This window comes from Capricornis sumatraensis, chromosome X, assembly GCF_032405125.1.
Source record: "Capricornis sumatraensis isolate serow.1 chromosome X, serow.2, whole genome shotgun sequence".
Lineage (NCBI taxonomy): Eukaryota > Metazoa > Chordata > Mammalia > Artiodactyla > Bovidae > Capricornis > Capricornis sumatraensis.
The window spans coordinates 56,855,090-56,925,285 of NC_091092.1; the positions used below are offsets into that span (position 1 = coordinate 56,855,090).

At 51.2% G+C, this 70,196-nt stretch overlaps 4 protein-coding genes and 2 pseudogenes across 4 annotated transcripts; 4 read left to right on the forward strand and 2 right to left on the reverse strand.

Annotated features, from left to right (window-relative positions):
* The window catches only part of LOC138070703 (melanoma-associated antigen 8-like), a 1,209-nt pseudogene extending 763 nt beyond the window's left edge, over positions 1–446 (forward strand).
* Positions 447–2,979: 2,533 nt separating this feature from the next.
* Positions 2,980–3,771, forward strand: LOC138070747 (melanoma-associated antigen 8-like). The gene has a single exon (XM_068961959.1). The coding sequence runs from the start codon at positions 2,980–2,982 to the stop codon at positions 3,769–3,771; it is 792 nt and encodes a 263-aa protein (XP_068818060.1).
* A 39,695-nt stretch (positions 3,772–43,466) lies between these two features.
* On the reverse strand, positions 43,467–44,255 carry LOC138071683 (melanoma-associated antigen 10-like). The gene has a single exon (XM_068963146.1). It carries the CDS (start codon positions 44,253–44,255, stop codon positions 43,467–43,469), a length of 789 nt encoding a protein of 262 aa, XP_068819247.1.
* Positions 44,256–44,299: 44 nt separating this feature from the next.
* LOC138071684 (heat shock transcription factor, X-linked member 3-like) lies at positions 44,300–46,752 on the forward strand (annotated as a pseudogene).
* Positions 46,753–47,446: 694 nt separating this feature from the next.
* Positions 47,447–49,100, reverse strand: EOLA2 (endothelium and lymphocyte associated ASCH domain 2). The gene is given in 5 exon segments (XM_068963147.1): positions 47,447–47,467; positions 47,881–47,967; positions 47,969–48,127; positions 48,871–49,019; positions 49,022–49,100. Coding segments are annotated over 5 exon segments (495 nt in total).
* Positions 49,101–54,316: 5,216 nt separating this feature from the next.
* On the forward strand, positions 54,317–55,102 carry LOC138070751 (melanoma-associated antigen 10-like). Its single transcript, XM_068961962.1, has one exon. The coding sequence runs from the start codon at positions 54,317–54,319 to the stop codon at positions 55,100–55,102; it is 786 nt and encodes a 261-aa protein (XP_068818063.1).
* The last annotated feature ends 15,094 nt before the right edge of the window (positions 55,103–70,196 follow it).

Consider the following 70,196-nt stretch of genomic DNA (forward strand, 5'->3'; position numbering starts at 1 on the left):
CAATGCTGAGCAGTGGGCAGGGCTTGCCCAAGGCTGGTCTCCTGGTGCTCGTCCTCAGCCTGATCATGCAGAATGGAGACCGTGCCCCTGTGGAGGAAGTCTGGGGAACACTCAGCAGATTGAGTGTGTGTTAGGAGTGAGCAATGCGTCTTTGGGGAGCACAGGCCACTGCTGACCCATGTGTGGGTACAGGAGGGGTACCTGGAGTACCAGCAGATGCCTGACAACGACTCTCATCGATACGAGTTCCTGTGGGGTCCCTGGGCCTATGCAGAGACCAACAAGTAGGAAGTCACGGAGTATCTGCTCAGAGTCAGCCAAAGGTTTTCCAGAGCCTTCCCACCCCTGTCTGCAGAGACTGTGAGGGAGGAGAAGAGGAGTCCTGACCCAGAGAAGCTGCCAAACTGATCCTTCCCTCTGTGACTGAAGAGGGAGCAGTCAGCTTTCTCAGTAGTGATGGCATGGGCCACTGGGGAACCCGGTGTATAACAGCTTTGTGTTCCTTTTCTCTGCGATGATGTGGAAATAAATCTCTTTCTTTAATGAATTTTTCCAATGTGTTTTCTCAGCTTAAGCCTTAATAGACTTCAGTATCTAACTTCATGAAATGACATTGATCACACATGTATTTGTACTTAACCAGTTAAAGGACCAGAGTTTTGCTGTTTTGTAAAAGAGATTGGGAACTCTCCCATTTTATTTTGTGACCCTGAGCAAGATAACATGGAATTGGAATTACAACTATTTTGGATATGTGAACTTACTAGCAGTATATAGTTGGCGGAAGAAGTGGAAAATAAAAAATGATTGTAGTGAATTCTTGATCCTTATAGTTTTTGTCTGTCCTTCTCTAGAGCTAATCCATATCTGTTTACTCAGATTTTGCCAGGTTATTATTTAAGAAAGTAGAAGAAAATAGATGAGATTAATAGCCCCCTTCTCATTGGTTCATTTATTCCACAGAACTTCATGGATCCTCTGCTCTGTGGAAGGCCCTGTGTTAGCAGTGAGGACACTGGGAGAAGCAGGGCACCACCACATCCTGAGGAGGACACAAAGACCCCTTAGATCCCACCCCTGCTGTCAGCCCTAGGCATCCCTGGTGGCAGCATGAGCACTTGGCAGTGTGTCCTAGCTTTGGCATCCCTGTCTCTGGCAGGTTGGGGCCCCGCTTGAAAGGGGCGGGCCTTAGAAGGAGAAGGGGAGGATCTTAGGTTCTGAAGAAGTCTGGGTGAGGACCCTGAGGAAAGACTGAGGGGAACCTGGACCCCATCACAGAGTGGGCTCAGGGAGCACACAGGGTGGGATGAGCACATGCCGCATTTCCTGACATCCGGGTCTCGGAGAGACTGGGGACCCGGCATAGGCGGCAGGGCCTCAGGTGGGCAGAGAGAATTCCAGGTCCTGTGGGGTAAGCAGTTGAGGTCGCTGAGGGGGGACTAGGGGACCCTTGACCTCAAAGAAAGCTCTCTGTTGTCGGTCCTTGGAGACCGTGAGGCAGGATAAGAACAACAGGCATGGTCTGACTTCCTGACATCCGGGTCTCAGAGAGACGGCACGTGGTATAAGGGGCGGGGCCTCAGCTCGGGAGAGGAGAGAATCTGAACTTGTACTCGGAGACAAGGTAAGGCCTTGACGAACGATAAGGGGACCCCCAAAGAGTACTGATGGAGCCCCACAGATCCCTGCCACCCGCCCTGGGAGACCCTGGGGTGAGAAGAGCACACTACACCTGTCCTGACTTTCTGACATCCGGGTCTCAAGAGAGACCGGGGCGCTGGTGTGCGGAGCCAGGCCTCAGAGTGGGGGAGGACAGGGCTCCGGTCCTACCGGGAGTCAAGGTGAGGACGCTGAGGGAGGAGTGAGGGGAGCGGGACCCCAGAACAGAGGGGACCCTGGTAGTCCCCAGGCAGGACGACCTCATGCCGCATTTCCTGACATCGGGTCTCAGAGAGGCGGGGGACCGGGTGAGAGCGGCGGGGCCTCAAAATGGAGGACGGGCCAATTCCAGGGCCTGCCTGGAATCCAGGCTGCAGGCGGGGAAGGACTGAGGCAGTTAGACCCCAACACAGGGAGGGATCGTTGCCCTTGATGGGGGTCTTAGAGGTCCCGGAGCGGGTTGAGCAGGATGAGCAGTTTGTCGACCTCTGGCTTAGGGGCCTGGGGAGGTGAGGTGCTCAGGCGGAGGGTGGAGGCTTCAGATCCGCGGAGGGTGGACTTCCCGGAAAGAGCCATACCCACCCTTGTGGTCAGTGCTGGGAGTCCAGGCTGGACGTGAAGTGGGGACCGAGCATCTCCCCAGCCTACGACCCGCGGGAGGCCCTGGGCAGGTGCAACCACATGTGGGGCCCCTTAGCGCTTTCCTTTCGGACTCGGGTCTTGTTTTGAGTTACTCTGCAGGCCCCCAAAGGGCAGGGTCCAGGCTGTGGCAGGGGAAAGGTGGGCACTACAAGGGAGCTATAAGGGGACCATTTCCCCCACAACTGGGGGGCGGGGCTCAGAGTCCAGGGGTGTGCCACAATCTACCCCCGAGGGCCCCCCTCCATTTTTCTCACAGGGGCTCCAGGAACCAGGAGCAGAGGTCTGAGGCCTGTGTCCAGAGATCAGAGAAAAGAGGAGGTCCAGGCAGTACCAGGAGTCAAGGTGAGGAAGGTGGATGAATGAGCACCAGGGGCTCCCCATCCCAGAACAGAGGGGACCCCACAAATCCCTAATCCCCCCACCACGTCAGCCCCAAAACCTCTGGCTGTGTTGGCTGCACCCAGGAGAGCCACTGCCCTTCCTCCTTCCGGTAGCTGGGGGTCAGACCGCCCAGAAGGACGGCCGCTGTGAGGCCGAGAGCGCCCCTCAAGAGGAGGCCTATAAGTGGCCTGTGTCGACCACCCAGGGTGTATTTCTTAGCTGAGGCCCATGGTCCACAGTGTCCCCTGCCTCACTCTTGTCTGTGGTTTGATTCCAGGTATCGTGCTCGAGGTCAAGATGAGTGAGCTAAGGAAGCCCAAGAAAGACCTTCAGGACCCAGGCGAGGCCCAGGGCCCGGAGGAAGCACAGCTCTTGGGGGCTGAGGGAGGGGAGGCAGCAACCCCCTCAGCCTCTTCCCGCCCAGTCTCTTTATGCGCCGCTGAGGAGGCCTTGCCCCAGGAAGCTCTGAATAAAATGGTGGCTAACATGGTGAAGTTACTGCTCTGCAAGTATCGAGCCAAGGAGCCAACCTCTGATGCCGAATTGCTGCATACGGTCCTCGGAGGTAACCAGGAGCACTTCCCGGAGGTCTTCCGCCAAGCGGTTGAATGCGTTCTGCTGGTCTTTGGTATAGATGTGAGGCAGGTAGAAACTGCGCCCATCTACATCATGGTTCCCTGCCTGGGCCTCACCTGTGATGTGATACAGAGCGGTGAGCAGGGCCTGCCCAAGGCCGGCCTCCTGGTGGTGGTCCTCAGCCTGATCCTCCAGAATGGGGATCGCGGCCCTGAGGAGGAGATCTGGAGAGCACTCAACAAGATGGGAGTGTATGTTTGGAAGGAGCACTCTATCTTTGGGGAGCCCAGGGAGCTGCTGACCCAAGTGTGGGTGCGAGAGGGGTACCTGGAGTACCGGCAGGTGCCTGACAGCGACCCTGCTCGCTTCGAGTTCCTGTGGGGTCCCCGGGCCTTTGCGGAGACCAGCAAGGAGAAATTCACAAAGTATCTGCTCAGGGTCCACCGAAGGGCTTTTAGGTCCTTCCCATTCCCTTCTGCAGAGGCTGTGAGGGAGGAGAAAGAGGGGTCCTGAGCCAGAGCAGCAGCCAGGCTGATCCTTCCCTCTGTGATTGAAAAGGGAGCAGTCAGCCTTCTCAGGAGTGATGGCCTGGGCCACTTGGGAAACCCGGTGTGTAGCATTTTTAGGTTCGTGTTCTCTGCGATCTCTGTTTTCTTTAGGAATTTTTCAAATGTGTATTTCAGCTTAAGGCTTAATAACCTTCAGTATCTAACTTTGTGAATGACATTGATCACACATGTATTTGTACTTACCCAGTTTAAGGACTACAGTTTTGCTGGTTTTTAAAAGAGTTTGGGAACTTTCCAATTTTATTTTGTGACCCTGAACATGGTAACATGAGATTGGAATTATAAGTATTTTGGAAATGTGAACTTACCTAGCAGTAAGGTACTTGGTGAAAGAATAAGAAAATAAAATGTGATTATAGTGAAATCTTGCTTCTTATACTTTTTGTCTGTCATTTTATACAGCTAAGCTATCTCAGGTTATTTGGGTTTTCCCAGGTTATTATTTAAGAAAGTAGGAGAAAACTAATCCAACTAAATAAGGCCCTGCTCCCGGCTCATTTATTCCACAGGACTTCAGGGAGCTCGTGCTCTGTGACAGGCCGTGTTAACAGTGGGGACACTAGGAAGAGCAGGCCACCCCCACACTGGGAGTGATCATCTAAGAGCTGCAGCCACATGAGGAAGGTGGAGCGACATCCCCTAGTCCCAGGACAAGGCAACACGGGGCGGGGCAGTGGGGCTCCAGGAGAAGCCCTCGAGTGTCAGTGCCTGAGCCAGGGCAGTTTGGGCTTTGGGAAGCTGGGTTCCTTCTGTGGGAGGTGATCGAGATGAGGCTGGGTGGTGGCAGTACCAGACCTCTCGACAATGTCTTATGGGTGAGAAGAAAATTTGAAATAGGACATACACAATAGAAGTTCTTCTTCACTTGGAGATGAATCTCCTGGGTCCAAAAGAGAAAGTGCACTTTGATCAGAATCAAGTAGACTCCTGGTTTTTCTGCCTGAGTGTAAATACACTTGAAAGGTTCCAAATGAGACATGAGTGGATTTGGGTTGGCACACAATCTTCTCAGTCTCAGGGTTTATAGCTGAAGACATTTCAGTTACCATGTTGCAGAAACTGGTACTCGAGAATCCAAGCACGACACTAGGAGATTTGGATAACTCAGGTTTATTATGCCGGCAGGCACAGAGGAGTCAACACTCCAAGCTCTGAGCCCCGATCAAAGGGATTGCAGAGTTTTCATAGACAGACTGTAGTGGGCAACACTAGCTGTTAATAGGGTGGTTTAAACTAAGGGTTTCTCACGCTTGGGAACAGTGGTCAAGATGAGGAGGGGGACGCCTGACCTGCACAGGCATGATTAAGCAGGTTTGCAGGGCAAAGAGCAGGACAGGGGTGAGTGAGATGAACTCCAGTTTCTAGCATTGCAAGTTCCCGCTTCCTGAGACTACAGGACCCAGGTGATCTAGACTTTGCAAGGGGGAAGCTGAGTTACAGAGGCAGAAGGAGAAGGAGGTCGTGTAAAATGTTAACTTTTCCTCTTCATTCCCCACTCGATGCTTCTATCACTCATTGTAGAAAGCATCGTTCCGTGTTTTTGGTAGGACATTCCAAGCTCCCCATCATTTAGGGAGAGTGTACTGAATTATTCCCATTTGTAACTTTGTGGATTCAATCCGAGAGCTTATGAACTGGGTAATAGCATAGAGAATACAAGGGCCAAACAAGAGCACTGCAAAGAGCATGAAGAGAGGACCTGTTAAAGGGAGAAGCCATGATGCCCAGCTCCAGATATTGCTCCAATTACCCCAAGAATTAGCTAGCTTTTCTCTCTTTTTATGATTTGTTCTCGTTGATGTTGGGCCATGTTCCTGACTATTTCTGACTGGTGTATATAAAAGCAGGATTCTTCATTCAAGAAGAGGCAGCTGAAAAGGCAGACACTTTTCAACTGTCAGTAGGTCTGATGCTGCTGCTGCTAAGTCGCTTCAGCCATGTCTGACTCTGTGCGACCCCATGGACTGCAGCCTACCAGTTTCCTCCGTCCATGGGATTTTTCCAGGCAAGAGTACTGGAGTGGGTTGCCATTGCCTTCTCCAGTCAGTTGGTCTAGACCTCTCTTATTTGGCAAAACCACCTCAGCCAGGGAGTCTAGTTGGTCCTGTAAGGCCACTAAAGATTTGGCCACTCTCCCAATGTCGTCTGTGAAGTCTTCGGATAGTGTATGATAAGAGGTGGTTGATGAAGCAATTCCTCCCATTCCCATACCTATCCCAGCCATGATTCCCAGACTAGCTAGTAGGGGTATAAATTGGATGACTCTTTTTGACGGCACATGTGCTGCCAGAGGTACGGTGGGAGTCTGGTTGTTAGGGACAATATTCATCTGGGGAGTGAGGAAAGCTAGGGTGCAGATACCCACCTAATTGACAGGTAGACGTAAGTAAGCATCTGTCCCACAAACAAAGAAAAGGCCTTGATGGGGGCGGCACCATCTATAACAGCAAGGGACACCCAGTGGCTGCAAAGCAGCCTGCACATAACAGATAACTGAAGACTTGCAAAAGGTTTTCTCCCCATCTTTGGGTTGTCATGGCTGTAGCAACTGAGCCTATCGTGAAGGGGCATCAGTTATACTGTGGAGCAATTTAGTTAGTAGGGAGAATCGATCGTAAGAGACTTCCAGTAAGAATGAAGCTTCCCATTACAGTGAGATAACAGACAGTTAACTAAATTCTGACCCAAATCCTAGTCCTGGGGTGCGACAGAAGCTAGTCCTGTGGCGAAGAGCACAGAAATAACAGCAATCAGGGATAGAGTCCAGGGTTGACAATGAAAATCCATTGATATTTTGATAGCCAGATCCTGAAGCTTCTGCCATGTGTTGACCAGCTAGCTGCCGGAGTGTGGCTGGAGCAAGGATGAAGAATCCTCAAGCTTCTGCTGTGCATGTACTTAGTCAGCTTCCGGAGTGACTAGAGCAGAGCTCAGCATCCTTCGCGGGTGAGGGTCGTTGTTTCTGAAATAGATCTTGAGGAGCTTTTTGGGGTCCTGAACTGCTTTCCAGGTGTCCTCATTACAGGAAGCCACTGCCTTCGTGACTCTGGTGTGGTGGATCCAGGGGATGATGCCTGTAACTTTAACAGTAGTAGGGGTTGCCAGGATGGCCGTGTGAGGGCCTGTCCAAACTGGCTGAAGTGGCTCCTTTTTCCAGTCTTTAACCCATACCTCATCTCCCGGCTGACAGGGGTGAACCCAATTGCCCAGTGGAATGGGTGTCCTTTCTCAGGTTTCTTAGGCGATATGGCGGAAGACTTTCCAGGGCCTGGGGGTGTTGGGACATCTCCAGGTCAGCTAGTTGTTGATGGTCTCCTTTGAGCTTTCTTATCACTGGGGGTGGTCTCCCGTATAAGATCTCAAAAGGAGAATAGCCTGAGGTCCTCAGGGTGCACTTAGGGAGGGCAATGAGAGTCCACAGGCTAAGGCAGCTTGTTCTAGTGTTGTCTGAGCATTGGCCAGGGGATATTTTTGTCGTACTACTACTTGGAGAAACAAACTTAACAAGAATGTTAAAGATATATTGCCCAAAGATTAATAGAAGTAGGAAAGCTGCTGAGGTGCAACCAGGAGAACCAGGTCCAGACATTGGTTCGTGACATTAGTGTTTCTCTAGGTGGGAGAAGATGCAAGAAGTTGGACTCATAAAAATCTTTACCTGAAAATATCTGACTATCTGAAGGCCTGTTTTCCTGGGTTTTTCCCAGAGCACAGAATGCCTTATTTTTTGTCTCCACCCTGAACTCCTTTCAAGGAGGTGTTGAAGGTCAGCATCTTGTAGTGGTCATGATTCAGTCTTTGTAGAGGCAGCTGGCAAGGGCCAACTTCCAGTCAGCAGGGCCCCTTCATAGTCATAGTTGACCATGTTTGGGAGACATTTCATGGTCATTGTGTCCTGCAGTGCTGGGAAGGCTCATTCCCAGGTCTAACAAAGATTCCATTGACAGACTGCTCAGTGTGTTGTCACTAGACCAGGCCTTGTAAGTAGCAAAAGTCTCTGGACCATACCTGTCTTACTAGCTTCTTGGTCCAGGAAAATGTTTCCTCTTGTTCCTTATTCCCATATCTAAAGTTACATTATTACAGTTAATGGTCTCATATGGAACTGCATATCGGCATTTTATCACAGGCTCTGTCACACATTTGGTAACATAAGAAATTATCTTCTGAAACAAGCTACATAGAAAATAATATAGCTAGCAGTTATTAGTAAGGTCACAAGCAAGAATTTAAGTCAAGAACTTTCATTGGGGATAGCCCGGTATACCCCAGGTCACCTGTCTCAGTTAAATGATTACAGCCAAGTGCTAATCTCCTGGTTGTACATCATGGAGCATCTGACCTTTATCCAAAGACTGGCTGCTGAGGTAAGCTTTAAAAATAATCTTGAGTGTCCTTCTTAATAATTTAATTGAACCTTTTAGCAATATAACATAACAAGGAACTATCTCAGAAGTGAGTCTTAGTAGCAGAGACCTTAATTAACAAAACTAGAACTTAATATTTAATGAAACATGATTTTTTTGGAGAATTCATGTGAGGGCATTAACACTGTAGCCAGGTAAGTCTTTAACCCATCAAATAAAAATGAGGTCTGTCAGGGAGCCGGGAAAAGCTAAGCAACTTTCTTGGATTTCCCATAGCCCTGGATCTTTGATTTTTAGCTATTGTCTATTTATTTTTAATTTCCTGATTTAAAAGGAGACTGTCACCATGTTTTAAGGACATCAGGATAGCAAAAGTCTAACCTTGAAGGGTTATTTTTTGTTGAAGCAGAATGAGCTTTGTCTACATGTACCATAATCTTAAATAATGTTTATTTACACTACTAAAGTAACAAAAAGATTTTTAAAACAAATAAAAATCACTTAAAGGCAAATAAATTTATAATCTGTTATCAAAAGCTGAATTTTAAGAAGACTTTCTTCTCTAAACAGAGAGAAGACTAAATTCTAGTCTGGTACCAGCTTACTGTTAATAACAAAATTTGTTTATCTGTTTAATCTTAGAAAGTCTGTTCCATACATCTTGAAGAACTAGCAGTATTCTTCTAAATGCATGGGAGTAAATTCATAGAAGACATGATTAAAATCTGATTCTATTGCGATTGACAAGGAAACCTGGTCATAACATTTTAATATGGACATGGAGCAACAGATTGGTTCCAAATAGGAAAAGGACTACATCAAGGCTGTATAATGTCACCCTGCTTATTTAACTTATATGCAGAGAACATCATGAGAAACACAGGGCTGGAAGAAGCACAAGCTGAAATCAAGATTTCTGGGAGAAATATCAATAACCTCAGATACACAGATGACACCACCCTTATGGCAGAAAGTGAAGAACTAAAGAGCCTCTTGATGAAAGTGAAAAAGTTGGCTTAAAGCTCAACATTCAGAAAACTAAGATTATGGCATCCAGTCCCATCACTTCATGGCAAACAGGTGGGGAAACAGTGACAGACTTTATTTTTTTGGGCTCCAAAATCACTGCAGATGGTGATTGCAGCCATGAAATTAAAAGACGCTTACTCCTTGGAAGGAAAGTTATGACCAACCTAGACAGTATATTCAAAAGCAGAGACATTACATTGCCAACAAATGTCCATCTAGTCAAGGCTATGGTTTTTCCAGTGGTCATGTATGGATGTGAGAATTGTACTGTGAAGAAAGCTGAGTGCTGAAGAATTGATGCTTTTGAACTGTGGTGTTGGAGAAGACTCTTGAGAGTCCCTTGGACTGCAAGGAGATCCAACCAGTCCATCCTAAAGGAGATAAGTCTTGGTGTTGATTGGAAGGACTGATGCTAAAGCTGAAAGTCCAATATTGTGGCTACCTCATGCGAAGAGTTGACTCATTGAAAAGACTCTGATGCTGGGAGGGATTGGGGGCAGGAGGACAAGGGGACAACAGAGGATGAGATGGCTGGATGGCGTCACTGACTCGATGGACATGAGTTTGAGTGAACTCCAGGAGTTGGTGATGGACAGGGGGGCCTGGTGTGCTGCAATTCATGGGGTCGCAAAGAGTTGGACACAACTGAGCGACTGAACTGAACTGACCTGAATTGTTGCTTCTTGACATGCATACAGGTCTCACGAGACAGGTAGGATGGTCAGAGATTCCTATCTCCTTAAGAATTCTCCAAACTTTGTTCTGATCCATACAGTTGGGATTCCCTGGTAACTCAGCTGGTAAAGAATGTGCCTGCAATGCAGGAGACCCCGGTTTGATTCCTGGGTTAGGTAGATCCCCTAGAGAAGGGATAGGCTACCCACCCCAGTGTTCTTGGGCTTCCCTGGTGGCTCAGCTGGTAAAGAATCCACCTGCAGTTCTGGAGACCTGGGTTCGATCCCTGGGTTGGGAAGATCCTCTGGAGAAGGGAAAGGCTACCCACTTCAGTATTCTGGCCTGGAGAATTCCATGGACTGTGTAGTCCCTGGGTTCGCAAAGAGTCGGACATGACTGAGCGACTTTCATTTCACACAGTCAAAGGCTTTAGTGTAGTCAATGAAACAGAGGTAGATGTCCCTCTGAAATTCCCTTGCTGTCTCTATGATCAGAAGAATGTTAGCAATTTGATCTCTGGTTCCTCTTGACACTGGATATGAGCCTTTGTTACTTCTCACAAGGACTTCAGGAACCTAGAGGTGAAGACCTAGGTCTGAGAATGTGTCCTGAGGTCACAGAATACAAGGTCCAGGCAGTGTGAGGAGTCAAGGTGAGGTGGGGGCTCCCCATCCCAGATTAGATGGAACCCAACATGCCGCAAATCACTTCCCTCCTCATCCCATGAAACACTGGCTATGCTGGCTGCAACCTCAGGAGCCATCTCACTTCCTCACTTGATAGTGGAAAGTCGACCAAGGAGGAACACCTGTGTGAGGCCCAAGAGCAGCCCTCAGGAGGAGATCTGTAAGTGGCCTGAGTCAGAGCAGTCCAGGGCATGTCTCTCAACGGACCACTTACTGCTCCTCTGGGTCCCGCTCCGCCCCCACCCCCGCCCCGCCCCTCCGCCAGGCCCGAGGTCCCCGTCTGTCCCCTGCACTTTGCCTGGGGTGGGGTAGAAATGTATTTTGGAGGCAGGTGGTGCCACATCCATGGGCCTGAGCTCCCAAGAAGCAGGAAAGGCTCCTGACTGACCGACTGATGGAAGAGCTGTCCAGACGCCATCTGTTCAGGGCCAAGAGGGAGGACCTGGGTTCCTCCCAGTGGCACAGTCAGAAGGTGGGTGTTTTTCCAAGGACTGCTGTTCTCCTAAAACCCTCCAGGACAGTTGTGATGTAGACAGGGTGGAAGAGGAAGGAGCATTTTGGATTCTGGGCACTGCAGATGGTGTCCTGGGGGTGATACAGCCAGAGGGACTGAGGATGGTGGAGAGCCCTGAGCCAAGGGGTAGGGATTGAGAGAGTCAATTCCCAGGCAGGTTGATGACAAGTCCAGGTTCCCTGAGGAGGAGAAAGGGGTCTGGGGCTCTCAAGGAGGAGATAGGGGTCTGAATTCTCAAGGAGGAAGAAGGGACAAGTGTTTTTCGCCTTTACATTTCTTGGTCTTAGTCACATAAAATGTTTTTTCCTTTAAGCCTCAAACTGATGAGTACACAACAAACAACTCAGCTTAAACTCTGTCCTAGGGATTATACAGCAACAATGCTTGAGGACAATTTCTCCTACCGGAAAACCTTCTGACTGACTAATCCTGCTATTTTAGAATGTGTATTACGGGAGTGGGTCTGGTAGGATCTTTTTATTTTTAAGTTCTAGTCCTGTTATCCTAAAATGTAAATTGTGAGAGTGGGTCTGGTAAGATTTTTACAACCTTGAGACAGTCCTTTGATTAACTGTAATAACCAATTATAAAAAAGTATATAACTCCCTTGGTAACACCAGCAAAGGGGGCACTCTCCGTCCCCCTTCTGATGTCTATGTCAGAAGCTTTCTCTGTCCCTTTTCTTACTTTAATGAAACTCCGCTACACAAAAGCTCTTGAGTGATCAAACCTGGCCCCTGGTCCCAAAGCTAAATCTTCTTCTTTGGAGATCATGAATCCAACATAATTCACCATAAGCTATCAGGATGCAGCCTAGGAGTTTGGAGCTGAGCTTCAAGCCAGAACCACGTGAGGACCACACAGTCCTCGCCCTCTGCCCTCCTTCTGGGGTCAATTCTTCTTTCCCCTTCTGTTCCCTACGTGGCAGGGCCAGGCCAGGAGAAAAGGAGACACAGAGATGGGGAACTGGCCTAAGAGCCTCTGGGGATGGTGAGAAAGCAGCTGGGGTCCACAAGACTGTGAAGGTCATTTATACCAAAGCAGCCTCTGGAATCTCGGGTTCCTTCTCTAACCAGCACAGTCGTGAAACAAACCACTCTGTTTGCACACCAGGAGGAGCTGGAGTCCTGTGTATTTCTCCCTTTTTCATGAAATGTCACACTCTGCACGGCTCCTGATGTGAGTGGGGGTGGTGGACTTCAAACAAGGGGCCACCCTTCAGGAAACAAAGTCCAGGAATCCCTTCCTGCCACCTGCTCACTTTAGCTCTCAGAGCAGCACCCTTCCATTGTCTCAGAGCCCTTCGGTCCTCCTGATGGTGTGTTGGAGGCAGCGACCCAAGTGGACCTCCAAGGATGGGGGCACCCTGTCCCTGGTGTCCAGCCCAGAGCTCATGTCACCCCTACTATGGACCCCTTGCCCCCACTGTCTCCAACCTGGCCTCACTCTCTGCATCTCGGAGCTCTACGCTTCCTGTCCCTGTCCAGACAACCTCCCAGCCAAAAGTGGCTGCAGGGTTGGCATTCCCTCACAAGTCGTATATGAAGGTCCCCAGATAATAGTCCCCTGTCACGATTCTTGTGAATCAGATAAATGGACAGTTGAGGTCGCTTTTGGTGAGTGTCATGACGGCTAGCAAATAACAACCCTGTGCGATGTGAATAATCACAAAAGGCTATGATTATGAATAACTATTGAAATAATTCCTTAATTCCCAATCTTTGATGAAAGTGATCAGTGAGCCTGGGTGGTAGAAGACTATCCTTTCTGAGGTTTAGCCAGAAGTGTGTTGCCAGGATGGTGTGTCAGCCACCACAGAGCCAGAGAGGACCTCAGTGTCCACAAACAGGCAGTTGGAGCAGATGAAAGGCTGGAGCAGATGACAGGTGCAGTCACCAGCCTGCTCCCCAGACCCCATCATCCCCAGGCTCAAATGAAGGTGGGAAGTAGCTGGCTTCATCACACAGTCTTATTGTCCATGTGTGGGTCAGGGGCATTTCCTCACTGGAGCAGTAAAGGAACCCTGGCATTTGAAATCCAGAATGTAGTGGTTGTTCATTCTCCTCTGCATTACTGTGCAATGCACAAATATTCTAATCACAATAGCAGTGGTAAATGCTTACTAGTTCTGTTCCGTTTATTCACTGGGACAAGAAGATGATCTGACTTGTCAAAATAACCATCAGGGCACAGAAGCCTTGAAATATAGCTTTGTGATTGAGTCCAACAAAAATACGTGGGAATCATACACCTGGAACTTCTGACAGGGGCAGGGATCGCCCCTGCCCATGTCTTCAACCTCCAAAGGCTAACCCTCTGTGACTAACTTGCCTTTCATTCTGTTGTTCACTTCTGGTGCCATTTCAGACCACCGTGGTCATAGTAATTTTCAGAAAGCAGACATGAAAAGGGAAGACTCTGCAGAGATCAGCTTAATCCAGGTGACGGGGTCAGGCCAGTGTATCCTCCCCATACTGATCCTATGAGTAGTCTCTCACAATGAGCTGCCCCCAAGGAGGCAGTCCCCTTCAGTGGAGGGTGAATTTGGAAAAGACTTTTGCTCTGAATCCTCATCCATCACACCGGTGGGCCTGCACAAAAGAGTGGGCTAGCCACAAAGAGGAGATCTGGGTGGTACCACAGCATTCACTATAATAGACACCTCCCAAAAAGGGACAAACACTCCCTTCATCTGGAGAGTTCACCACATCTGAGGTGAGCTCCTTGAGGATTCTGGTTGGTCTCCTCTCCTCCTAAAGAAGCTCAGAGAGAAAGACTGGACAAATGCTGGGCCCTCACAGTTGCAGCAGCTGCTGACCCACAACTGATGGTCACTCTCTCTTGCCTGAGATCCGTTCTAAATCCCCTGTACTCTCAGCCAGGACCTCGGCCATTTCCAGTGGCTTCCCTGGTGAGGTAATACAGACGGTCCCTCAGGGTTCTGAAGGCCTGGGCCCAACACCCTTCCCAGACCCTTGCTCTTGGACCTGTCAGTTCACCACTGAAATGGGGCAGGAACCAAGACACACGCCCTGGCATTTAGAGATGTTTCCTGGCTGTTCCCCCTGTGCCAGAGTAACCCACACACTCCTTAGGAACAAGGTCAGCTCTGCCTGCTGGGATGGGAACTGTTCTCTGTGTGTGTTGGTCTCCTAGCAGGAGGAGCCCAAAGTGCCCAGATGGGAACCATGGCTGATGGGTCAGTAGGACTGTTATTGTGTCTCCTGGGGGAACCTTCTTGCTTTGGGAACAGCCTGTCTTGTGTCACCACCAGCAATAGGGTAACCAGTAGCCACATGAGGCTGGGTATTATGAACTCAAGTGTGCTTAGTGTGGCCCAGGGCCTGGCCTTCTACCTTAATATAAGTGAAGTGAAGTAGCCCAGTTGTGTCCAACTCTTTGCCACCCCGTGGACTGTAGCCCACCAGGCTCCTCTGTCCATGGGATTCTCCAGGCAAGAATACTGGAGTGGGTTTCCATTTCCTTCTCCAGGGGATCCCCCTGACCTAGGGATCAAATGCAGGTCTCCAGCATTGCAGGCTGTGGCCCAGCTAGTAAACAATCTGCCTGCAATGCGGGAGACATGAGTTCAATCCCTGGCTCAGGAAGATCCCCTGGAGAAGGGAATGGCTGACCACTCTGGTAACATAATGTGAAGTCAAATGTAAATAGCTAGATGTGGCTACTGTGGACATCCGTGCTGTGGAACTACAGAAGTTACTCTTAAGAACTGGAAGCACAACTTCCCTTGTGGGTCACTGGGAGTGGCGGCAGGTGGGGTCATGAGTCACTGGGAGTGGTCGTACAGGGAGTCATAGATCTCTGGGAGTGGTGGCAGGTGGGGTCATGGGTCAGTGGAAGTGGTGATCAGCGGGGTCACTCTACCCTCTGGTTCAAGGACCATGCAACTTACCTCGTGAGAAACTAAGGATGGCAGATGTTGAGCATGTCCGATCCCTGGAGGGTGACACCCCAGCACCACGGGCTCTCATATCCCAGTGTGCACCCCATGTGTGCTGTGTAGAGGCCGTTCCACTGTTCCAGAAGAACAGCAGCTTCTGGATGGTGGGGGCTGAGATAGCGACTTTGGATCCCATGGCCACTTGCCCTCTGAGCCTGGTGTGCTGTTAGAGGATCTCTTGGTCTTGGAAGGTTTTGTGAAATACCCTGTGTCAGTCAGTTCTGCTTTCTGTGAGCCCTCAGAGTGGTGCCAGACAAGGTGCTGCAAGCAGGAAAGTGAAACCCACATCTAGAATGTGTACCTATCAATTTCAGTAAAGATGAACCTCTCCTCCAAGGATGGAACTGAGATGTTGTGATCAACTCACCATTAGTGGCTCAATGATCTTCTGGAGGGACGGTGCCACTGAGGCATGGGCATCACTCTCTGTCCACGGTAGGGCAAACACCTGGTAGGCGCCGTAGCTCATCTGGCCTGCTGGTGGCGCCTGTGCTGCTGAGCCCAGATGCAGCACCACCCTCGGCCCCATGGCTCCTCCACGCATGAGAGCACTGTGCAGCCCTGAGGGACCACTGACAGAGGCTGGGCGCTCTCAGTTCTTCAGGCATCGGGTCTTCAGCCATGTTTCTTGCCTCTTGTATGCTGCATGCTTTTGTGAGTAGTAAGAGGCAATGCAGGTATCTTCCTTTTTGGTGTCCCTCCCTATCGGTTCGTTGATGTACCCCTTCTCCAAACCTACTTGTGGCAATCTACCAAAATGTCTCATTCTAAGTACCTGACTGACTGGCCAATCCATTTTCCATCGTCTTTAAGCCCAGTCTATTCTTGACGCAGGCCCTTTCCTTTATCCATATATAGTGGATCCCTAGAGGCACCATCAGAAGTTGCATCCACTGGGAGCGCATTTCTGCTCGCCCCCGTCTCTATGGCCACGTGTGGTGGAGGTGTACTGTACAGGAGTCCATTTCCCCCTGGGGTTTCAGTTCATCTCCACTCAGCATTTCTACACCCTAGCACCGGGTCAGGAAAGAACTTCCTGGTCCATTAATCTCCAGGAATAAACTGAGGCAGAGGTGCTTGTGACACATTGGCAGGTCATATTGGGGTTTAGCTCACCTTCTTGTAATCGATGGCCCTGCTTGGGTCTGGTCTCCTCAGAGACACCACTTCTGTTTTGTGGTGGATTACTGTTGCAGTCGCCTCCCTTTGTGGGTCTGACAGAACCTAGCTCATGAGGACCAATGGCTGCATGCTGTATGCCGAGGAGGTGGCCATGTGTTCCAGCGAAAAATAACAAACCCGGCAAAGCAGTTGCTATCGAGTGGGTGGTGGTCCACAGTCCTCCTTAGGAGGCTATAGGTTTGAGTAGGGTCCAGACCACTGAGGAGGTATGGTGGGGCCCACCTGCCTGCATCCTTTTGGTGTTAAGGGTGTCATTAATGTTGCACATCTCCCAAACCAGAGGGAATCTTGGTTTGTATTTACTCTCACAGTCAAGGTGCAGGGAGTGCACTTGGTCTCCCCTGCTCTGATAGCTTCTATACTAATGGCCTTGTGTGCATTCAGGGCTTGTGCCCATCATCAAGCACGTCTGTTCTAATCACACATCTGCAGATGGCAGGCAGGAGCTCTCTGGGTCAGATCTAGGCCAGAACTCCATATGTTCCTGTGCACACATGCTCCCCGTCCACTGTGGACACTGACGGAGTGAAGGCCTGACTATCACTTCCCACAGCATCCCGTTTCTTGATGTCTTTACAATGTTTGCATCTTCTTGTCTTGCCCGTGTTCAGTCATGAAGGTGAATGATGTGGGTCTCTTTGTGGGACAGACTTGGGGAATGATGGCTTTCATACATCTGCCAGGGTGTTGCAGAGTCTTTACTCATGAGGATCCCTCCTTCCCTTTGGTGAATGGGTTCCGTGTCTGACAACTGACTCAGGTCTGGGAACTGGGGAAGACCTCATGACTCTTTTGGAGCCCTCTCCTGCATCCTCCTGCTCACTCATCCTTTTTGTCTATCAGAAAGTAAGGAGTCTGCCTGCAATGTGGGAGACCTGGGTTTGATCCCTGGGTGGGGAAGATCCTCTGGAGAAAGGAATGGCAACCCACTCCAATATTCTTTCCTGGAGAATTCCATGGACAGAGGAGCCTGGCTGGCTACAGTTCATGGGGTCGTAAAGAGTCAGACAACAACAATTGATCCATCCATCCCCCCACCCACCCCATCCATCTATCTATCTGTGTCCCAAATAGAAAAATGCATAAAGGAGACAAGAGGCAACTAACAAAAGAAATATAAGTGACTAAAAACCTTGAGAACCTTAATGTTTTTAGAACTCAAAGAAAGTGTATATTAAAACATTGAGAACATCCAGTGAACGTGGACAGTAGTTAATGTCATGTAGGAAAAGGGAAAACAGACTTGCTCAAGCATTACTGATGGTGATGCACACTGATCTGACCTTTCTGGAGGGGAATCTGGCAATAGGTAGGGAACATCTAAACAGGCATACCCTTATACAGCAATTTCACATCCAGGAATTTATTATTAGGAAATAACTGGACAACTCCACAAGGACATATGTACAGGGATTTCCAGGGAGAACAACCTAAACCTCCATTTAGAAACCTGGTTAAATAAGTTATGCTACATGGATATCATGAAATTGTCTTTAGCTACCAAAAATGATATAAAGCCATATTATTGATATAGAAAGAAGCCTACAATATAATAAGTACAAAAGCTAGACTACAAAAGTGTGCAGTGTGATACATTTCTTTTGTAAAATTCTGTGTGAAATGTACCAAAAAAAAAAAAAAGTCTGGAGAATATATAGGCCAGAAAAAATATTTTTGGTTACCTCTGAATTATAGGATTTTGTTTGAGTTTTACTTTTTCATATGTTTCTGCATTCTCTGAATTTTAGGTAATGAACATGTATAACTTTTGAAATCAGATAAAATCAGTAATGCTGAAATGCTCTGAAAAGTGGAATGAAATGCTTGGTCAGGAGACTTCAGTAGAAAGGTGATCGCTCTTCCCTTCCATTCCCACCTGAAGCCAGTGCATCAGAGCATCTCCAGATGGAATTATGCTTCAACTGTGTCAGGCAGATGAATATCTATCCTCTTTCTTAAAGTTTCCAGAAAAAGAAGCTTCAAAATCCCCTAAGACAATTCATTCCAGAGTTTCTCAAATGCGTCTGAAAAAGAAATTTCACCTAATGTTTAATCTGAAACACCTGTTCTGTGACTTAAGCCACTGCATTTCTGCTTCAATTTGCAGTGAAAATAGGATCTGGTGGCTGCCATTGGTCCTCAATCAGTTCAGCTCAGTCATGTCCGACTCTTTGCAAACCCATGGACTGCAGCATGCCAGGCCTCCCTGTCTACCACCAATTCCCGGAGTTTACTCAAACTCATGTCCATTGAGTCAGTGATGCCATCCAACCATCTCATCCTCTGTCATCCCCTTTTCCTCCCGCCTTCAATCTTTCCCAGCATCAGGGTCTTTTCCAATGAGTCAGTTCTTTGCATCAGGTGGCCAAAGTATTGGAGTTTCAGCTTCAGCATCAGTCCTTCCAATGAATATTCAGAAACGATTTCCTTTAGGATGGACTGCTTGGATCTCCTTGCAGTCCAGGGGACTCTCAAGAGGCTTTTCAAACACCACAGTTCAAAAGCATGAATTCTTCAGTGCTCAACTTTCTTTATGACCCGACTCTCACATCCATACATGGCTACTGGAGAAACCATAGCTTTGACTAGATGGACCTTTGTTGGCAAAGTAGTGCCTCTGCTTTTTAATATGCTGTCTAGGTTGTTCATAACTTTTCTTCCAAGGAGCACGTGTCTTTTCATTTCATGGCTGCAGTCACCATCTGCAGTGATTTTGGGAACCCCCCAAAAGTCTCTCACTGTTTCTATTGTTTCACCATTTATTTGCCGTGAAGTGATGGGACTGGATGCCATGATCTTAGTTTTTTTGAATGTTGAGTTTTAAGCCAGCTTTTTCACTCTCCTCTTTCACTTTCTGGGATAGTGGTGCAGGCAGTGACCTTCCCCTCTCTCTCCTACTGTTAGCTCTTCCATGAAACCTCTTCCCATTCCGCCATTTATATCTGACCTCACTCTTAAGTCTCTCCTCTGAAACTTGCTCAGATCTGAGTAGGCAAATCCCACACCTGCCTCAGCCCTAGGTATCTGAATGCTGTTCTATGGCCTTGACTAGACTCTTATGCTGGTTTCTGTCTTACTGATTGCTGCCTTGACTGCTGTACCCCCTAGATAGCCTGTACACAGTCAGTTCAGTTCTGTTCCTCGGTTGTGACCAACTCTTTGTGACCTCATGGACTGTAGCACACCAGGCCTCCTTGTTCATCACCAACTCCTGGAGTTAACTCAAACTCATGTCCATTGAGTTGGTGATGTCATCTAACCATCTCATCAGTGGGTGCCTAATATTTTACAGACTGGATGGTCTCGCTGGCCTGGCCTGATGCTGAGGAAGGAAAGTTGCTATCACCATAGGAAAAGATTCAGCACAGAAAATCATGGTACACTAACTCTGAGGAGCAGTGACAAGTGAAGGAACTCAGCAGCAAAGACCATGGGAAAACACTCCTTGCTTGAACTGAGCTAAGCCTGTTGAGAGATATTCCCATTCAGAGATATTTCTCAGTGTGGCTCAGCGGTAAAGAATCTGCCTGCAATGCAGGAGATGAGGTTCCCTGGGTCGGGAAGAGCCCCTGGAGGAGGAAATGACAACCCACTCTAGTATTCTTGCCTGGGAAATCCCATGGACAGAAGAGCCTGGCGGGCTGCGGTCCATGGGTTGCAAAGAGTTGGACACAACTGAGCGACTGAGCACGCAGGATCTCACTCAAACTGCAAGTGGCCTCATTCCTTCCAACAGCAATGCTCTCCTGACGGTGGTTCGTAAATGGCATGCGGGCAGCTGGGGGAGTGAAAGGTGATCTGGCCTGTGCAGCCAGTGCTTGCAAATCTGACAATCGCGTTTTCTGACAACCCCATGGGCAAAGCGCTACTTCCCCCTCCCACTAGAACAGGCTAGACCGCAGGGTTGACGTGCAGAGCACAGAAATCATTATTGATTGCCTGTCTCCATCTGAGAAACCACCTGGAGAGTAGGAGAGAGGCTGAGAAGTCCTAACTTCTGTTTTTCTTGAAACCATTAAGATCAATTTTTTCTCCATGGTCCCTGCTCTTCAGTCATGAAAAATTTCTTCTCCACAGTGAATGAAATCATGCTCCTACAGAACTAAGAACAACTCTCGCTAGGTGAGTAACTAACTGGAGCATCTAGAAAGTCTCCACTGAAGAAATCAGGCACGATTTCTTCTGACTATGCATACGTGCTAAGTTGTTCACGGACTGTAGCCCAACAGGCTCCTCTGTCCATGGAATTTCCCAGGCAGGAACTTTGAAGCGGGTTGCCATTTCCTCCCCAAGGAATTTTCCCGACCCAGGGATCAAACCCGCGTCTCCTGAAGCTCCTGCATTGTAGGCGAATTACTCACCACTAGGTGGCGGTAGGGTTTAAAGAACCGCTTGCCGATGCAGGACAGAACTGAAGCGACTTGGCAGGCACGCAGGAGCCACTGGGAAAGCCACTCCTGACTATGGAAGACACAATGACCCCGCATTCAGACTCTCCAAGGCAGACACCACAGCACAAGGCGCAGTGAACACGTGGTGACTTGCCCCCTCCCCGTCCTGAAAGTGAACGTGTGAGTCTCTCAGTCGTGTCAGACTCTGCGAACCCGAGGAAGCCACAGTCTCCTCTGTCCATGAAATTCTGGGGTTGCCATTCCCTTCTCCAGGGAATCTTCCAGACCCAGCGATCGAACCTGGGTCTCTCACATTGCAGGCAGATTCTCTACCATCTTAGCAGCCAGGGACGCCCCTCCCCCTTCTGGGGATCTCGTTAATATGCAGATCCTCGCTGTGTAGCTGGGTGGAGCCTGTGATCTTGGGTCTCTTCTCTGCACCCAGGTGACAGGGTGCTGCTGGTCCAGAACCACTGGTGGGCTGCAGAGGAGGGCAGGAGTTGGGGTGAGGGGGAGGGTGGGTTGCAATGGAGACAAAGCAGCCAGAGTGGGCCTTGGCTCACCCCAGGCACAGGTGGGTGCACCCTGGTGGTCCTTGAGAAGGCTCGGTATTTGTTCAAGCAGCCCTGGCCTGTCACAGCTACTTTTGGCTCCTCCTTTCTTAGAGATCAGAGATTCCCTGGTGTCTCAGAATCGTGGCAAGGCACCTGCCTACACTGCAGGAGACCAGGGTTCGATTCCGGGGTCAGGAAAATCCCCTGAAGAAGGATATGGCAACCCATTCCAGTGTTCTTGCCTCAAGATTTCCATGGATGGAGGAGACTTGCAGAGAACTGGACACAACTGAATGACTTTCACTTTTCATTAAACATCCACCAGAGGATGGTGACAGCGCCCTGGAACCGGTCATTGTGTGCAGGAAAATGTCAGTGTGTAATCTTGGGCAGGGGATGGGATGGGGTGGGGCCAGCGTATGACCTCCCCAATGTGTCCTTTCCCGAAGTGCCACAGAGATGAGTGGGGTCATTTTTTAGGGACGCCCTAGGGAACGTAGGGGAGAACCCACACAGGACTGAAGTGACCTAGCATGTAAAATAAGCTCCACACCCCTTCTTCTGATATTCAGGGTCCCTCTAAGTTGGACACAAACCCTCATATATTCTCTATTTACACCATGATCCCATTTATTGTTTCCCATGCTGGAAGACTTCTGTTTCACTGCAGGAAATAGGGCTGAATATATATATATATATATATATTTTGGTTGTAATCTGTGTGACAAGTTAGCCACAGTTAGCAGTGATTTCTGGCTGCTTATTTAGGAAATTTTTCAAGCGCTAGCTTCCTCTCTTCCTTATTTCTGCATCTGGGCTCAAGAGAGAAGAAAACCTGACAAACACTACTTCAGCTAGGTGATCAAGGTCAATATCAATGGTGATAAATCATGTTGATAGAATGTGCCCTTGATATGATGTGATAAGAATGGCACTTTGTCTTTCTGGTCTTCCTCCCCAAAACTCATTACCCAGTTTAATACTTTGGACTAACCCTTCTTTGTATGATGACTGGATGTTGATTTTTATTAGATACTTTTCTGTATTGATGTAGCTCTGATTTTTCTCACTCAATCTGTTATTGTAATGAGGCAATTCTGGGCTTATGCATTCCCAGATCCATCCCTCATTCCCGCTTGCTCTGTTCTAGATTATACAGGGGCCGACTCCAGCAGGCTGCAATCAAACTAGCCAGCAGCTGGCTGCCATTTTGGTTCAGCTAATCGGAAACACCAGCAAGAGATTAGAATCCTGGAAGACAGAGCAGTCAAAGATTTTTCTCCTTCCTCTGCATCAGATGGCTTGTCCTTCAGTGGTTCCCTATTCTCCATGGCTCCAGCCACTCAACCGTGAGGGAGACCCATCATGGCTCTGGATCCTGTTGAATCCAACACCCAGGTTCCAGTAACACTGTCTCCTTTCTTTGTCCTTCCATCCTAGGGGTGAGTGATTTACTTGTGTTGCTAATAATTGGGTTTCCCACTTCTCTCCTGCTTGGCTTCCTACCATGTTTGTAACCAACTCCATGCATTAAGTTCCCTCATGGTAAAAATTTACAGTGGTTTCTATTTTCCTGGACAATCCTTCACTGTTACATGCCGCCAATTATAATGACTGATCTTCTAGTGTGAAACTCCTTTGCATTCCTGGCATAAACCCAGCTCTGTCACCAGCAGGTAAATATGCTTGTCTCTTCTGTAATTAATAAAAATAATTTATAAAACAAAATACCCTGGGCTCTGAAACTTTCCCAAAATAAAGTATCTTTCATCATCATCTTCACAGCCTTCTCAAAAATAATTTTTACACTAGCTAGTTGGGGGCACATATTGAAAAATTCTAATAACATAAGTAATAGAGTGATTTAGTCAACTTGTAAAGAAAGATTCAAGCAATATATATGACGTTAAATAGCACGGCTTGTGCAACAGAGCCAAAATGGTACTCAAAGGGGAAATATATGTATTAGAAAACAAGAGCTATTTAAATCACCCAAGAATTTCAAGAAGCTAGGTAATGAGCATCATATGAAACCTTAAGTAATGGAAGGCAGGAAAGAATGAAGGTAAGTGTAGAAATAATGAATTGGAAAGCAGTAAGGCCAAAAAGCAAATGTCAGTTACTTGAAAATATTTATGAAACATATTTTTTTTGAAAATATGACCAGGTACTAAAGAAAAAAATAACACATAAGCAATATAAGTTAAAACTGTATAATCTATAAAAGCAAAAGATATTTAAATCATGAAAAATCACAGCAAATATGATATATGATTTCCTCAACAGAAGCAAATGGTGGTCAAGGAAAAGTTTCTACATATGAAAGTATTTCAGGTAATAAACTAAACCTGAATGAGAGAATTTGAAAATTACCCCTCTGCAGCCCCCAATGGGTAAATGAAGGTGAGGATCATGCATGACTGCCAACTCAGCACAAAGGACAACAATCATTGTGCTCTTCTTAATGGAAGTACCTGGCGTCACTAGTTAGCAGTCATGTAAATAACCAACTTCATCAAGCTTCTACCTGTAACTACCAATTTAAAAAACATGTTAAATGACATCAAACTGTTTCATTCAACGTAATCTATATTATGGAAAACTTGAAAAATACAAAACCTGCTTTTTTCACAACAAAAGCTACAGGAAACAAAGATGACGCAGGGGAAAAGTATTGATTAAAAAAGACTTAAGAGATATAAAAAAAAATCACAATATATACACTGTATTTGTAATCCAAACTAAAAAAAAAGTAATATGTAAGGTAAATGTGAAAATTTACTACATATTTGCTCTTGTTAAAATATTTAAATTTTTAGGAATGATCATTGTTTTGGGTTTATATTTTATAAAAGATTCCTTGTCCGTTATCAATGCTTACTAGAGACGAATCATCCTGATGTGTTTGACTGCCCTCAAATTAGTCCATTGGCAGAGATGTGGGGATGGTGAGGGTACCTTGGAACCAGACTGGCCATGTACTACAGATGATTGATGCTGACTGCCAAGTATATTGGGTCCCTCATAACATTCTCTGCTGCTGTATGTGTCTTAGAGTTTTTGTTATAATAATAAAGTTTTATTATAAACATCAGCACCATGGGCTCTCATATCCTAGTGTGCACAGCACGTGTGCTTTGTAGAGGCCATTCCACAATTCCAGAAGACCAGCAGCTTCTGGATGGTGGGGGCTGAGATAGCGACTTTGGATCCCATGGCCACTTGCCCTCTGAGCCCCTGGTGTGCTGTTAGAGGATCTCGTGGTCTTGGAAGGTTTTGTGAAATACCCTGTGTCAGTCAGTTCTGCTCTCTGTGAGCCCTCAGAGTGGTGCCAGACAAGGTGCTGCAAGCAGGAAAGCGAAACCCACATCTAGAATGTGTACCTATCAATTTCAGTAAAGATGAACCTCTCCTCCTACAAGGATGGAACTGAGATGTTGTGATCAACTCACCATTAGTGGCTCAATGATCTTCTGGCGGGACGGTGCCACTGAGGCATGGGCATCACTCTCTGTCCACGGTAGGGCAAACACCTGGTAGGCGCCGTAGCTCATCTGGCCTGCTGGTGGCGCCTGTGCTGCTGAGCCCAGATGCAGCACCACCCTCGGCCCCATGGCTCCTCCACGCGTGAGAGCACTGTGCAGCCCTGAGGGACCACTGACAGAGGCTGGGCGCTCTCAGTTCTTCAGGCATCGGGTCTTCAGCCATGTTTCTTGCCTCTTGTATGCTGCATGCTTTTGTGAGTAGTAAGAGGCAATGCAGGTATCTTCCTTTTTGGTGTCCCTCCCTATCGGTTCGTTGATGTACCCCTTCTCCAAACCTACTTGTGGCAATCTACCAAAATGTCTCATTCTAAGTACCTGACTGACTGGCCAATCCATTTTCCATCGTCTTTAAGCCCAGTCTATTCTTGACGCAGGCCCTTTCCTTTATCCATATATAGTGGATCCCTAGAGGCACCATCAGAAGTTGCATCCACTGGGAGCGCATTTCTGCTCGCCCCCGTCTCTATGGCCACGTGTGGTGGAGGTGTACTGTACAGGAGTCCATTTCCCCCTGGGGTTTCAGTTCATCTCCACTCAGCATTTCTACACCCCAGCACCTCGTCAGGAAAGAACTTCCTGGTCCATTAATCTCCAGGAATAAACTGAGGCAGAGGTGCTTGTGACACATTGGCAGGTCATATTGGGGTTTAGCTCACCTTCTTGTAATCGATGGCCCTGCTTGGGTCTGGTCTCCTCAGAGACACCACTTCTGTTTTGTGGTGGATTACTGTTGCAGTCGCCTCCCTTTGTGGGTCTGACAGAACCTAGCTCATGAGGACCAATGGCTGCATGCTGTATGCCGAGGAGGTGGCCATGTGTTCCAGCAAAAAATAACAAACCCGGCAAAGCAGTTGCTATCAAGTGGGTGGTGATCCACGGTCCTCCTTAGGAGCCTATAGGTTTGAGTAGGGTCCAGACCGCTGAGGAGGTATGGTGGGGCCCACCTGCCTGCATCCTTTTGGTGTTAAGGGTGTCATTAATGTTGCACATCTCCCAAACCAGAGGGAATCTTGGTTTGTATTTACTCTCACAGTCAAGGTGCAGGGAGTGCACTTGGTCTCCCCTGCTCTGATAGCTTCTATACTAATGGCCTTGTGTGCATTCAGGGCTTGTGCCCATCATCAAGCACGTCTGTTCTAATCACACATCTGCAGATGGCAGGCAGGAGCTCTCTGGGTCAGATCTAGGCCAGAACTCCATATGTTCCTGTGCACACATGCTCCCCGTCCACTGTGGACACTGACGGAGTGAAGGCCTGACTATCACTTCCCACAGCATCCCGCTTCTAGACGTCCTCACAGTGCTTGCGTCTTTCCTCTCTCGCCCACGTCCAGTCACCAAGGTGAACAATGTGGGTCTCTTGTGGGACAGACTTGGGGAATGATGGCTTTCATACATCTGCCAGGGTGTTACAGAGTCTTTACTCATGAGGATCCCTCCTTCCCTTTGGTGAATGGATTCTGTGTCTGACAACTGACTCAGGTCTGGGAACTGGGGAAGACCTCATGACGCTTTTGGAGCCCTCTCCTGCATCCTCCTGCTCACTCATCTTTGCTATGTATCAGATAGTAAGGAATCTGCCTGCAATGCAGGTGACCTGGGTTTGATCCCTTAGTGGGGAAGATCCTCTGTAGAAGGGAATGGCAACCCACTCCACTATTCTTGCCTGGAAAATTCCATGGACAGAGGAGCCTGGCTGGCTACAGTTCATGGGGTCCCAAAGAGTCAGACATGACTGAGCGATGAACATTTTCACTTATACTAATTAAGGCACAGATTTGTGGACAGCCCATCTCTCTTGACCCTAAGAACACCGTGTCCTGTTAGCAAGTTCAATACCCCTTTGCAGATCATAGCTTCTTTCTGCCACATCATTTTTGCGGCTTTTACAATAACAGAGATCACATTCCTTTTGAAATTTAAGTGCCACTTGCTGAATTGAAGGGGGTGTGATAAAAAAAAAACTTCCAGGATTTTTTCTTCCACCTCCCAGCTTCCCAAAGCCCCAAACCACCCTGCCTCAGGCACCGAGTGCTCCCTCTGGAGCCCCACCGCCTCACACTGTGTTGCCTTGTTGTGAGGGACTAGGGGACGTCTCTCCACCATCCTCATGTGACTGCAGCTCCTAGACCATCGCTCTCGGTGTGGGCGTGTTCTGCTTCTTCTACTGTCCCCTCTGCTAACACGGCCTTCCACAGAGCAGAGGCTCCCTGAGACTCTGGGGAGGAATAAGCCAGTGAGCAAGGTACTTACTTATTAACTGCAACCAATTTTACCCTAATTTCTTTAATAACTAATGCAAATCCAAATAAACATAGATCTTTTAGTTTTATAGATTAACAGATGACAAAAGGTTTTAGAATTAGCTTTTATTTTTTATTCTCTATTTCCTTTTATTTTTTCCCCCATGCCCAGCAGTTTTGGGGATCTTAGTTCCCCAACCAGAGATTGAACCTGGGCCCCAGCAGTGAAGTGCTGAGTCCTAACCACTGCACTGTCAGAGAATTCCCAATTCCTCTATTTTTTGACTCCATCAATTTTATTGTTCTTTCCCATTTCCAAGAAAATTCCTATTCCAGTGAAATGTTAGCTTCCTCAGGGTCACAAAATAAAATAGGAGAGTTCCCAGGCTCTTTTACGAAAGAACAAAACTCCTATCCTTAAACTGGGTAAGTATCAATACATGTGTGATCATTGTAATTCACAAAGTTAGATATTGAAGGTTATTAAGTCTTCAGCTGAAAAAAACAACATTTGAAAAATTTCTAAAGAAAACAGAGATGAATCTCCATGTCACTGTGGAAAGAAGGAACCCAAAGATGCTACACACCGTGTCCCTGCAACTAGCCCAGGACCTCAAGACTGAGAAGGCTGACCGCTCCCTCTTCAATCACGGAGGGAAGGGTCAGCCCCCCTTCCTGCCCCCAGGACATGCTGTTGCACGTGGACCTGGAAGGAGTCTGGCTGCTGCTCTGGCTCAGGGCCCCTCTTCCTCCTCCCTCTCAGCCTCTGCAGATGGGAGTGGGAAGGACCTGGAAGCCCCTTGATTGATTTTGAGCAGATGCTCTAGGACGTGCTGCTTGCTGGTCTCCGCATAGGCCTGGGCACCCCACAGGAACTGGTAGCGAGAAGGGTCACTGCGGGGCACCTACTGATATTCCAGGTACCCCTCCTGAACCCACTTGGGTCAGCACTCCCTGGGGTCCCCATAGATGTAGTGCTCCCTCCAGGGGTATACACCCATGTCGTTCAGGGTTTCCCAGATCTCCTCATGGGCGCAGTTGCCCTCCAGGAGGATCGTGCCTAGAGCCACCACCAGGAGGCGGGCCTTGGGCATGCTGTGCCCGTCACTCGCCCTCCCATTGCAGGCGAGGCCCGGGGTGGGGACTCGCTGTAGATGTGCTTCCTGTGGTCCGCCTCCCTCACGTCCACGCCGACAACCAGCTGCAGGCGTTCCGAGGCTTGGCGGAAGGCCTCAGGGACGTGGGGCCCGTCCTCTCTGAGGACCATGTTCAGGATTTCATCCTTCGTGGTTGGCTCCTTGGTGTCGTACTTGAGGAGCAGGAAGCACGCCAGCTCCAGCACCAGCAGATGCAGTGGGTCTGGGTGCGTGGACTCGGCACCTTCCTGGTCCCGCTGGGTGCGCTCAGCCCCTCATCTTGGCTGCTGGAGGCCTCATCTTTGGATTGGCTCCATGGAGCGGCAGCGGTGGTGGGGGCGGGGCGGGGGAGGCCCCCTGAGGGCTCGGCGGGGGGCGGGAAGTGGGTGCTTCCACATCAGCCAGCCCCAGCTCCTCCAGGGTGCCCAGGGACAGGACAGAGGAGGAGGAGGAAAGCAAGGAGAAGGGGGAAAGCTATGCGGCCTCCGCCTCCGCCTCCGCCTCCTCCTCCTCCTCCTCCTCCTCCTCCTCCTCCTCCTCCTCCTCCTCCTCCACCTCCGCCTCCTCCTCCTCCTCCTCCTCCTCCCACTAAATGAACTGTCCCGCCACTGGGCTCTCAGCCTCCCTTGGGTCCTGAAGGTTGGCCTCACTCTCCTCATGGAGCTCGCTCATCCCAGGCATGACTGGGATCAAACCACAGACAGAAGTGAGGCAGGGGGACAGATGGGGACCACGGGCCTGCGGGAGAGAGGGGGTGTGAGTGGCCTCAGCTGAGAAGCCCACCCTGGGTGGATGGACACAGGCCACTGACAGGTCCCCTCTTGAGGGGTGCTCTCCGGCCTCACAGGGATGCTCCCCTGGGCAGGCTGTCTTCTGCTAATGCGAAGGAGGAAGTGAGGTGTCTCCCAAGGGTGCAGTCAGCACAGCCCGAGGTTCCGGGGCTGATACGGTGAGGGGAATTGGGCCTTGTGGCGTCCCGTCTGTTCTGGGGTGGGGAGTCCGTGATGCACACTCAGGGGACCCACCTCACCTAGACTCCTGGCACTGCCTGGACCGCCTCTGCTCTGCAAGCTGCGGACAGAAGCTTCAGACCTGTGCTTTCCCCTCTGGGTTCCTGGAGCCCCTGTGAGAGGAAACAAGGGGGTACCTCAGTCATAGACTGTGGCATGGCGCTGGGGCCCTTGGTGCTGACAGGAGGACTGGGCTGGACTCCGTGAGGTTCCCCTTGTCCTGAGGTGAGTGGTTCCCCCCTGTGCTCACAGAGGGCCCTCCACTTCCTCCTGGCAGTGTCTGGGCCCTCCTGTCTGTTCTCCTCAGGCAAAATTCTCAAGACAATTTCCCTGTACTGAAAGGAAGAAAGAGAGGGGCCCTGAATACTGGCCACGCCTGCCCAGGGGCTAACAGGGCTCACAAGGGACAACAAGGGGTGGCCAAACTCTGTGGAGTGCCTCTGTGCTGGGACGACGGGGAGTCACATGAGTCTCCACCTTGACACCCTGAAAGGACCCTCTGTTGACTGTGACCCATCTCCTTAAGCAAAGGCCTTAACAGTCATGACACCAGAAGTGAGAACACTCAATGCACCCACCTATTCTGGGCCACCCTGTGTCAACAAAGGGACATGGCAGGCTGGGCTCCATGTACTGGGTGTGAGGAGGGGGTCTCCCCAGTGTTCCCCTGACCTCTGCGTGGGCCTGAGTCCAGACCCTCAAAGGAAGGCCCCTGGCCTTGACCAACCATCTGGCTGAGGAGGTGGGCCTCAGCGTTCCGATGGTTTCTAGGGCTGGTAGGAGGGATTTCTGTGGCCCCCTCTCTGTGGCGGGGATTGGGGTTCCCCACTTCGCCTCAGGGTCCTCACCTTGACTCCCAGTGACTCTGGGGCTCCTCCTGCTGCTGAGCAGACATGCTCCCCAGATGGCTGCCCCAGCGAAGTCTCCCCCTCCGGGCCCGCCTCCACCACAGGCGCTCCCCCATCCCCACCACGCAGGGTCCCCACTGTTCTGGGGGAGGCTGATCCTCAGTCCATCCTCAGGACCTTCGCTCTGATTGCCATCCAGCCTGGCCTGACCCATGCTGACTGAGTTCTCCTGAAGCCTGAGCCCTCCAGAAACCCCCAGAGCTTCCTTCCAGGTACCTTGGCAGCAAGAGTGCATCACCCTGGCCTCCGTGCTGGGCTCCAGCGGGGATACAGCAGACCGCCCTGCAGGGAGGTTCCCTTCTTTCTGAGCAGGGGACCCGGCAGTCCTCCCCAAGGGCAGGCTCAGGCCTTTCCTGCCCAGGCTCACCCTGGGGCCCCTCGAACTCAGCCCCATCCCCCCGAACCCTGAGGTGCTGCAGTTGGGAGGGGGATGTTTCCTAGGGACCTTCCTAGGTGACCTCCTCCGGGTCCTCCCTCACTGTCTGATGGAGCCCGGGCCCCTCCCTCTGCCCACCTGCAGCCTCCTGACCCCTCAACCCAGACCTGCAGCTGGTCCAGATGGAGAGGCTGCCCTCAGGGGGCAGCACCTGGAGCCACACGCCCAGGCTCCAGGGTGACAGCAGAGCCGGAGAGGGGGACGCTGGGTTCTGGAGTCCAGGGGCCGACTCTCCCTCAGGGTCTCCACCCAATGTCCCTGCAGGTCCCAGTGGCCCGTCTTCATGCAGACAGCCCACTCCTCACACCAGGACCCCAACCTCTCTAAGACCCAGATGCGGAAGCTGGGACACACCACATTTGCTCCTCTCACCTGGGGGTCTCCCAGGCCTGGAGGCAGGGGCGGGTTTTGCTGGGGTCACCTCTGTTCTGGGGTCCGGGGCCCCCTAAATCCTCCCTCAGCGTTCTCACGTTCACTTTGGTCCCATGTAACCCTCCCCTCTGCCCTCCTGGGTGCCACCCCTATCCCAAGCTCCCAGTCTCTCTGGGACCCAGATGAGGAAGTTGGCACAGGCTGCTTATCCTGCCCTGTGGCCTCCCACAGCTGAGCGCAGGGCCAGGTTCTCTGAGACACTCCACGTTCACCCATATTCTGGAGTCCAGGGTCCCCTCAGTGCACCCTCAGGGTCCTCACTTTCTGACCCAGTAGTCCCTAGGCTTCTCATCTGCCCGCCTGAGCCCCCCTCCCACCCCACGGCAACAAGTTGCAGTCTGGCTGAGACCTAATGCGAATGTCAGGACGCCCTGCCACATGCCCATCCGCCTGGGACATCCCAGGCCTGACGGCAGGCCTGGGCTTCTCTGGACACCCCACTTTCCTACTCCCCACTTCTCAGGGCTCCAAGAGCCCTTCCCTCCTGCCTCTGCTCCTCATCTCGGCTCCCTTCAGGACCTGGGCTCCTCCCTCAGCCCACTTGAATTTTCTGCCCTGAGACTCAGGCCCTCCCCCTCCGGTCCCCATTGCAACAAGCCCACTCGGGGTCTCCCAGGGAGGATGCAGATCCTGTGGGGTCTTAGTCCTCCCTCAGGCTCCTCTCCTGACCCCCCTCCCCATATGGCTGGCTTCCTCTCTACCGGACTGGACCCTCCTCCCAGACCCAGGCCCGCACTTTCTCACACCTCTGAGGCAGACAGAACTCGGGTGACATCACATTGGGACCCGTGGCTCAGGGACTGCCAGGGCTGAGCTGGGAGTGGAGCTGGATTATCTGGAGTCCCTGGGCAGAGGCCCCTCCCCAGAACTCACTCCTGAGGGTCCTCACTTGGGAGTCCTTGAGGAAATGCTGGCTGCAACGGGCTCCCTCCCAGTCGGGTCTGCAACTCCATCCAGCTGCACCCCGAGTGCAGAGTGACTCTGTGACCCAGACTGGAAGCAGGAGGGGGGGCTGCAGCGCCCCTGACTGCAGAGGAGGGTCCCTGAGGAAGCACACCTTCCAGTGTTGCCTCCCTGCCCGCAGCCAGACTTAGTTTGTCCTAAGATTCCTTATCTGCAAGGAAGAGACTGAGCAGCGGGGTCTGGGGAGGTCTTTTGAATCAAGTTTTCTAACTTTTCACAGTTCAGAGCACTGATTTTCACTCTCTTAAGCCACATTCAGAGTCCGAATTATGTTTCACATCTTGCCAAATTTCAGGAAAGAGCATCCACTCTTATGCTGCCTGACTCACTCTGATGCTCAATGCTATTCTCTTATTTCTAGTGCAATCTTTATCTGCTGTTTAAAGCGTACCTCTCGGAAAGGCCAGTCCTCACCCTAAGGTGAGGTGATTTCAAGTGGTTATTAGCACAGACACTGCAACCCTGCTGGCTCAATCGCCTCATTCTTTGTGCTGTCCTGATCTTACCCTGTGGCTTCTGGCATCTGTGGTCTGAGACACTGTCTCCCAATTTACACAATGAAATATGGGCAGAAGCTTAAACTTTCCTGTTACCCATCCAGTCACCTGCTTCTATGCAGGCTACAGCTATATAGATATAAATACATTTAATTTCGTTCACTCTCCCTTCTTAGTGTCTCAGGATTTCTTTTGGGGACGGAAGACGGAAGCTCAAGATTGACTGTCCTTTTGGTAGATAAGTTTATAGCACTAATCTTTTAAATCTATAAAAAAAAAAAAAAAAGGAACATTGGTATTGTCACAGAATTCTGTTTCCCATCATTGGATCTGCTCTCCTGCTCTATTTATTGGGGAACTCTTGAACTTGAATCTACCAGTAAGCTTGTATAATGCCTCCATAGTGATCTTGTCTACATATTTGTTAGGATTCTTTTTAGATAACTTTTGCAATTTATTGCAGTTTTAAAATGAGGCATTTTCTAGTACATGTTCTACACAGCTCTTGCTCTTGCTGGGCAAAGCACTTGATTTGGCAGTGGAAATATTCCATCCCCTATTTTTCTGAAGTCTCTTATTCATTTGACCTTTCCAAGGGCTCAGTCTTTTGAATTTGCTACATAGATGATCACATTGTAATATGAAATATTTTTTTCAGTATAAATTTATATTGCAAAATATAAAGACATTATATTTATATAACTCTGGTTTTCTGTTTCAGGGCAGCTTCAAAAATTAGACGGGATAGATAACATACTTATAGGACTTGTCCCTAACAAAAATGCCTCTAACATTTCACATTGCTGTATATATACACATGTGTATATATGTATATATACATATGTGTATATATACACACGATTTATGCATGCTCTATGTTTATATATGTGTGCACACACATATGTGTATATACAGTTATGTATTTATAGTTATTTTCAGTTGCTGGTTTATTAAATTCAAATGCGCTTTAACAACACTGCATTGTACCCTCTGGCCCATGTTTAATGGTTTGGACATCATATGTCCTTTTGCTTTGTCTATGCCTCACCTATTGTTTGTGGATATAGATGATTTTCCTTTTCTCATTTGTCCTTCCTCCACGCTTATATGTGGTTGATTATTGCTTTCACTGTTCACTTGCTTTATCCAATGAGATTTCCCTTTGTAATTTTCATAGTTGTACTTGTGGCCTGTTCTTTTCAACTTTGAGAAGTTCTGTTAAAATTTCTTGTAAAATTGGTTTCATGGTACTGAACTCTTTTAGTTTGCTTTGCTGCAGAAATTTTGAACTCTCCTTCAAATCTGAACAGTAGACTTTCTGGATAGAACACTCTGGAATGTAGTGGGGTTTTTTTTCCCCCCTTTCAGCATTTTAAAAGCAAGGTGCCCCTCCCTGTGGCCTGCAGCATGTCTGCTGAGAAGTCATTGGTAGCCTAATTGAATTTCTCTTGTAGGTAACCAACTGCATTTCTCCTGCTGCTGTAGTATTCCCACTTTATCTTTTATTTTGGACATTTTAATTACAGTGTGTGGTGAGGTGGCCCTCTGGGGGTTAATCCTGCTTGGGGTTCTAAGTGCTTCCTGAAAAAGGAGGTCTGTTTCCTTCCCTAGGATAGGTAACTTTTCAGGTATTGCATCCTCCATTATATTATCTAACCATTGCTCTCTCTCTCTCTCTCTCTCTCTCTGTCTCTCTGTCTTGCGCGCGCTTCTCTTTCTGGGACCCATATAATGCAAAGGTGTGTGGTGTTGTTGTCTCAGAGGTCTCTTAAACTGTCCTCGTTTTTAAAGCTTCTTTTATCTGTTCAGCTTGAGTGATTTCCACTACTCACTCTTCAAGTTTTCTGATCTGTTCCTCGGTATCATCTAATATACTCTTGATCCTTATTAGTGTACCTTTAATTTCAGCTGTGGCATTCTTCAGCTCTGTTTGGTCCATTGTTTTGTTTTCTCAGTTTCATTAAACTTCTCACCTCACTTCAGTCAGTCACTCAGTCGTGTCCGATGCTTTGCGACCCCATGGACGGCAACACTCCAAGCTTCCCTGTCCATCAGCAACTCCTGGGGCTTACTCAAACTCATGTCCATCGAGTCAGTGATGCCACGCAACCATCTCATCCTCTGTAGTCCCCTTCTTCTCTCTCCTTCAGTCTTTCCCAGTATCAGGGTCTTTTCCAGTGAGTCATTTCTTTGCATCAGGTGGCCAAAGTATTGGAGTTTCAGCTTCAGTATCTTTCCTTCCAATGAATATTCAGGACAGATTTCTTTTAGGACGGATGAGTTTGACCTCCTTGCAGTCCAAGGGACTCTCAAGAGACTTCTCCAATAACACAGTTCAAAAGCATCAATTCCTTGGCGCTCAGCTTTCTTTATAGTACAACTCTCACATCCATACGTACTACTGAAACACCTTAGCTTTGACTAGATCGTTATTGGCAAAGAAATGTCTCTTCTTTTTAATATGCTTTCTGGTTTGATCATAGCTTTCCATCCCAGGAGCAAGCCTCTTTTAATTGCATGGCTGCAGTCACCATCTGCAGTGATTTTGGAGGCCAAAAAATACGTCTGTCACTGTGTCCGTTGCTTCCCCATCTATTTGCCACGAAGTGATGGGACCCGGATGCCATGATCTTAATTTCTTGAATGTTGAGTTTTAAGCCAACATTTTCACTCTCCTCTTTCACTTATATCAAGAGGCTCTTTAGTTCTTCTTCATTTTCTGCCATAATGGTGGTGTCATCCGAAAACCTGAGGTTGATGATATTTCTCATGGCAATCTTTATCCCAGCTTGTGCTTCAACTGGTTCAGCATTTCTCATGATGTACTCTGCATATAAGTTAAATAAGCAGGGTGACAATATACTCCTTTCCTGATTAGGAACCAGTCTGTTGTTCCATGTCCAGTTCTAACTGTTGCTTCTTGACCTGCATACAGATTTCTCAGGAGGCAGGTCAGATGGTCTGGCATTCCCATCTCTTGCAGAATTTTCCACAGTTTATTGTGATCCACACAGTCAAAGGCTTTAGTGTAGTCAACAAAGCAGAAGTAGATGTTTTTCTGGAACTCTCCTGTGTTTTCGATGATCCAACAGATGTTGGCAATTTGATCTCTGGTTCTCTGCCTTTTCTAAATCCAGCTTGAACATCTGGAAGCTCGTGGTTCACGAAATGTTGGAGCCTGGCTTGGAAATTTTGAGCATTACTTTGCTAGCGTGTGAGATGAGTGCAATTGTGCAGTAGTTTGAACATTCTTTTTCATTGCCGTTCCTTGGGATGGGAATGAAAAGTGATCTTTTCCAGTCCTGTGACCACTGCTGAGTTTTCCAATTTTGCTGGCATATTGAGTGCAGCACTTTCACAGCATCATATTTTACAATTTGACGTAGCTCAACTCGAATTCCAACACCTTCGCTAGCTTTGTTCATAGTGGTGCTTCCTAAGGCCCACTTCACTTCACATTCCAGGATGTCTGACTCTAGGTGAGTGATCACACCATTGTGCTTATCTGGGCCATGAGATCTTTTTTGTACAGTTCTTCTGTGTATTCTTGCCACCTTTTCTGAATCTCTTCTGCTTCTGTTAGGTCCATTCTGTTGCTGTCCTTTATTGTGCTCTTCTTTGCATGAAATGTTCCCTTGGTATCTCTATTTTTCTTAAAGATATCTCTGCTACTGCTAAATCACTTCAGTCGTGTCCGACTCTGTGTGACCCCATAGACAACAGCCCACCAGGCTCCCCTGTCCCTGGGATTCTCCAGGCAAGAACAGTGGAGTGGGTTGCCATTTCCTTCTCCAATGCATGAAAGTGAAAAGTGAAAGTGAAGTCACTCAGTCGTGTCCGACTCTTCGAGACCCTATGGACTGCAGCCTCCCAGGCTCCTCTGTCCATGGGATTTTCCAGGCAAGCGCACTGGAGTGCGGTGCCATTGCCTTCTCCAAGATATCTCTTTCCCATTCTATGTTTTCCTCTATTTTTTGGCATTGATTGCTGAGGAAGGCTTCCTTATCTCTCTTTGCTATTCTTTGGAACTCTGCATTAAAATGGGTATATCTTTTCTTTTCTCCTTTGCCTTTCACTTCTTTGCTCAGATATTTGTAATGCCTCCTAAGACAACCATTTTGCCTTTCAGCATTTCTTTTTTCTTGGGGATGGTCTTGATCACTGCCTCCTTTACAATGTCACAAACCTCCGTCCATAGTTCTTCAGGCACTCTGTCTATCAGCTATAATCCCTTGAATCTATTTGTCACTTCCACTGTATAATTGTAAGGGGTTTGATTTAGGTCACACCTGAATGGTCTGGTGGTTTTCCCTACTTTCACTATGTAACTTCTCACTATGTACATCTGTTCTCCTCTCAAATTCTTCAGCCACTTTATGATCATTACCGTGAACTCTTTATTTGTTAAATTCTTTTCTCCTTCTCACTTAGTTTTTCTCCTGGGGTTTTATCTCATTCCTTCAATTGGAACATATTCTTCTGTTCCCTCATTTTTCTTCATTAGCTATTTTTATTTCTATGTCTTTGGCAGGTTGGTTTTATTTCTTCATCTTGGAGTAGTGGTCTTTAGAAGGAGACAGCCTATGTATCCCAGCAGTCCCCTGACCTCTTGTCACCAGATATACATGCTCTAGTGTTGTCCCGGTGGGGACTGCATGGTCCCCTCTCTTGTCACAGGCTGACTGGTTGGGCAGCCTGGTAGGCATGGCTGACCCCTGGTCTGCTTGGTTCCCAGGCCTTGCCTTGTGCAGAGGCTGATGATCACCAGTAGGTGCAGCTGGGTCATGAGGTGTCTGGCTGCTGAGACCTGGGTGGTCCCAGGTAGTGCCAGCCCACTGGTGGCTGGAGCAGTGTTCTGGGGTGGATGGTTACACTCCAAGGGTTCCCAGATCTACTGCTATCCTGCTGTTGTGTGGGGCTCATTCCTGACACAGCTGGCTTCAGGGTCCAGGGTGTCCTGATTCAAGTCTTCTCCTTCTTGTCTGGAAATCCAGGTCCGATGGGATCCCAGGTCTGCTGCTGGCCTGCTAGTGGGTGAGCTTGGACCTGATATGGCAGGCTGTAGGGCTACAGTGGACCTAGGGTTGCTTCCTTTTCACTGTTGGGTGCAGCCCAATCCTGGCGACCCTGGCTACAGAGCATGTGTTCCTGGAATGGGTGCCAGCCATCTGGTAGGCGGAGCTGGTCCCAGGGTTTCTGACTGCCAGCCTTGGGTTTGCTGAAGTTGGTGCCAGCCCACTGGTGGATGGGGCAGGGCTTGGACCTCTGGCTGTGGTGCTGAGGGTCCCCAGGCTCGTGTGGGCACACTGGTGGCTGAAGCACCATCCTGGGCACCCTGGTGGCAGGACCAGGTCCTGTGTAGGCGGGGGACTCTGAGGGTCCTAATGCAAATGCCCTGCTGGTGGGTGAGGCTGTGGCCATGCTCACCTATCTGCTTGGTCTGAGTCTGCCCAGTACTGATGCCAACAAGCTGCCTGGTGGGGCTGAGACATCTTGCTAATAAGTGAGATGGAGGATTTCAAAATGGCACTTACCAGCACCCATGTCCTTTTGTAGAACGCAGGCCCTCAAGTGGCTGCCACCAGCAGCTCTGCCCCAGGGTGAGCTCCATTTACCTACTGCCTCTCCAGGAGCTCTCAGAGATGAGCAGGTGGGTCTCACGCAGGCTTTCTCAAATTTCTGCATCCACACAGAGTCTTGGAGTGGGTGAGGTTTTCTGTATGTACTTGAAGAGTGGAGTCTCTAGCTGCTAAAGCTGCCTGGCTCTCCTTAGCGTAAGACCTGCTTCCCTTCAAGCCAAATGTTTTGTGGGCATGTTGTCCCGGTGCAAGACCTACAGGCTAGGTGCCCAGTGTGGGGCTCGGACCCCTCACTTCCTGGGAAGAACATCAGCACTGGTGATTATCCTACCGTGTGTGCATTGCCCACTCAGGGTACGGCTCTTGACTATACCATGAGTCTGCCCAGCTTACCCATCCTGATATGGTTGCCTTTCTATAGTACATATATATGTGTGTGTGTGTGTGTGTGTGTGTGTGTGTGTGTGTGTGTGTGTGTGTGTGTGCATGTATATAAATATATAATTCTAGACATATTAAATTCTCTCTATATATTTCTATATATAAAATTATATTATTTTCATCACAGACTATTGCTCAGTCCTCAGTGTCATACTGTTCTTCAATAAGACCATTGAGTTATCAATGGTGAGTTGATCACAATATCTCACTTCCATCCTTGAAGGAGGAGAGGACTATCTTTGCTGAAATTGATAGGAACACATTCTCGATGTGGGTTTCGCTTTCCTGCTTGCAGCGCATTGTCTGGTGCCACTATTTGAGGGCTCACAGAATGCAGGACTGAGTGACACAGAATATTTCACAAAACCATCCAGGACCAGGAAATCCCCTAATAGCACACCAGGGGCTGAGAGGGCAAGTGGCCATGAGATCCAAAGTTGCTATCTCAGCCCCCACTTTCCAGAAGCTGCTGGTCTTCTGGAGCAATGGAATGACCTCTACAAAGCACACGTGATGTGCACACTGGGATATGGGAGCCCATGGTGCTGAGTTGTCACCCTCCAGGGACCGGACATGTTCCACATCTGTCATCCTTAGTTCCCCCACGAGGTAAGATACATGATCCTTGAATCAGAGGTAGAGTAACCCCACAGATCACCACTCCCACTGACCCATGACCTCACCTACCATCCATCACTCCCAGTGACCCACAGGGAACTTCTACTTCCGGTCTCCCAAGAACAGGTTCTATAGTTCCAGAGCAGGACTATCCACATTAGCCACATCTAGCTATTTACTTTCAACTTCACATTCTGTTAAGGTAGAAGGCCAGGCCCTGGGACGCACTAAGCACATTTGAGTTCACAATACCCAGCCTCATGTGGCTACTGGTTACCCTATTGCTGTGGTGACACAAGACAGGCTGTTCCCAAAGCAAGAAGGTTCCCCCAGGAGACAGGATAGTAGTGCTACTGACCTATGAGCCACGGTTGCCACCTGGGCACTTTGGGCTCCTCTTGATAGGAGACCAACACACACAGAGAATTGTCCCCATCCCGGCAGGCAGTGCTGACCTTGATCCTAAGGAGTGTGTGGGTTACTCCGGCACAGGGGGGACAGCCAGGATACATCTCTAACAGCCAGGAGATGTGTCTTGTGTTCCTGCGGTGAAGACAAGAGTCTTCTCTTGTGTTTCAGTGGTGAACTGACAGGTCCAAGAGCAAGGGTCTGAGAAGGGCATCGGGTCCAGGGCTTCAGAACCCTGAGCGACAAACTCTGTATTACGTCAAGAGGGAAGCCACTGGAAATGGCCGATGTCTTGTCTGAGAGTACAGGGGATTTAGAACGATCTCAGGCAAGAGAGAGTGACCATCAGTTGTGGTGCAGCAGCTGCTGCAACTGTGAGGGCCCAGCATTTGTCCAGTCTTTCTCTCGGAGCTTCTTTAGGAGAGGAGACCAACCAGAATCCTCAAGGAGCTGTCCTCAGATGAGGCGCACTCACCAGGTGAAAGGAGTGTATGTCAGTGTTGGGAGGGGTGGATTAGAGTGGGTGCTGTGGTGCCACCCAGATCTCCTCTTTGTGGCTAGCCCACTCTTTTTTGCCCAGGCCCAGCAGTGTTGATGGATGAGGATTCAGAGCAAAAGTCTTCTCCAAATTCACCCTCCACTGAAGGGGACTGCCTCCCTGGGGGCAGCTGTTTGTGAGAGACTACTCACAGGATCAGTGTGGGGAGGATACAGTGGCCTGACCCCGTCACCTGGATTAAGCTGATCTCTGCAGAGTCTTCCCTTTTCATGTCTGCTTTCTGAAAATTACTATGACCACGGTGCTCTGAAATGGCACCAGAAGTGAACAACAGAATGAAAGGCAAGTTAGACACAGAGGGTTAGCCTTTGGAGGTTGAAGTCATGGGCAAGGGCGATCTCTGTGCCCTGTCAGAGATTCCAGGAGTATGAATCCCAAGTATTTGTGTTGGACTCAATCACAAAGCTATATCTCAAGGCTTCTGTGCCCTGATGGTTATTTCAGCAAGTCAGATCATCTTCTTGTGCCAGCGAATAAATGGCACAGAATGAGTAAGCATTTACCACTACTATTGGAGAAGGCAGTGGCACCCCACTCCAGTGTTCTTGCCTGGAGAATCCCAGGGATGGGGGAGCCTCGTGGGCTGCCATCTATGGGGTCGCACAGAGTTGGACACGACTGAAGCGACTTAGCAGCAGCAGCAGCAGCAACCACTACTATTATGACTAAAGTATTTCTGCATCACACAGTAAGGCAGAGGAGTATGGATGGATGGACTCCAAGTTAGACATTTTCACCTGGCCTCCTGTGTGCATTTCATGGGGCACAAGGAAGGGGCTTCAGGCTGGGTACTTACAAATGTTAGTATCCCCTGTGACAAGGGATAGGTCAGCTGCAGTTGAGGCACTTACAATCAGCCTCCTGTTTACTCTCTGAAATGAATAAAACAATAGAGACAGCGTAAATAGCCAGTGTTTGTCTCTTATAAATACCTAAAGTAACAGACATGGCAAGGACAAAGAGGGGCAAAACCTTGTTTCAGTAAAGGATAAAGGGATCTCCACTCCCGCATCTTTTGGGACAAGGGAGACACCGGACATGTGAAAAAAAGGCTTCTTGTGGGTCTAGGCCTGAAGGAAGACAAAAATCCAGAAGGACTGCCTCATATAAATGACTTGACCGCCCCTTGACTGTGCTCCTGCTCACCGGGGGGACATCCACACTCTTTCTCTCCAGGATTGCATCTCTGCTTTGCTTCTGTCTCAACTGAACCATTTCTTTCTGTGCTCTCCCGCTTGTGCTATGTTTCTAATAATAAAGTCTGTACCTGCATTTACAGTTTCTGCCTCTGTGATAAATGCACTTTTCTCTGGAGGCAATGATCCATGACACAATAGCGTTCAGCCTCTAGCCCTTGCTAGTCTCCTGGCTAGGATTCCAGACGCTCATCCAGGCTACGCAGGTTCAATTCCTGGGCAGGGAATTAAGATGTCACTTCGCTCAACCGCTCCCTGCTGTCTCAGGAGATCAGTGCCACTGGGAGGAGCCCAGGTCCTCACCTTGGCCCTGAATGGACGGCGCCTGGCCAGAGCTTCCATCAGTCAGGCAGGAAGGAGGTTTACCTAGGATCCCATGTTCCCTGCAGGCAGCTTCCAGGAAGCAGAGGAGAAGAGACGTGAACAAGGACCTGGAGTCTCTCCCCCGCCCTGCAGTGTGCTCCGTGCTCAAAGACAGCAGCCTGTAGGTGTAGCTTGTGATGAAGACGATTCCCTTCGTGTTTGAGGAGTTTTTGAGAAAGCCAAAGTGCCTTGAATCCCCAACTGTTTCTAGTCACCCCTCTGTGCTGGCACTTTCAAATGCAAGATCTGATTTAGCTTCAAGGCTCCTGGGAATGTCAGGGAGAGGTCCCCCGGCTCCCTCCCGTGCTCGTTCTGCCCTTCCCTCTGCAGTGATGCTGCCCGCAGTCCCAGCGAGCTGAGGCTCTGCCCCTGCCTCCTGACGCCAGGCACAGTCTCCCCCGGGAGTCCCGGCTGCCTCCACGCGCTGGGACTTGCCTGCACACCTCCACAGGTGCCCTTAGGCTCCCGACAGCCATGAGCTTCATGAGGGCAGGTATCAGACAAGCGACAGTGGGAGGACAAGGGCAGTGGGCGTTTTATTCATAAACTCTAGCTAGGATATGCACAATGCCGCACTTTTCACCTCCAAGGAGAATTCTGAGGTGTGTGAATTCAAGTTCAGTGCAGATTTTGCCACTGTGGTTTCCGTAATCCCTCCTCATCTATGGCTTTAGGGTCTGACCACCTGGATAAGCTGATCCATTAGGTTAAGTGCACAGCCACCAGTTTTAAAGAAGACACTCCATTAAAATCCTACCAAAATTTGGGGATGCTTACCAAGACGTCTTCGACTATATTCTCCAAGACTGGGTAGATTGTACAGCAAACCAAAGTCCACTCACCCCTCCCCATTTGGCAAATTTTTGGTGTAGCTAGATCAAGCAGCATAAACAGGTGTCTAACTCTCCCTGACCACAGCGTAACTTCCCTTCCTGCCCCAGGAAATTTATCTAGGACAGAAGCGGATCTTCTAATGTGTATGTCCCATTTCAGATTTTCTTCTCACCCATGACATTGTGTATACCTGGCTGCTGCCACCATTCACCCTCATCACAATCACCTCCCACAGAATGAACCCAGCTTCCCAAAGCCCCAAACCACCCCGGACCAGGCACCGACACTCAAGTGCTCCCCGTGGACCCTGCCCCTGGTTGCCTCGTTCTGTGGAACTAGGGGATGTCTGTCCACCTTCCTCATGTGACTGCAGCTCTCAGATCATCACTCTAGGTGTTGGGGTGTCCTGCTTCTCCTAGTGTCCCCACTGTTAACACAGGGCCTTCCACAGAGCACAGGCTCCATGAAGGTCTGTGGAATAAATGAGCCAGAGCGGGACACTTATTATAAAGTCAAATCAAGCTTTTTGTACTTTCTTAAATAAAAACTTGAAAACCTCCAATTGAACAGAGATAGTTTAGCTGCATAAAATGACAGACAAGAAGTACAGAGGAACTCACCTCAAATATATTTTATCTCTTAATTCTTACTAAGTAATATGATATTTCCAAAACAGTTATATTCCAAGTCCATGTAATCTTGTTCAGGGTGACAAAATAAAATGAAAGTGTTCGCAATCACTTTTACAAAACAGCAAAACTCTTGTTCTTGAACTGGGTAAGCACAAACACACTGGGATCAACGTTATTGACATAGTTAGACACTGAGGCTTATTAAGCCTCCTATTAAAAGGAATAACATTTGAAAAAATTCTAAAGGAAACAGAAATGAATCTCCATGTCATTGTAGAGAAGAGGAAGCCAAAGATGCTACACACCTGATCCCTCAACTGGCCCAGGCTGTCACGACTGAGAAGGCTGAATGCTCCCTCTTCCAACACAGAGGGAAGGATCAGCCTCCCTTCCTAACCCCAGGACCAGCTGCTGGATGCGGGCCTGAAAGGAGCCTGGCTGCTGCTCTGGCTCAGGGCCCCTCTTCCTCCTCCCTCACACCTATGCACACCGGGGTGGGAAGAACCTGGGACGCCTTCCATTGACCCTGTGCAGATAGTCCCTGACTTGCTGCTTGCTGGTCTCTGCATAGGCCCGGGGACCCCACAGGAACTCGTAACGAGCAGGGTGGCTGCAAGGCACCTGACGGTACACCAGGTACCCTGCCTGCACCCACACTTGGGTCAGCAGCTCCTTGGGCTCCCCATAGATGCAGTGCTCTATCCCAGCAAATACCCCCATCATGCTGAGTGCTCCCCAGACCTTCTCCTCACAGACCCGGTCCCCTGCTACGACAATCAGGCTCAGGACCGTCACCAGGAGGCCAGCCTTTGGTATGCTCTGCCCACCCCTCTGCATCTCATTGAGGGTGAGGCCCAGGGTGGGGACCATGACGTAGATGTGCTCTCTGTGGTCCACCTCTTTCATATCCACGCCAAAGGCCAGCTCCAGGCACTGTGTGGCTTTACGGAAGACCACTGGGAAGTGGGCCTGGTTATCCCTGAGGACCCTATTCAGCATTTCAGCCTGGAAAATCGGCTCCTTGGTGCCATACTTGACGAGCAGGAACTCTAGTAGTTCAGCCGTCATCACATTCACAGCCTGCTTGAACAAGATCTCCGCATCCACGGCGGCAGAGGACGATGAGTCTGGAGGGAAGGAGGCCACAGGGGTTGAGGCATCCTCCGCCTCAGCCCCCAGGAGCTGCGCCTCCACTGGGCCCTGGGCCTGGATTTGGCCCTGAAGGTCTTCCTCAGAAGTGCAGAGCTCATTCGTCGGGGCCACAGGCATGATGACTGGGGTCTTGTGCCCAGTGGGGGTGTGGCAGAGGGAAAATGGAGACCGCTGACCTGGGAAAGAGAGAGAGTGTAAATGGTCTCAGTTCTGAAATGCGCCACGGGTGGCTCTGACTGAGGCCACTTACTGGTCTTCCTTGAGGGCTGCTCTTGGGCGTTACAGGGGCGCTCTTCCTTGGTGGTCAGTCCCCTGTCAAGTGAGGAAGAGAAATTCTGGCTCAGGGTGCAGCCAGCACAGCCTGAGGTTCTGGGGCCGACAAGGTGGGGGAATTAGGGCCTTTTGAGGTCCCCTTGTTCTGGGATGGGGAAACCCCGTGCACACTCAGGACACCCACCTCACCTTGGCACTCCTGTGACCTCAATACACAGACCTCAGACCTCTGCCTTTGCCTCCTGGTTCCTGGAGCCCCTGGGACAAATGGAGGGGGCACCTCGGAGGTAGACTGTGGCACAGACCTAGGCCTTCTGTGCTCTAGGAGGGGTTGACTCTGTGAGGTCCCCCCAGATCTGGAGTGGGTAGTCCTATCAGGACTTCAGTTTGGGGTCATCTGTGTAGGACCTACCATTGGCGGCACAAGCTGTCTCTCGCGGGGGTAGCCGAGCCAGGACTCACCAGGGCCTGGCCGTTCAGCAGAAGCCACCCACAGGCCTGCCAGTTGGTAGGGAGGGGAGTGGAACCAGGGGCATGTTTGTCAACCCATCCAAGGCCTGGCCCCCTGAAACAAGGCACCTGGCAGCAGATGGGAGCTTTTACAAGCAACCTTAAACGTACTTTTCTGTACTTTCAGATAGGAGACAAACTGTGGATCCCATCTCCATCCCCTTTGCCCCTCCCCCATACTGGGCCAGGGCTGCCTCTCCACATCACCTCTGTGACATCATGAAACAAGTAAGGAAGCAGACCACTTAATTGGCTGCCTGGCCCATGACCCAGATTCTAGAATCTCTGGACAGTACTGGACACTGAGACCCTGGTCTGAGGCCCTTCTGCCCTGAGCGTTCACTGCTGGGGTAGAGAATGCTCCCGAGGTAGACTGGCTTCCCATGAGGCGCTTGCAGCTCCGCTGGCCCCATCAACTGATGGGGAGCCCGCAGCAGGGGACTGCCATGATTCCTTCCTGGATCCAAATGTGGATTCTCAGGGGTGGCTTTGGAGAAGCAGGGTGACCAACCCGAGAGCCCAGATGCGGGCTCCCAAGACGACCTGCCCCCACAGGGCCCAAACCCAGAAACGGCCAACGAGGATGAGAACAATGCCGTCCTCAGGCTGTCCTTCCCTAGAAGCTCTGGGTGATAGTGGAGGATGCAGCCATCACCTCTGCACTGGAACGACGAGGGAGACACGGTGGTCACTGAAGCAGATCTCTTCCAGACGGAGGTCCTGCAGTGCGGAGGCGCAGACAGGATCTTCGAGACAGACAGCATCGACTTTCATCTGCAAACTGAACCTGAATGGGTTCAGGAAAATCTGCCCTTCAGGTCACTCTGTGGGGAAGAAGAGGATGATGGCAACGTAGAAAGCCCTTCTGGGGAGACTAGACTAGACAAGCCAAGTGCTGGACTGGTTTCATTTCCCAGGAGAACATTTTTTCTCGTGAGAGGGTGGTTAAGGAAAGAGGAGAAAGCAGGACCTGTCATGCTCCACCAACCCCCTGACAAAGGATCCACGGGGGTGACTCCAGACCCTGAGGGGCCACCTGAAGTCGGGGGGGGGGGGCAGGAACACCTCAAGCGAGGCTGGCCCCGAGGGAGCTCTGGGAGCACACTTACTAGGGCCTCATAAGCTGCTGGAATGAGGAGGCCTTATCTCCATGTGTAGGCAAGGTCCGGACGTGGTGGGGAGGAGGGCGGCGAGGAGCTGCTATTCTCCCCCACGATGGCTAAAGTGATTCATTTCCTTTCAGATCTATCGGAACTCCAAGTTTCAGAGAGACAAGCCTCTCCTCCTGCAGGACATCTGGAGGAAAGGTGACCCCAGAGTAACTGCTCAGCCCGCCACCAGTGCAACAGCGGCCCCAAAGAGAAAGAAGCAAGCTGTGCTGACCAGACGCTCCTAAATTCCATCACAATGAGTCCACCCAAGAGGCTGACAAGAAGGCCCAGAAAGGAATCCCAACAGCTCACAGAACCCCTGGCCTGTGCTCATTTGTGTTCTGTGGCCTTTGCTCTATGGGCAGTGTAGCTTGGGGGGCCAGGGCAAACCATCTCCCCAGCGAGCAGGGTGGGCCCAGTGGAGAGGGCACGTCCAGCAATGCGCCATCTGTACCCCAGCTACTGCGGGAAGGGAGGCCGCAGGGGAACTGCCCTAGAGCCCCACAGAGTGCCCAGGTTATGGTTCGGTGATGACTATGTACAGCACCTATTATTCCATTGTGATGGTCCTTTCAGTTGTGGCCCCAAACGAGGCCCCTGAGGTGGATGAGGAGCAGGAGGATTCCTCAGTTTACAAGTGCACCCTCTGTAAGCAGTTCAAGGACAATCCCAATCTCTGAGCCGCCAGGTCCCTAGGGTCACTCAAAAGCACTCTCCTGTAATAAAAAAATCTATTTCTAGCTCTAATAAAGTACAGCAAAACTCCACGGGAGTAAATAAAGTATCAAATGAGAACTACGAGTCTGTGTTCTTTCTGTCTGTCCATGCTATTCACACGGCACTGGGTGAGCCAGATGAGGCTGGAAGCCCACGCCCCAGGCAGGCCTCAAATCCAGTCCGTTTTCATCTGAAGCATCAGCATTTCACACATTCAGCCAAGAGTGTGGCTCCCGAGCCATGCACTGAGGCCATCCCAGGACGGGCTGGTCCCTGGGCCTTGCCTGTCACCCAGCAGAAGACCCAGTCTGGCTCCTGACCATGGGGGTGTCACCTTCCATGAGTCATGCACCCTGAAGCAGAAGGGGCTCCTCCTGGGTCCGCCAACGATGCCACAAGTTTCTGGTCAGCAGCTGAGCCTCTCTAGCTCCTGATCCAGGGGCATCCCCAAGAGGCCCACTGGAAAGCAGGGTCACCCCACTCACCAAGGGCCTTGCAAAAACATGACTTTAAACCCAAACACAAGTACAAGTTTCCACAAGCTGAACACCAGCCCTTGTTGCTCTGCCCCCACAGCTGTATTTAGGAGCCTAACTCTGGATACGGAGCAGCCAGGCACCATGTTCAACACACAAGCTTTGTGAGCCAAGGTACACTTTACAGCAGGGCAAGGGTCAACTACAAGGACAAACCACGGTCAGTTTCTGGGCCTGCTGGCCTCTCCATGTGCCAGAGTCCTAGCCAGCTGCTGACACTCAGCCTCACCCCCAGCATTCCCCCATCAGTCCCCTGGACACGGTTCCAATATCGGGGAGTTTGGACCAGAACAGAGAGGGGAAAAACACTGACCGGTTTCCTAACGACACATTTCTCTCAAGCACCCAGACCCAGCAGGGCCAAAACGAGTGGTGACATCTTTTTGTGAAGGTAAAGTCCTGGAGACTCTTGCTGAGTCCAGAGTCCCGGCCCCCGGCCCCACACCAAGTGGGCAGCTCACCGCAGGGTGGGGCCAATTCAGACTGAACCAGACGAGCATGTCCAGGGCATGGTGGCGACCGGATGGTGTCACCATGAGCTGGTCTCTCGGTCACCTTCCTCTCGAGAGCCCAGTCTGGACAGGCCTCCTGACCGAAAGGGGTCAGGTGCTTGGGGATGTCCACCTGGAAGATGTCCTTCCCGGCCCTCCCCCAGGACGGGCTGTAGCAGCCAGCGAGGGTCGGCCAGTGCAGTCAGGTACTTCCACTGCAGGTCGGGCAGCATGGCTTGATTCTCCAGCTCCTCCACCTCATCACAACCTAGGTTTTCTGGGCACAGCAAAGTGACCCCAATCCACGGGACCTGTGTGCAAAGACAGGACACGGAAGGAGAACAAGGTGATTCACAGTCATGCCTGCTAGAGTCTAAGACTGCATCACAGAGGAGACCCAGGGTGAACTGGGTCCTCTGGCTGAGCATTTCAGGTGGGCTCACCTCAACAAAGGGAACTCGGGCTGAGGCCAAGCGAGGGAGGGAGTGAAATGAAAGGGAGAGGCCTGGTGCTCCATGAACCCACCAGGCCATGGGCACCTCTCAGTCTGCCCACTGCAGGCTGCAGGGACAGAACAGGAGGCCCCCGGTGGGGAGCCTACAGACATCAGGTCCCCAAGCGACTCACCAGCAGACAGGAGTTGCTGTGGGGCTTCACCCCTGGGGAGTCAGGGGACTTGCTCAGGCCCGGCTGCAGGCATTGGGGTTGGGGAACCCAGGCTGGGTGCTGTGCTACCTCTTATAGTCTCTGCTGGGCACACCCTCCCCACCCCCCCCCCCACACACACACAGAGGCAAGTGCCACATGCAGACCCAGATATGCCTCTGCCTCTCAGAGCACAAATGGGGACTGAGGCCCAGAGTGGGGGTCAGGTACCTCAGGGCACCATTTCCCAGCCCAGGGACCCTCATTGCCCCTCTGAAGAAACCTCAGCCCCACCCCTCCTCCCCCTACCAATCGGTTCAACAGAAAACAAATGACCACAAGCCAGCTGAGATCCAGGGCAGCACCAGGGGCCATGCGGGCAGCGCGGGGCAGGGTGTCACTTGCAGGCGATCACTCCGTGTCAAAACTTTTCCCTATCCTGCAGCAAGGCCTGGATCTGGGCAGGGCTCATCCCCAGCCTCTGCTCCGGCAGCTTCTGCCAGTCCACCTCCTCCCAATCCCAGTGCCTGATGTGGACAGCCAGGGTAGAGTGCTGGGTCCACATAGCACAGGCCGCCACCACATCTCCACAGTCTTGACACCATAAGCCTGTCGAAAGGACAGACAGCCGAACTTCATCTCCCAGGGCTCCCAGAACCACACGTGGGTGCAGAAACACAGAACCACAAAGGCCAGGAGCCTGACACAGCAGCCTCCAAGCTCACAGCCCTGAGCCGGAGATCAGCCCCATGGGTCCGAGCATCCTCCAACTCTGCTGACACAGAATGGGGGGGAGGAGGCGGGTCACAGAGGGCTGGCTCCTTCCACCCATCTCCACACTGTCTGTTGACAGGGGTTAGCGACCCAGAGGACCTGTCCATCACATGCAGTCTGTGGGGAGGTCAGGAAGGAGGGCGGGGCAGCGGGAGAGAGGCACGTGGTGAGTTCCAAGACAGAGGCCCCTGAGACCCTGGGAGCACTGAGGAGGGAGGGCAAGCCCCTTGGCTTCAGAGCCCAGTGGCCGGGCTCTTGTCCTCTCCCAGCACAGACAGGCACAGTCCTGGGCTTGGCTTCCCCCTGCCCAAACACTGCCCCCACCCCACCTCTTAACTCCCTGGCCCCATCCCTGCCCATGCTCTGCAGAGCCCCCATCTTAGCCCAGGCCTGCTGAGCACAGATCCGTACAAACCAATCTTGGCCCTGGATGGCCCTGCCAGGTGTCTTCCCCATGCCTTTGGGAACCACGTTCCTTGCAGCCCTTCCCACACCACTGCCTCCACTGTCAGCAGATGCCCCAGCCCCCACCTAGAGCCTAGAGAAAGAATGAAAGAGTGCCGGAACTACTGGGATGGGTGCACTCCGTGTCATTGCCAGGGCCTGGAATGGCACCATACAGGGATTACAGAATTCAAACCTCAAATAACCCACTAGGTGACTCTCACATCTTTCCACGGCTGAGGAGGTGCCAGGGATAGAGAGATAGCCCATGACGGCAGGGGACCTGACCACATGTACCTCCTTCCTCACTTCTTTCCTTGTACCTGGAAGGGCGTCCCTGTTTACTGGAGTGGGGTGATGGCAGGGGGACAGAGCCGCTGGCCTGCACCTCAGTAGATTCTCAGCACCTCTAGCAGGGAGCTTCTGTTTCCACGAGACTATGAGGATGGGGACATGGTCCCAGAGGCACCCAGCCTAGGGCATCCTGGGCCTTCCCTTCCCCAAGCACAGCAGACCCACAGTTCTCACAGGCCCATGAAGCCCCATATGATCCACCTCTTACCCCGGCAGCCTGCTCTCCTCGCACCTGGATTCACTCGCAGTAGCTATAAAGGCCATCCTTCCATCCTTGGAACATTCCAGTGTGTTCCTACCTCAGAGCCTTTGTAGGGTGTGAGGAGTCACATCGTGTGCCCTCAAGTTCAGGTGCTGGAGTCACAATCCCAAGCACCTTGGCGTGACCTTACAGACAAAGGAAAGGTCCTCACAGAGCTGACGGAGGTGCAGTGAGCTCATTAGGGTGGTCCCTCCTCTAACAAAATGGGCGTCCCCATACAAAGGACACATTTAGAGACAGACAGACACACAGGACAACTCCGGGTGACGAGGAAGCCCAAGCCCATGCACGCCCACCATGGCCAGCAATGCCCCATAAGTGAGAGGGAAGAGATGGGACAGACTGTCTCCACAACCCTCACAAGAGCCAACGTCAGTTGACACCTGCACATTGGCTGCTGGCCTCCTGAACCAACACGGTTTGTAGTTTGAGCCACCCAGCCTGTGTGACCCTGACATGAAACCCTTTCTCCAAAGAAGACTCTTTCTCCAAAGACGACACAGAATGCCAACAGGCACATGAAAAGATGCTCAACATTCTGAATTATTAGACAAATGCAAATCAAAACTCCAATGAAGTATCACCTTGCACTGGTCAGAATGCTGCTAAGCTGCTAAGTCGCTTCAGCCGTGTCCGACTCTGTGCAGCCCCATAGACGGCGGCCCCCCAGGCTCCCCCGTCCCTGGGATTCTCCTGGCAAGAACATTGGAGTGGGTTGCCATTTCCTTGTCCAATGCATGAAAGTGAAAAGTGAAAGTGAAGTCGCTCAGTCATGTCTGACTCTTCACGACCCCATGGACTGCAGCCTACCAGGCTCCTGTGCCCATGGGATTTTCCAAGTAAGAGTACTGGAGTGGGTTGCCATTGCCTTCTCTGTGGATGGACCTAGAGATTATCATATTAAGTGAAGTAAGTCAGAAAGAGAAAGAAATATTCTATGGTAAGACTTATAGGTGCAATCTAAAAAGACGATGCAAATGAAATTATTTACAAATCAGAAAGACTCAGAATAAAATTATGGTTACCAAAGGGGAAAAGCAGGGGAAGGAATAAATTAGAAGTCTGGAATTAACAGATGCACACTACTATGTATAAAATAGTACTACTGTAGCACTGGAGAAGACTCTTGAGAGCCCCTTGGACAGCAAGGAGATCAAGCCAGTCAATCCTAAAGGAAATCAACCCCGAATATCCGTTGAAAGGATGGTGCTAAAGCTGAAGCTCCAATACTTTGGCCACCTGATGGGAAGAGCCAACTCACCTGGGCTTTGTCCTCTCCTGGCCTGAACCACTGCTCCTCACACTAAGTCCCAATCTCTCATAGACCCTGATGTCAGGAAGTCAGGACAGGCCTAGTGTGCTCTTCTCACCCCAGGGGCTCCCAGGGCCAACAACAGGGGCGGGGATCTATGGGCTTCCATCAGTCCTCCCTCGGGGTCCCTCCAGTCTTCCCTCAGGACCTCACCTTGTATCCAGGTAAGACTTTGGATTCTCTCCTGTCTCCTACTAAGGCCCCAGCCCTTATACCAGGACCCCAGTCTATCTGAGACCCGGAATGTCAGGAATTCCACTCCCTATACCAGGACCCCAGTCTCTCTGAGACCCGAATGTCAGGAAATGCAGCATGTGCTCATCTGCCCTGCGTCCTCCCAGAGCCCACTCTGCTCTGGGGTCCAAGGTCCACTCAGTCTTCCCTCCACATCCTCACCTTGACTCTCAAAAGAACTAAGATCTTCCCCTCTGCCCATCTGAGGCCCTGCCCCTTCTAAGAGTTGCCTAATGTCTCTGAGACACAGATGCAGAAATCAGAACAGGCTGCCAAGTGCTCATCCCACCACCAGGATCGTCCAGGCCTGACAGCAGGGGCAGGGATCTGTGGGGTTCCTTACATCCTCCCTCAAGGACCTCATCTAGAGCCCTGGCAGATCCGGGGATGCCCTTTGTGTTGACCCGAGGCGGGACCCTCACATCAAGGCTCAGGGGGCACAGAGGGTGGATGAGCACATGCTGCATTTCCTGACATTCGGGTCTCAGAGAAACTGGGGACCTGGGAAAGGGGGCGTGGCCTCGGGTGAGCAGAGGGAAGAAGCCCAGCTCCGCAAGGGTTTCAAGATGAGGACCCTCAGGGAGGACTCAGAGGACCCTGGACCCCAGTCAGAGGAGACCTCAAAGAAGCCTGTAGCTGCTATTGGCCCTTGGTGACCTTGGGGTAGGATGAGCCCAACATGCATGGTCTCACTTCCTGACATCTGGGTCTCAGACTGGGGACCTTGCATATAGGGCGGGGCCTCAGGGGGAAGCGATTCCCAGGTCCTGCTGCTGCTGCTGCTAAGTCACTTCAGTCGTGTCCGACTCTAGCGACCCCATAGACGGCAGCCCACCAGGCTCCCCCGTCCCTGGGATTCTCCAGGCAAGAACACTGGAGTGGCTTGCCATTTCCTTCTCCAATGCATGAAAGTGAAAAGTGAAAGGGTCCTGCGGGGTGTCAAATTGAGGACCCTGAGGAGGCGCTAGAGGACCCTGGACCCAAGCAGAGGAGACCTCAGAGAAGCCCGTCTCTGTTGTCAGTCCAGGGCAACCGTGGGGGCAGGACGAGCACTACACGCATGCGCTGACTTCCTGACATCCAGGTCTTCAAGAGACTGGGGTCCCGGTATAAGGGGCGGGGCTTCAGTTGCGGAGAGGCGAGAATCCAGGTCCTGCGCGGAGGCAAGGTGAGGTGTCTGAAGGAGGACTGGGGGGGGGGGGACCCTGAGTGAGGACCGACAGAACCCCACAGATCCCCGCCCCTGTAGTTGGCCCTGGGACACTTTGCGGTGAGAAGAGCACACTCGGCCTGTCTGACTTCCTAACGTGCCGGTCTCAGAGAGATAGGACCTCGTGCGTGCAGCAGGGTCTCAAAATGGCGGACGGGACAGTCCCGGGTGCTGCCTGAAGTCCAGGCTCCGCGCAAGGAAGGACTGAAGCGGTTCGACTCCAACACGGAGGGAGGGATCCTGGCCCTTGTGGGGGCTCTTGGAGGCCTTAGAGCGGGGTGAGCAGGGTGAGAAGTTTTTTGACATCTGGCTCGGGGACCTTGGGATGTGAGGTTTTCGGGCGGAGGGTGGAGGCTTCCGGTTGGCAGAGGCTGGACTCCCCGGACTGAGCCGATGCCTGCCCCGTGGTCAGTGCTTGGAGGCCAGGCGGGACATGAGGAGCAGCTGAGGACCAAGCATCTCCCCAGCCTAGAACCCCCGGGAGGCCCTGGGCAGGGACGGCCAAATGTGGGGCCCCTCAGCGCTTTCTGTACAGACTTGCATCTTGTTCTGAGTTACCCTGCAGGCCCCCAAAGGGGAGGGTCCAGGCTGTGCCAGGGGAAAGGGGAGAACTACAAGGGAGCCCCGAGGGGACCTCCCATGCCACAACTGGGGGGACCTCACAGAGTCCACTCCTCCCAGCACAAAAGGCCCAGGGCTGTGCCACACTACCCCCAAGGTGTCCCCATCATTTCTCTCACAGGAGCTCCAGGAACCAGGAGGCCAAGGCAGAAGTCTGAGGCCCATGTCCTGAGGTCGGAGAGCAGAGGAGGCCCAGGCAGTACCAGGAGTGAAGGTGAGGAGGGTGCCCTGAGTGGGGCTCCCTATCCCAGAACAAAGGGGACCCAAGAAGGCCCTAATCGCCCCGCTTTGTCAGTGCCAGAAATCTCGGGCTGTGCTGACTACACCCTGGGGAGCCACTTCACTTCTTCCTTCAGGTAGCCAAGGGACTGGCTGCCCAGGATGAGCGCCCCTGTGAGGTCTGAGTGAAACCCTCAAGGGGAGACCTGTAAGTGGCCTGTATCAGACGGCCCAAGGCCTCCCTTGGGTTCTGGGCTGGGGAGATGCTTGGTCCTCAGCTGCTCCTCATGTCCCGCCTGGCCTCTGTGCACTGACCACAGGGGCAGTGGGGTTCTCAGCCCAGGCCATTCCCACCCCCTCCTCCCCTAAGCCCCTGTCTCACGCCTGTCTGGGGTTTGATCACAGGCATCGTGCTCCTGGTGGAGATGAGTAAGCTGAACAAGCCCGAGGAAGACCTTCAGGACCCAGGCGAGGCCCAGGGCCTGGTGGAGGTGCAGCTCTTGGGGGCTGAGGTGCGAGAGGCTGCATCCCCCTCGGCCTCCTCCTCCACAGTGTCCTCCTCAGCTCCCCGGGAGGCCTTGCCCCAGGAGGCTCTGAAGGAGATGATAACTAAGCTGATGAACTTCCTGCTCCTCAAGTATCGGGCCAAGGAGCTGACTTCCCAGGCGGAAATGCTGAAGAAGGTCCTCAAGGATAACCAGGAGCACTTCCCGGTGGTTTTCAGACAAGCCTCGGAGTGCCTGCAGCTGGTCTTTGGTGTGGAGGTGACGGGGGTATACCCCAGGAAGGGCACCTACGGTATGATCCCTGCCCTGGGCCTCACCTGCGATGAGATGCTGAGCGATGGGCAGGGCCTGCCCAAGGCCGGTCTGCTGGCGCTGGTCCTCAGCGTGATCATGAGGAATGGAGACCCCACCGCTGAGGAGGTGGTCTGGGGAGCACTCAGCAGGATGGGGGTGTATGTTGGGAGGGAGAACTCCATCTTTGGGGAGCCCAGGGAGCTGCTGACCCAAGTGTGGGTGGGTGGGGGGTACCTGGAGTACCGGCAGGTGCCTGACAGTGACCCTGCTCGCTACGAGTTCCTGTGGGGTCCCCGGGCCTATGCGGAGACCAGCAAAGAGCAAGTCATGGCATTTGTGCTCAGGGTCAGACAAAGGGCTTTGAGGGCCTTCCCACTCCTGTCTGCAGAGGCTGCGAGGGAGGAGGAATAGGGGGCCTGAGCCAGAGCAGCAGCCAGGCTAATCTTTGCCTCTGTGATTGAAGAGGGAGTAGTCAGCCTTCTCAGAACTGAGGCCCTGGGCCAGTTGGGGAAGCCATTGTGTAGCATCTTTGGGTTCCTGTTCTTTATGATGACAGGCAAATTCATCTCTACTTCCTTTAGAAAATTGTCAAACTTGGATTGTTTTAATGGAAGGCTAAATAAACTTGAGTGTCTCAGCTTTGTGAATGATGTTGATCACAGTGTGTTTGTGCTTACCCAGTTCAAGAACAAGAGTTTTGCTATTTTGTAAAAGCAACTGGGAACTCTTCCATTTTGTGCTGTGGTCCTGAACAGGATACCGTGGAAGTGGAATTAGGACTGTTTTGGAAACGTGAACTTACCGAGCAGTAGTATTGATGGGGGAAGAATTAGATGATAAAAGTAATGGTAGTGAATTCATGCTTCCGTCCTTCTTGTGTAGCATTCTCAAAAACTAAATTATCTCTGTTTATTTGGATTTGCCTGGGTTATTTAAGGAAGTAGCAGACAGTTCATCTGAGCCCCCTGCTCACTGGCTCATTTATTCCGAAGACCTTTATGGAGCCTCTGCTCCATGAAAGTCCATGTTAGCAGTGGGGGCACTAGGAGAAGCAGAACACCCCCACAGCTAGAGTGATGGTCTCAGAGCCGCAGTCACACAAGGAAGGTGGAGAGACGTCCCCTAGTCCCACGGAACAAGGCAGCACCAGAAAGGGTGGTGGGGCTCCAGGAGGAGCACTCAAGTGTCGGTACCTGAGCCAGGGTGGTTTGGGGCTTTGAGAACTTGGGTTCCTTCTGTGGGAGGTGATCATGATGAGGCTGGTTGGTGGCAGCCCTCAGACTTCCAGGCAGTGTGTCATGAGGTTGATGGGAAAGTCTGAAATGGATCGTTGCTGTGAGGTGTCCTTTTGCATCTTGGATAAAGCCCAGAGAGATCTCTTTCTGAGGCAGGAAGGAAGGGGTCCTTCCTGGCTCCTGAAGCATTGCTGTTGACCACAGGGGCAAAGGAGGTGTTTTCTACCACCCCCCCCCCATCTGCTATGAATCCTGCAGAAATGCGAATCTTGCTCTTTGAAGTATTTCACTGTGTTCCCTTGGCTAGCCATCCTCTCTGCCCTGGGAAAGCTGATTACCAAGTATATTGAAATGACAATTTATTTGGTCATCTGGACTATATTTCAGCCACGCGTGAGCATGGTCTAGATTTCAGTGGGAAGAAATGTGTGAGGAGAAGCTGCAAATGTGGACAGGAATGCTGGGTGTCTGGAATCCTGGGAACAGGTTTCACAGCTGAGAAAGACACTGCTCCCCACCCACAAGCACGCACAGTGCCCAAACTGAATAATACATCCTCCAAGAGGAAAACACTCAGAGCAGCAATTTTGCCTGGTGTTCTCTTCTGTTTCCTATTGAGCTGCCGATTTTCTGAGGTGTCTTGAAAACAAAACAGTTTCCTGAGGAGAGAGGGACAGAGTCTGGATCCGAATCACACTAGAAATAAGTACTCGCCAGTAAAGATGTAACATCTGCCAGAATCCCTGGGTTCAGGCAGGTTGAGAAGTGTGGAGGCAGGACTTACAGGTTAAGGCTGTGCCTGGCATCAAAGGGCAGGAGCGACTTCCGGCCCTAAGGAGGTGGTGGGGTCACTGCAGTGGGGGGTGCAGACGGGTGCAGGGGGCTGAGGGGGCAGCTCTGTGCTGAGTGCCAGAGAACAATGAGAACAGGAGATGTGATTCTGCCCACATATGTGGCAGCTGCCAGATAGTCGGTGGACTCTTGGAAAAGGTGGAGAATTTCAAGACCCATGTGACCTGCTCAGACTCTCCTCTCCAAAACAAAGGAGATTTTGTCATTATAAATTCTAACCATTGTTCTTGTTGAGCATTTGCTTGGAAGTGTGGAATTGAAGAGATGTCAGGTGTTCAGTCACCTTTGTCTTCCTCTCTCCCTGCACACATGGGGACACGACCTTGCCAGGCCTCTTCACTTAGGAAGGGTCATGTGATGACCCGGGGCCAATGAATTTTGAGCAGAAGCATTTTTGTCAGGACCCTTTGTTTTGAAGGGACACAGGCGCCTGGGGGTTGATCCTCAAGTCAGGACAACACACAGACATAGACCACTCGGAGTGTGGTTGCTCTCCCAGAGACTAAAGTCCTGCGTCTCTGACCCTTGAGAGAGGCTGCCCCGCAGGGAGCTGGCTGCAGGGATTCCTCCTACCACACCCACAGTCACACCCCTGCTGCCCTCCCTGAGCTGCACTGTCAGCCCCCTCGGGGCTGTGCTCAGTCTCCATCAGGAGGCCAGCAGCTAGGTGCCAAAGTTCCCTGCTGGGGTTGGGGGCATCCTCCTTGTGGGGCCCAGCCCCGAGGCCAACCACCCCTGCTGCCCACAGCACCCCCTCTTCCCCAGAACCTGGCCCTGGGATTTGTCCTACCTGCCACAGGAGCCGCTTAGGCCCTGGTCCTGATGACCTCATGCGTGTATATTTATCTGGAAGTCCCAGGGCAGCATCCCCTTCCACAGTGCTTCAGGTGGAGCCGACAGGACTTGACACAGCGTCTGGGTGATCTCCTCATGGTGGGTCAGTAGTATTCATTGCCATAGAAGTGCAGGGCACATGTCTAAGATCCTGAGGTGTATTAGACCATTCGCTGTGGAATCCCACGTGTTGGGGGAAACTCGGGGTCTTGTGAATGTGACTGTGCGGTCCTAGCTTTTGAGCCTGAGTGTGAGAGGCAGAGGGGTATCTAATCAGCCATCCACAGAGCCAGCTAGGAGCCAGTCAGGCTGTTTGAGCAGAGGACAGGCTCTAGCAGATGGCAGGGTTGGTACCCAGGATGCTCTCCTAGGTGCAAGAGGCCCCAGACTCCAATGAGGATTTGGAAAGTAACCAGGTCCCAGGGGTGCAGGCTGCAAAGAGGGTCGGCCGCCCCATAGAGGTGGAAGCAGCAAGCCTCTGGAGATCCCATCTGACCTGGCTGGGAGAGGGAGTGGGGAGCAGATGCCACTGCAGGTGAGCTGCTGCCCGGGTCTCCATGAGGACACCCGTGCTCTGGGGCCAATTCTGGGACCACAGCCCCGGGGGCCACTCCAGGATGGATACATGACACCTTCATAACAGGTACTCCTCATGCGCCTTATTGGAAGTGACTGCTAGGTGTAGTTGGGATCTTGCTCTGGGTACATAAGAACCTCAGGCCTTTGGCTGCTAGGGGGCCCAAACTGCTCCCCACAACCGACTTATACGGAGGTCATTTTCAGGATCCAGCATCTTCAGCAGCAGCCTCTGTATAGAAACACACCACCATGTTCCCAAGCTGATCTTGCCCAGGGCATCACAGATTGGACAGGTGCCATCCCTGGCTTAAGGATTCTCAGTGAATGTTCTGCTCCTTTGTGAAGTCCCTGTGTTTCCTCAGGGCTTCCCTGGAGGCTCAGTGTTAAAGAATCTGCCTGCAATGTGGGAGACGCAAGTTCGATCCCTGGGTGGGAAGATACTCTGGAGGAGCAAATGGCAGCCCATGCCAGTATTCTTGCCTGGGAAATGCCATGGACAGAGGAGCCCCGAGGGCTACAGTCCATGGAGTCGCAAAGAGTCAGACACGGCTGAGTGACTGAGCACACTGAGAGGTACACCAAGGTAAAGGTTTGCTCTGGACCCTTGTATCTTCGGCAAGACACTGGCCCCTGCCTGGATCTTGACAGACTTCTGTGGCAAATAACACTGGCAAACATCTTAAAGTGGTTTTTGAGCAAGTACAGGGTTCCAGGTCTACACCTGGCCTCGGTTGGTGGCTTTTGCCATATCCAGGCAAACATCTATGAGGTTGGATCAGGGCAGTGTTTGTGGGACTTGACAAAAAAGTGGATCCAGAGATGTTTCTGTGGTGGGAGAGGCCCGGTTAGTATATTATATGGGATTGGAGGTTAAGGGAGAGGAAAAGCTGCAGGTAATTTAGCAAGGGTCGTTTCACACTTAGAGGTTCTGTGTGCTTGTGTTTGGTTTCCTATTTCCTTTTTTATCATACTCAGCATCTTTTGCCCAGAGTTTCCTTGGCTTTTTTATTGAAACTGTCAATAGACTTTATTTTGACCTTTTCCTGTGTAACTCTTTAAGATTTGAATAATATTTGTGAAAATAGCAGAATTCTCACATGCCCTTACCCAGTTTCCCCTGTTACTAATATCTTACCTTAATGCGATACATTTATTACAGTTAATGAGGAAGTATTGATGCATTATTAATTGTCAACTAAAGCCCATGCTCTACTCAGATTTCTATAGGTTTTACCCACAGGATCCTGGCGAGGAAACCATCCTAACATTTCGTTGTAATGTCTCCTTGGGTTCCTCTTAGCTTTAACATTTCTTTATTTTTGGTGATCTTGACAGTTTTGAGGAGTACTCAGTAGATGTTTTGTACAATGTCCCTTGATTAGCATTTGTCTGATATTTTACTCGTGCCTAGTCTGGGATTAGGAGTTTGAGGGAGGAATATTACAGATGTTAAATCCCATTCTCATCACATCCTATCAAGTGTATATACTGTTAGCACAATTGATCACTGATGATGCTCTCATTGATCATCTGGCTGAGATAGTGCTTGTCATGTGTCTGTGCAATAAGGTGATTGTTTTATGCCCCCTTTCCATCCTGTCCTCTTTGGAAGAAAGTCTTGCTTCGGGGGTGGAGAATTGTGCTCCACTTTCTAGAAGTGGGAGTGTCTGCATAAACTGGAATCTTTCTCGGTGGGAGATATGTCCATCCTTGTTTGTGTAATTAGGAAATCATTTATTTATCTCAGTATGGACTCATGGTATTTATATTACACTTTGGGTTAAAATGCAATACAACTTTATATATTTTTTATTTTGAAATTGTTCAGACTGACCAGTGGGAGCTCTTCCTGTCAGCTCTCTTTGTATATACCTTTGTCATATCCCTGAAAACCTTGCTTCCTTTTTTGAAACTTTTTGAGCACTTTTTTTTTCACACCCTACAAAGATGCTCTAGGCTCATTTTCCATCTTTCCCGTCCCAATTCTAGAATCATCAATTTTTCCATGGAGCCCTTGTTCCTTTTATTGTCAAATGATGTTGACAAAACTACATCTGTACACTAAGTGTGCTCATTGGTACTGAAGGGTCATTGATTCTCGGACCTCTTGGTGGTCAGAGCAAAGAATTATATGTGTACTTCCTATCCTGTGTTTATTTATATCTCTAGAAATACTTTGATGGTAATGATTTCATGGATATGACACCAAAAACACAGCCAAAAGAAAAGGAAACAAACAGATAAATTGGACCTCATTAAAAAAAAAAAAAAAAACTATGTGCATCAAAGAACACAATCAAGGAAGCTACCATATGATCCAGGAATTCCACTTCTGAGTGTATATTCAGAAGGAAATGAAAACAGGATATGGAAAAGATACCTTCACTCCTACATTTATTGCAGCATTGTTCACAATATACAAAATATGGATACAACCTAAGCGTCCGTCAGTGGATGAATGGATAAAGATGTGACATATTCAGTCTGCAGCCATGTGAGAGAAGGAAATCCTGCCATTTGCAACAACTTGGAAGGAGCTTGAGGGCATTATGCTAAGTAAAATCAGTGAGACAGAAAAAGATAAATACGGTTTGTTATCACTTACATGCGGCGTCTAAAAAGGATAAACTGGAACTTCCCTGGCAGTCCAGTGGCTAAGACTCTGCACTTCCAATGCAGGGAGCGTGGATTTGATCGCTGGTTGGGGAGTTAAGATCCCACATGCTGAGCAGCCAGGCCAAAAATTAAAAAATAAATAAAAATAAATTTAAAAAGTAAAATGGTCAGAGAAACAGAGAAGAGAGTAGTGTTTACCAAGAATCAGGGGATGGGGAAATAGGGAGAGATTGTTCACAGGGTACTAGCCCCCACTTACAATACTCCCACATTTTGGGATCCGATGTATAGCAGGAGCTTACAGCTCACAGTTCCTTGTCAAATACTTGACTGTTGCAAAGGGAGCGGAACTTCTACATTCTCACCACAAAAAAGAAATGTGACAGGATGGAGGTGGTAGCTAATACTATGTCTGTGATCATTTCACCATTTATAAATGTATCATATCAACATGACAAGATTTTTGCTTGAACTCCATCCCTCCTTGCTAGCGAGGCTTCTAGAAAAGTGGAGTAAACGTCACTGCAATTGTAGTGTCATTCACCCATGTGATGCTTCCAGATTTCAGGAAGAAACAGTTTTCAGTGTGAGTGAAATTTTAAATGTCCCATAGGCGATACTGTCTCTTCTGGCTCAGATACAGCATCCACATGACACTCTGGAAACCATTCTGCAGATCAGAATCCTTTTCTGCTTGTTTCCATTTTTTAAAGTTGGATTCATGTTGATGTATGGCAAAACCACCAATACGATATTATAAAGTAATTAGCTTCCAATTAAAAAACATAAAGTTGGCATCTATATATTGTCGTACTTTTCTGTTTTGTTGTAGTACTTTTCTAATTTCAAATTCCCTTGCTTTCCCTGACTGAGAAGTAGGAACACCGTACAGGTTAAGAATTCTTTCCTGGTTCGATGATTTATTACTCACAAAGCGTCACCTCTCCCCCCACGTGCAGAGAACAATGTGAGTCCATTTCCCAGCTTTGACAATAACCACCACACAGTCAAGTTTAGTAAACCCCACGTGTTTACTATGGGTGCAGTTGCCCTCCATCCAGCATCTGTGCTGGGACTGCAGCCTTCTCTCAAGGGACAAGGAGGCCCCCTCTTGAGTGAGGACGACACCCCGGAACAGAGGGTCCCACAGAATGCAACTCCACCATTACTGGGGACCTCAGGCCGGGCTGTCAGTCTAAGAACCCCTCCACCACGCCCACTCTTCCTCAGTGAACTCGGGGAGCCAGAGGTTGGGTCTGTGGGGTGCAGTCTCAGATGGGCAGAGGGAGGGCCCCACGTCCTGCGGAGACTCGAGGTGAGGACCAGAGGAGACTGAGGGTTCCCAGGGAATGTATGTGCTGCCCTCCTGACAGCCCTGGGGGACCACGAGGCATGGCGTCCAGGTGTGACATCACTGATCCCACTGGGAGGTGGAGAAGTGAGGGCCTGGGTCAGAGAGCTTGGGTTCAGGTCAGCAGAGTGAAGGAGCCCAGCCACGCTAGGAGTCAAGGTAGAACCCTGGGGCCAGGGGGCTCTGGGGCCCCAGGACATACAGGTCATCACTGCTCTCAGCCTTGGGAGACCCTGGCAGGGTTGTGGGAATGAGTTCCCCACTCTGGTTTCCCTCTCAGGTGTGCTGGCTTGACAGGACCTGGGTCTCTAAGGGAAGCAAAATCAGGTGGGGAGAGGGTGGTGCCCAGACTAGCTGAGAGTCAAGGCGAAGAGCAGAGGGAAGGCTGAGTGACTCCTGGGACATCGTATCAGCCCATGGCATCCTCAACCACTAAGAAGCCCTGGCCTTGGAGCCTTGCTGCAACGTCCGCAGCCTCCTCCTGGGGCCTCAGGGCAGTGAGGCCCTTGGTGTGAGGGTCTGGCCTCTGCCGAGGACTTTGGCATCCCAGGACCTGCCAGGGCTCAGGATGAGGTCTCAGAGGGTGAATACGGGTGACCCCACAGTTCCATGCCTCTGCTGCCAGCCCTGGGCATCCCTGGTGGTGGGATGAGCACTTGGCAGCGTGTCCTGACTTCCACATCAGGGTCTCAGAGAGACTGGGGACCGAGGATAAGGGGTGGGGTCTCATGTGGGCAGAGGGAAGGGTCCAGGTCCTCATGGGACTCAAAGGGCATGCACTAATGTACTTGGGGGATCCTGGACCCCAATCTGAGGGGACCCCACAGACCCCCACCCCCTACATTCGGGTGGTCTTGGAGGTCTCAGTGTAGAATTAGTGTTCTAGGCTGGTCCTGAGTTTCAGAATTCGCGTCTCAGAGAGACTGTGGACCTGGTTAAGAGGAACGGGGCCTCATTTGGGGAGAGGAGAGAATCCCAGGTCTTACCCAGAGGCAAAGTGAGGTGCCTGAGGGAGGACTGAGGGGACCCTGGACCCCAATGAGAAGAGACCTCAGAAAAGCCCATCCCTGCTGTCGGTCCTGAGACACCCTGGGATATGATGACTGCAACAGGCATGGTCTGACTTCCTGACACCCAGGTCTCAGACTGGGGTCCTGGTACAGGGGGCGGAGTTCCTGACACCCAGGTCTAAGACTGGGGTCCTGGTACAGGGGGCGGAGTTCCTGACACCCGGCTCTCAGACTGGGGTCCTAGAACAGTGTTCAGACTTCCTGACATCTGGGTCTGAGAGAGACTGGGGCCCTGGTGTGAGGAGCAGGGCCTCAGTTGGGGAGAGGACAGAGCCCAGGTCCTAGCGGGAGTAAAGGTGAGGATACTGAGGGAGGAGTGAGTGGAGCTGGACCCCAGACCAGAGGGGACCCGGGTTGTCCGCAGGAGGGAAGACCACGTGCAGCATATCCTGACATCCGGGCCTCAGAGTGACTCGGGACCTTGTGAGAGTAGCAGGGCCTCAAAGTGGTGGAAGGGAAAATCCCTGGTCCTGCCTGGAGTCCAGGCTCCGTGCGAAAAAAGACTGAGGTGGTTGGACCCCAAGGCAGGGAGATTTGCTAGCACTTGTCGGGGGGGTGGTCTCGGAGGCCCCAGAGCGGGGTGAGCAGGGTGAGTAGTTTGTTCACCTGTAGTGTTGGGGCCTCGGCAGGTGAGGTTTTCAGGTGGACAGCAGAGGCTTCAGGTCGGCAGGGGCTGGACTCCCCGGCCTGAGCAGAACCCGCCCCTGTGGTCAGTGCTGGGAGGCCAGGCAGGACATGAGGAGGAGCTGAGGACTAAGCATCTCCCCAGCCTAGGACCCGCAGGAGGCCCTGGGCAGGTGTAGCCACAAGTGGGGCCCTCAATGCTTTCTATCCAGACTTGGGTCTTATTCTGAGTTTCCCTGCAGGCCCCCAAAGGAGAGGGTCCAGGCTGTGCCAGGGAAAAGGGGAGCACTACAAGGGAGCCCCTAGGGAACCTCTCACCCCACAGTGGGGGGACTTCAGAGAGTCTACCCCTCCAACAAGCACAGAAGACCTAGGGCTTTGCCACAGTGTGCACCCTAGGTGACCCCTCCATTTCTCTCTTAGGAGCTCCAGGAACCAAGAGGCCAAGGTGTAGTTCTGAGGCCCTTGTCTTGAGGTCAGAGAGCAGAGGAGGTCCAGGCAGTGCCAGGAGTCAAGGTGAGAAGGGTGCCGTGATCATGCACCAGGGTTACCCCATCCCAGAACAGAGGGGACCCCACAAGGCCCAAATCCCTCCACCGTGTCAGGCCCGGAACTCAGGGCTCTGCTGACTGCACCCTAGAGAGCCACCACCCTTCCTCCTTGGGGTAGCCAGGGGACAGCCTGCCCAGGAGGAGCACCCATGTGAGGCCCAAGAGCACCCCTCAAGAGGAGACCTGTATCAGACAGCCCACAGTGTGTTTCTCAGTTGAGGCCATTCACACCCACTCTCTCCTGCAGGCCCGTGGTCCCCATCTGTCCCCCTGCCTCACTCCTCTCTGTGGTTTGTTCCCAGTCATCATGCCTGGGATGCATGAGCTCCGCCAGCCTGAGAGAGTCTTTCAGGATCCAAGAGAGAAGGAGGACCTGATGGAGGCACAATTATTTTGGGGTGAGGAGGAGGAAGAGGAGGTGACGGAGGAGGTGGAGGAGGTGGAGGTGGAGGTGGAGGAGGTGGAGGAGGAGGTGGAGGTGGAGGAGGAAGTGGAGGAGGTGGAGGAGGTGGAGGAGGAGGTGGAGGAGGTGGAGGAGGAGGTGGAGGTGGAGGTGGAGGAGGCGGAAGTGGAGGAGGTGGAGGTGGAGGGGGAGGTGGAGGAGGTGGAGGAGGTGGTGGAGGTGGAGGTGGAGGAGGCGGAAGTGGAGGAGGTGGAGGTGGAGGAGGAGGTGGAGGAGGTGGAGGAGGAGGTGGAGGTGGAGGAGGAAGTGGAGGAGGTGGAGGAGGTGGAGGAGGAGGTGGAGGAGGTGGAGGAGGAGGTGGAGGTGGAGGTGGAGGAGGCGGAAGTGGAGGAGGTGGAGGTGGAGGAGGAGGTGGAGGAGGTGGAGGAGGTGGAGGAGGAGGTGGATGTGGAGGAGGAGGCGGAGGAGGTGGAGGTGGAGGAGGAAGTGGAGGAGGTGGAGGAGGAGGTGGAGGAGGTGGAGGAGGAGGTGGAGGAGGTAGAGGAGGAGGTGGAGGTGGAGGTGGAGGAGGCGGAAGTGGAGGAGGTGGAGGTGGAGGAGGAGGCGGAGGTGGAGGAGGTGGAGGTGGAGGTGGAGGAGGTGGAGGAGGAGGCGGAGGTGGAGGAGGTGGAGGTGGAGGAGGTGGAGGTGGAGGAGGCAGAGGTGGAGGAGGTGGAGGTGGAGGAGGAAGTGGAGGAGGTGGAGGTGGAGGTGGAGGTGGAGGAGGTGGAGGAGGTGGAGGAGGTGGAGGAGGAGGTGAAGGAGGTGGAGGAGGTGGAGGTGGAGGAGGAGGTGGAGGTGGAGGAGGTTGAGGCGGAGGTGGAGGAGGAAGTGGAGGAGGTGGAGGAGGAGGTGGAGGAGGTGGAGGAGGTGGAGGAGGAGCAGATAGGGGAAGCAGATGCAGCTTCCTCCTCCTCTTCCCTCCTGGTCCGGGGCATCCTGGGGGAGGTGGCTGCTGCTGCAACAGCCAGTCTCCCCCAGAGCCCTCTGGGTGTCTGCCAGTCTCCCATGCCTTGGTTGCCACTCCGGAGAGCCAATCTGAAGAGCACGGTCTCAGCAGGCAAGATGAAGTGCCAGGCACCTTGCGTAACCAGGAAGGTGCCAGGTCCTCACTCCGAGATACACTACGGGTGAAGATGAATGAGCTGGTGTGATTCCTGCTCAGCAGGTATATCACCAAGGAGCCGATTACAAAGGCAGAAGTGCTGAATAGTGTCCTTAAAGATTACCAGGACCACTTCCCTATGGTCCTCTTTCAAGCTGAGCAGAGCCTGAAGGTGGTCTTTGGCTTGGAGGTGGACCGCAGTGAACATAGATATGTCCTGGTCCCCACCCTGGTTCTCACCCTCAGTGAGATGCTGAGGGATGGGCAGAGGTTGCCCAAGGCCGGCTTTCTGGTGGTGATCCTGTGATCATCATGTACGAAGACTGTGCCCCTGAGGAGGAGGTCTGGGCAGAACTCTGCAGGATGGGGTTGCGTCCTGGGAGGAAGCACTACATCTGTGGGGAGCCCAGGGAGCTGCTGACCCATGTGTGGGTGCGGGAGGTGTACCTGGAGTACCAGCAGGTGCCTGACAGCGACCCTGCCCACTGTGAGTTCCTGTGGGGTCCCCGGGCCTATGTGGAGACCAGCAAGTTTAAGGTATTGGAGTATCTGGACAGAATGGGCTGAAGGGGTCCCAGCTCCTTCCACCGCCTCCGCAGAGGCTTGAGAGTGGAGGAAGAGGGACCCTGAGCCAGAGCAGCAGCCAGGCTCCTTCCAGGCCCATGTCCAGCAGCTTGTCCTGGGGGACAAGAAAGGAGGCTTATCCTTCCCTTCATGATTGAAGACGGACAAGTCAGTCTTCTCAGCAGTGAGAGCCCAGGCCCATTGGGGGAACTCGATGTGTGGTGTCTTTGTGTTCCTGTTCTCTACAATGACATGGAGACTCATCTCTCTTTTCTTTAGGAATTTTTCAAATGTTATTCCTTTTTATAGAAGACGATGCATCCCAGTATCTAACTATGTCAGTGACATTGATCACCGTGTGTTTGTACTTAGCCAGTTCAAGAACATGAGTTTTGCTGTTTTATAAAAGAGATTGGGGACTCTTCCATTGTATTTCATGGTCCTACACAGCATAGTATGTAATTAGAATTAGAACAGTTTTGGAAATGTGAACTTACGTAGCACATTGGTTGTTGGAAGAATTAGAAAATAAAAAGTGATAGTTGGAATTGTTGCTTCTTAGACTTTTTGCGTGTCATGTTGTAAAGCAAAGGGATCTCTGTTTATTTGGATTTGCCTGGGATATCTAGGGAAATAGCAGACAATAGCAGACAATTAATTTGAGTCAAATAGCCCCTGTTCCTTGGCTCCTAATTCCCAAGACCTTCATGGAGTCTCTGCTCCGTGAAAGGCCTTGTGTTAGCAGTCAGGACACTAGAAGAATCATGAGACCTCCCACACCTAGAGTGATGTTGGTCTAGGAGCTAAAATCACATGAAGTGTGTCTTAGGGCTGAGGAGAAACCGAAACGGGCTTGAATAAACCCCAGAAGGATCTCTTTCTGGGGGAGGAAGGGGTCCTGGCTCTTGTTGCATAGCTATTGACCACAGGGGCAAAGCAGGAGTTTTCCCCTATCTGCTAGGAAACCTGCAGAACTCCGGTCACACTCCCTTGAAGTGATGCCCAGAAATCCATAGACTGACCCTCTCTTTCCTGGTTCCAGGGAGCCAGAACCCAAGGTGTTAGTTAGTTTTTAACTATAGACTGCAACTGGCCATTGTAATCAAGGATTTGACATTGGTTGGGGCTGAAGTTATGGAAAGTAAGGGTTTGGATGGAAAATCAGCTGGGATAGAGGCAAGGAGAGATTCCTGTTCTATTTCCTGGAGCCTCTTGTCATGTCCTGCTGGAACATTCCTCCACACCCAAATTTAACAGGTCCTCTAACTGCAAATGGGCATTCCCTGGTAGCTGAAACAATAAAGAATCTGGTCACAATGTGGAGACCTGGGTTCAACCCCTGGGTCGGGAAGATCCCCTGGAGGAGGGCAGACAATCCAGTATTCTTGCCTGGAGAATTCCCTGGACAGAGGAGCCTGGTGGGCTACAGTCCATCGAGTCACAAAGAGTCAGGCATGACTGAGTGACTAACACTGTGGTCCACGATGGTCTAACTGGAAAAGGTACATAGTTTTATCTATGAAACATCTTGTTTGGCTGATTAGCTATTCCACATCCTATTGAGGTTCATATTGTTTGACACACCCTGGATCACAAAGAGGCCAACCCCATCCAGTCGACAGTGGAGGAGCGTCTGGGGGCAACAGTGTGAGAGATTCCTGCCCCACCATCACAGTGTCTACGGCCTTCAGGCCCTGTGAGCTCAGTCTCATCCCTCGGGCATACCCTGCAGCCAAACACACAGGGCTCCTCACACCTCCAAGATGAAGAACTGAGGCCATGGGGCTTGGGCTTCTTTGCAAGACCACGTGCTAGTGATGGCTGGGGTGGGCTCAGAGCCCTGGTCTCAATTCCTCTGGAGCCCCCGCTCTTCCCGCCCACCCCATGCCAAGGCCTGACCTTCCAACTTCTCACACCTTCCTCTTCTCAGTGCTACAGGATGCCCCTGAGGTGACAAAAGCTGGCCCAGGGAAGGAAGGGGATTGAGGAGTATCAGAAGCACTGTGGGGCTGCTCTGGGGTTTGCTGAGAACTGACTCTGCCGGGGGCTGGCATCTCTGTCCAGTCCCAGCGCCTCACGCATAAGGGCGGCGCCCTGTCCCTGCTGCTGCCATGGGGCCTCCTGCCCAACTGAACCTGCCAGGTTGACCAGCTCCTCGCTGAGCAGGAGGGAGGAGGGCCTGACTGTATGGTCCCAGTGCCCACTGGGATAAGGCCCCTACAGGAGCCTCCTCCAATACGGGAGGGAAGGTAACACGGGTGGACCCCCGAGGCTCCAGGTCTCCCCAGCCACAGTGAGGGAGGAGAACACCTGGAGGGCCTCTGGGCTGGGAACACCGGGGCTGGGCCACCAAGCACAAGGGCAGGAAAGCCAGGCTGAGAAAGGCCGGTATTGAACGTCACGAGGGCTTGTGTGTGCACAACACAAGTGTCCTGAGCCATGGCTGACAAAGACCCCTCAGTGACACACAAACCCACTGCGAGGGTCTGGGTGGTGCCTCGGGGAGGGAAACCAGGAAAGGCAGCTCCCTCAGGACCCAGGGGGCAAGGAGGGGCCCCGAGTGTGGCGGTGGGAGGGTGCAGCGGCAGAAAAGGCCACCTAGCCAGGCTGCCCACAGATCCCATGGCCTTCCGTCCCCTTCTGAGGAGCCACCAGGGGCCCCCACTGACGTTCATAGCCTCCAAGGTCATGTCCCAACCGGAGTAACTGACCTGAAGGAATGCTTTGTAAGCCTGTTTAGAAGCAAAAAGGCCAGGGAGCAAGCCCAAGTCAAGGCTCCATCCACGCTGCCAGTCCTTAGCCTGAATTACCCCTGGGAGAGCCTCTTCCATACCCTTTTAGCAGTCTCTTTTAGACAGCAGGCTGTGGCCCTCACACAGGGCAAAAGAGCCTACTGAGTGGCAGAACTGAGGGACAGTGCCCTAGGGTCCTTGCACATAGGCCTTTCCAAGGTGCCAGTCTGTTCCCTACATGGTGATGTTGAAGAACAGTGGCCCACAAAGGCCAGAGAACACGCATCTCCAAACCCAGTGCTCAATTGTCCATTTACAGTGAAGACAGGTGACTTCCATTAGGATTTCCTCCAGTCCCACACCCAGACTCTCACCCATTTTCAGATACAGGTAGACAGGGGTTTCCTTTGGTCACATCTAACTCAACAAGTCACACATGTCCCTGAGAGTGAGTGTATGTAAAGGAGGCCCATTGAAAAGCGCCTAACCCAAGAGCCAGCAAAATCATTTGATGGACCTGGATCTGGGTAAGGGAGAACAGGTCCACAGTGGTGGTGGGGACAGGGGCAGGGGCAGAGAAGAGGACCAGTGAAATGCTTGTTTTCAGTAGAACAGGCTGTACCCTGAGGCCCCAATCAAGTCTTTCAAAGGGCAAGAACCCATGGAGACCCAAGTTGGACATGGGAGGCCAGGACTGGGGGTAGCAGAAGCCCAACCACCCCATTGACAAAAGGAAATAGGGCTTTTGAGGCAGCCTCAAGGGAGGCTGAATCCGAGGCTCCAGGAAGGGGATGGGGAAAGCACACACACAGGTTTTCCCATATTGAGCACTCTAGGGCCACAAGAGCAGTCTTTATGGGAAGAAAAGGAAACTGAAGACAACAGCCTGTGATCTGCAGCAGGATGAGGTCTGGGGGTGGGCAGAGCCCGGGAGGCTGCAAGCTAAGCGG

Coding starts and splice junctions, on each gene's coding strand:
- LOC138070751 (XM_068961962.1), top strand. CDS start 54,317: ATGAGTAAGCTGAACAAGCCCGAGGAAGACCTTCAGGACCCAGGCGAG.
- LOC138070747 (XM_068961959.1), top strand. CDS start 2,980: ATGAGTGAGCTAAGGAAGCCCAAGAAAGACCTTCAGGACCCAGGCGAG.
- LOC138071683 (XM_068963146.1), bottom strand. CDS start 44,255: ATGCCTGTGGCCCCGACGAATGAGCTCTGCACTTCTGAGGAAGACCTT.